At 35.8% G+C, this 72,089-nt stretch overlaps 2 protein-coding genes across 2 annotated transcripts in view; both read left to right on the top strand.

Annotated features, from left to right (window-relative positions):
* LOC114475313 (protein turtle homolog B-like) overlaps positions 1-862 on the top strand; it is a 92,288-nt gene extending 91,426 nt beyond the window's left edge. Inside the window, exon 10 of the mRNA XM_028466002.1 lies at positions 1-862. This exon is cut by the window's left edge and continues 1,299 nt beyond it. The gene's annotated coding sequence lies outside the window, so the exon portion shown is untranslated.
* A 20,994-nt stretch (positions 863-21,856) lies between these two features.
* Positions 21,857-61,785, top strand: fez1 (fasciculation and elongation protein zeta 1 (zygin I)). The gene is made up of 10 exons (XM_028467454.1): positions 21,857-22,102; positions 28,831-29,188; positions 42,832-42,913; positions 45,696-45,782; positions 46,083-46,245; positions 47,448-47,758; positions 54,114-54,194; positions 57,835-57,910; positions 60,903-60,968; positions 61,064-61,785. The coding sequence occupies exons 2-10, from the start codon at positions 28,851-28,853 to the stop codon at positions 61,078-61,080; spliced, it is 1,221 nt and encodes a 406-aa protein (XP_028323255.1). The 5' UTR covers positions 21,857-22,102; positions 28,831-28,850; the 3' UTR covers positions 61,081-61,785.
* Positions 61,786-72,089: the final 10,304 nt, after the last annotated feature.

Genomic DNA, 72,089 nt, shown 5'->3' with positions numbered 1-72,089 from the left:
ACCAAACTAGCTCACGTTCCAGAGCTGTTTCCTGAGGTGTGAGCACTAACTGATCTCTGAGACGTAGTCCCCAGGTCTGAGGTGAACATCTCCGCTCTCACTAAGCCTACAGAGATGAGGACCGTGTCTTCGTCCTGTTTTACTTCTTCCTACACCTGGTCTTATTTAGTTCGAGGGCTCTTAATCCTGTTCCAGGCGTCACGTAGAAACGAATCAGTGTAAACCCAACAGTGGAGATAGGATCTCGTGCCTTAGAAACAAATAGAGGTTTTCAACCATCTTTGACATCACAGAAGAACAATTATGCCTCATGTTTTATTTTGGTTGAAAATTAAAGTGTAGGTTTGATTAAAAGCAGCAGGAAGTGCATGGAGTCAGAATAACGGAGTAGAGAGGGTTTGATCTGCTTAAAAACAGATGTGTATCCTGTACGAACTAGAACGACTTCATCAAACAATAACGACTAAAGAAAGTGCCAAACCATGAGCCACTCCTACCCTGAGGTGCTGAAGCTCATGTTTAGTGTTTGGTGGTTTTTAAAGGTGCTCCTCTTGTTTGAAACGGGAAAACACGTGACGTAGTAATTTCTTGGTCACTATAGAGAATTGTGATTTTGTGCTGAAACTGTCAGTTTTGTAAAATATAGCAACAGTTAAGTCATTCAAAGCCTTTTCACAATAAGAGCTGAAAAAAGTATTTCTGTAAGTCATAATCAAACTGTTAAGAGATCAGAAGAGAAGGAATAGCTTTAAACGTAGCCACAACATCCTTAAAGGTGCAGTCCGCAACTCTCAGATCCCTCTCTCCTCCTCCCTCCCCGCTGCTCTCTTGCCCTGCCTCCAAACTTTCCAAAACTCCCTCCCTCAAAGCAGCTAACAAGCTAACGTTAGTCTAACAATAACATCACAGGAATATAACATGCTCTGTTAAAAGCATATTACTGCAGCGCTTCTCTCTCTCTATGTGCACACACCTCAGCAGCAGCAACAACAACACAGTGTCACTTACAACAGCCCACACGGAGGCTGCGCGCACACGAACGACACATGCACTACAGAGTTCTAGTGTAACAATTACAAATCAAACATAATGTAAATCAATCAGCAGTAATTACCTTTCAAGCAGAAAAGTTACTAATTCAATCTACTTTTTCACACAAACTACTAGTTTGATTTAAAGCTGTTCTTACATAGTGACGGCTTGAGCAAATATGACTCTATATCACTTTTATAAGAGTTGCAGACTGCACCTTTAAGAACAGTAGGTAACAGGATTAAAAATTCAAAAATGACTAAGAAATTTTCATATTCATGGTCATTTTGATTCTAATGAAATTTGTAATCTATTACTATGTGCTACATCATGTTTTTCATACATGCCTTTGATCACGACCACTCGACCGTTAGCGTTAGCTTCCTAGCTTTTTAATCGCAATGCACAAACGATAACATCTTATTATGACATAGATTTAATTATTTAATATAGAAACGAGTAAGATAGACAGTCAAACACAACACTACATAAAAAGAAACAGATGTTTGTTGTATTTTATCTGATAGAGGAGTGGTAGACAGATATAATATCAGTTATGTACTCTAAACTATTTCTGTTTGTGGATTTATAAAATCCTGTTTTTAAACTTGAATTTTGAAACACACTTTGCAAGGCCAAATTCAGACAGCGGAAGATTTTGTTCAAAGTAAAAAATCAAAAAAAATATCAACAATTAGTTGTTGATAATTAAGTTTTGCCAAATTTTATCGCAATGTTTGCATTATTGAATGAAAATGAATGAATGAATGATTTTTTTTCCCATAAAAACTTAAATTTCTTGCAGATATTTCCACAAATTATCTGCAAATTAAATTTCCATTAAAAAAAAAAAAAAAAAAAGATTTTAAAGAGTAACTAAACCCCCAAAACACGTCTATGTTCTGAAATGTGTATAAAGTAGAACTGTTTATTGATTCTGTTCCAACTCTTAATATTTCACTTTTGTTGTATTTAGTTGTAAAATGTCAGTTACTGCCCTCTATGGGTTAAACCAAGATATTACAATCTAATGTTTCTATTGGCTGAGAACCAGATTCTGTGACGTCACTGTTAGCCCCGCCCCTTTTATAAAAACTATCACCTGTGGACTTTACAATCAGTGTGAGTGGGTTGGACTGAGAGAATATTGAATATAGAGCAATAGTGAGTAACGAGTAGCTAGTTAGCATAGCATAGCATAGCATAGCATAGCATAGCATAGCATAGCATAGCATAGCATAGCATAGCTTGTTCTTTGGAGGTTTCATAGTATATACTGGGCGTGGCCTAACTGCTCCAGTGACATACACATTTTATTAATGATAAAAAAGGATGAAATTGCACTTTAATTTTCATAATAAAATCTGGTTGTTTCTGCTCTGGTCCAGAGATGTAGCATGTTAGCAGTGAATAACGGCTAATTCTTTAGTATAAAATGCTGTTTCCAGGTTCTGGTTCTCATTAAGTAGTAGAGGCTGTTGAAAGTAACTAAGGGAAATAAATTAACACTTAAACAAACCAGACTAAACATATGTCTACTCACTTTTTAGCCTGAAGAAAAAACATAATTCACAAGTAAACTCATTTCACACAAACTCGAGGTCCGGGGGCCAAATCCGACCCTTTAAAGCATCCAATTTGGCCCGCAGCAGAAAGCAAAAAAACAACTAATGTAGTTGTAGATACTGTATGTCCAAACTAATACATAAATTCAATAAAAACTCTACAATATTAGCAGGGCTCACATTTCCCTCCATCCTTAGATCACATGATGGAAGTCATTTTTCATCTGAAATTGTTAAAATAACTCTCTCAATATTTCCAAAAACTGAAATTATTTTACAAATTTTCCCCAGATTACGTAAAAATTTTCCACAAAATCCAATAAATGTAAAGTAAAGATCCTGTAGCGACTGTAATGTGTCACTTATTGCTTTGATATTATCAGTGTTGTAAATATTTTATCATTTATTTTATACGTAGAATTGCAAACTACGGCACAATAATGATTCAATTCCTAAGTTTCTCACTTAAAAACTGGCCCATCTAAAATAAACTGCTCTGTTTTTGGCCCCTGAACTAAAATGAGTTTAACACCCCTGCTCTAGGAACATAGATCTAGCCTTTGATCTTTATGCTTTGTTAAACGTTGGCCAGCGAGTGAATAATTGTTTTGTAAATTGAATTATGACTGAGTGCATGTGAACTAATATCTAATGATCCTTTAATAATCTGAATGTGGAGAAGTGGTGTGAATGTACACACTGTGTGATTGGCTGACACGCCTCCATCCATCCATCTGTTGGATCAAAGGACCAACGATTCTGTTGGATGTTCCTTTGATTAGGATGACAGTTCAGTCTTCCTCTGATCAGTTATTAAAGCTTCATCAATACTTTAATAAACACTGGAACTCAATAATAAAAGAAGTCACTATGACTCTCACAAACATACGAATAAATAAATCTCTTAATTGAGCAAATGTGAAGCTAAAGAATCGTTAAAAAACAATCAATAATGCTTTAATTATTGATTATTATATTATAAATATTAAGCATATGTTTTGAGGGAAAGATTCTCAGCATCTTTTAATCCAAAGTGACTGAAGGCTCTGATAGACACATTTAACCATAATCACACTTTAATAACATTAATCAATCATTAATATATTCCTACTGATCAATACTCTGTGACTTTGGTGCTTTAAGTGTCCCTTAACTCTGGATTAGTTCGTAGGGCTCTGGGTTGATTTGTTTCATGTTTGAATGATTACGCTTTTTAAATTAAATTATGCATGAAAGTTTACGTCTTATTTGCTACAGATTAGACTGTATTTATTAAAAACAAGATCTGTTTCTGTTTTTAAAGTTATCCAATATTTTTACAGGTTAGAACTAAATTCTTCTACATGTCGTTATTAGTAGATCTATGTTTAACAAAACACATTATTATGCACCATATTTATCTATTTTACAGTTTTAGAGCCTGTGTTCCTCCATCTTTAAATCATGTGATTGATGATGTCACAGGGCCCCACTGCCTGTAAACATCCCATTGTTTTCTATTAGAGTGAAACATTCAGCCTGATTTATACATGATTTAGTAGATTTTTAAAGATGTACACACATGTCCGCACACACAGAGACAGACGGGAATACACACATAGCATAGATGTGTGTGTAAATACACACAGATTGATGAATCCTCTGATTAGACCACAATTAGATCTTTATAGAAGCACAGAATCACAAACATCAACGCTACAGCGGATGTTTCACACGGAACATTAGACTTCCTCATTGACTGTCAATCATTGCTCACTGAGGGCTGTGATTGGAGGAAACCCTCCTCCCTCCTTTCAGTTTTTATAGGAGGGGCGGGGTCAACAGTGACGCAGGGGAATCTAAAGAATCCGTTTCAGCCAATAGCAAAATTCAGTTGTAATAGCAGCGTTCAACCCTTAGAGGGCAGCAACTGACATTTTACAACTAAATACGCACAAGTAAAACACTTTTACTAAAATGTGAAGAGTGGGACTAGGATTAATAAACATTACTACTTAATATCCAAATACATATGTATTCAGCAGAAAAACGTGACTTTGGGGTTTAGTTCCTCCTTAAATGATCTAAAAACTACTAAATGATCTATAAATCAGGCTGAATGTTTGACTCCAATAGAAAACTATGAGATGTTTACAGGCAGTGTGACATCATCAATCACATGATTTAAAGATGGAGGAACACAGGCTCTAAAACTGTAAAGTTGTCCTATTTTTAAAAGGTAATTAATGGTTTTGTTAGACATAAATCTATTAATAAGAACATTTAAAAGATTTTAGGACACTTGTAAAGACAGCGAAGGGTCCCTTTAAGGTTGTCATGGAGTCGAGTTTTGAAACAGCAGTGGCTAATGGCTGCTGTTAGCTTACATTAGCTGTTAGCTTCCATCAGGCCTTGTTTCTACCTCACCTGTCATAGTAGAGACAGGTGTCAAATTACAGATGTCCTCTTTCACAGAAAAAATAAACACATTCTTTGACCTTGTATATATCTCAAATGCTCAATATTTATATATATATCTAAATATATATAGACAGTCTATGTCCAACTGCCTCATTCCAAATCTCATGGTGTAATAGATCTGTCTCTACGTGAATAATAACGGTTTCCAAAAGTTAGAAACTAGTTTAATAACTATAGACAAAGAGAAGATACATTTATTTATATTGATATGCATTATTACAGATATCAGTTCTTTGAGCATCTATATTTGGAGTCAGGAATGTATAGGTCTATATTATTTTTATAACCATTTCTTGCTTTATACAATAGCGTCACAGAGTCGTGCACCGCAGTAGAAAAGTGTCCGCGCTGTTCTTTTAGTGCAGTGGTTCTCAACCTTGGGGCCGGGACCACATTTTGGGTCGTGAGACACTGGGAGGGGGTCGCCAGATGCCTCTAAGAAATTTAAGAATATTTTTTGAACCATTTCAACCCATTTCTTCTTATTTTTACACTTTTTCTGCAACTTCACCAAACTCACCATATTTTAAAATATTTTCATCACTTTTTATTGTCATATTTTTGTTCTTATTAATATATTTTTGCTACATTTCTCCCATTTCTGACACTTCTGCATCATATTTTAATGACTTTTCTACACATTTTTTCCACTTTCCAGACATGTTCATCACTTATAAACCATTTCTACCACTTTTACACCTAATGTCACATATATTGACCATTATTGTCACTTTTAACCTCTTTTCACCAGATTTAATGATTATTTTTTTACCAATTTAACCACATTCACCATGTATCATGCCCATTATTTATCAGTTTAAACTACTTGTTCCAATATTAACACTTCAAACCATTTTTACCACTTTTTCTGTCTGTTTTTATCCACTATAATTTACAATTTTTAACAATTTTCTGTGGTTTTTAAAATCCCTCATTTTCCATCATTTTTATTCACTTTGAACCATTTTATTAGTGATTAAAACCATGATTTCCATCTTTAAGATGACTATAATAATAATAATAAACGTTCCTGGATAACAGTGGATATTATTCAGATGAATAAATAAATGTGGTTATCACAGATTCATAGAACAATAGACCATCATTTTACTGACTTTATGGATGGACCCCAAAAATCTCTCCTTTATTCCCCCTTATAGATGGTCCTGTCTCCACATGACTGTTCTTCAATGTTCATGTCTGTGTTCAACCACCTTCAGCTACAGTGGGGGTCCCTGCTCTATGGGACCTTTATTTTGGAGGGTCCCCGCTCTCTGGGACCTTTATTTTGGGGTCACAGGCTGAAAAGGTTGAGAACCACTGGTTTAATGCATGAAGTCTGAAGGACAACGACGCACCAAACAAACGGTACTGTATGATGACTGTATGATGACTGTATGATGTATGTTCTACACATGTTCAGAGGACACAGAGAACTAGTTTTTATCGTGACCACGTGATGAAGCTGTTGAATGATCATGAGTCACTTTTATTTCACGGTGGAGCTCCATGGAATGTTTCCACAGCAAAGCACACGGTTCTTCATGAAGGTGTGTGTGTGTGTGTGTGTGTGTGTGTGTGTGCACAGCAGCATCTCACAGTGACTTCAGCTGTTTATTTATTATTTTCTCTCCATTGCCAAACACAGAACAAACAAACAAACAAACCTGGTGCTATAAACAAACTCACATGTGGTGCTTTTTTCAGTTGGTCTCAGACTAAATGTAGCTGCAGCTCCTGATTGGCTGACGTCAGTGGGACAAACATGTTTTTTGAAGGTTGGATGTCATTGGCAGCCAACTAACCAACCAACCATCCAACCGTGTGCACTCGTCATGTGATCAAAGGTCAAATCTCCAGGTGCTACGTTACCAGGTGCTGCCACTAGAGGGCCTCGTCTGCAGTATTGTGTCGCTCACAGGCCTCACTGATGATGATGATGATGATGATGATGCTCATTTTTAACCCTTCGTTGCGTGTCTTCCTGGAGCTGCTTCACGTTCGACATAAAACTCAAAAACCTCAGCGTCTCTTTCATTCAACACTTTCAGTCCAGATGTGTAACTGTACTCTTTTCTATTTGCTCTTTGTTATCACATGATGCTGTTTAGATTGTCCAGCACAAACACTAACAAGAATGTATGGCTGCTGTAACGCCTCCCCCCCCACCCCCCCAGCCCCCCCTCCCCCTCCCCGAAGATTGATGCTTTTAAAGCAACAGAAAGGAAATGTCAGTTTTTGTACGTCCAATGCTTGTTGTAGTCGTATACTCATAATGGTGTATATTACATCAAACTTATTTATTAAAATGTTTCAATTTTCCTACATGGCTTTCTGTGTTTATTATTTAAATGTGTTTGTATACATCATTAATAATGTAAAACATTTATATTTTCACAAGCAATAAAAACCCAAACAAAGACATTTAAAAACTTAAAGAAGAAAAAGAAATTGTTCATTTTTATGAGATAAAAAAACCACTGAATTCAAACTCATCAGCTTGATCCATTAGTCATAGTTTTCATCTGAAACATATTTACTAAACTGATACAAAATATAAAACTGACTGTGTTCATTTAAACTATCAGTACATTTGAGTCTTGAACTTTTCTATTTATCAATCACTTGTAATTTTTGTCACTTTTTGGTAACTTTTTCTATCAAATCAATTCAGATATTCTAAAATATTATAAATTCTCTGGATTAGGAATGCATTATTCAGTCCCTCCAGGATTTTGCGACAAATTTCTGTGATTATTGGGACTTAAAACACCAGATTTTTCACAAGTTGCATCATTTTAAAGCTGTATTACTTTCTATAAGATTGCAAAAAAAAAACCTGATTGCCTTTGAATTCTTTCATAAAAATATAGAAAAGAGCTCAAATTCACAATAATTTACCAAGATATGGATCATTTCCATCACATTTTAAAGCTTTACGTTTCAGAGAATATTACAGAGAATCGGTGGTTGTTGAAGTTTTGGAGACAAAATGAATAAATGTTTATTTTACTGTAAGAATCTCCTTAATTCAGGAAAACTCGTGACTTTTTCTACAGACACTGCTGCTGCAGGGAGTTTTGCACGTTCAGCTATATGTGAATTTATGTGTGTAGTAGATTAGTTTGACTGGTCAACATTACAAAAATATTGTGATGATTTAGTCAGAATTGCATTACTGCACAGAATTCATGGGGATCAGCTGATTGGCGATCGCAACATCGCAAATTTCTGGAGGGTCTGATTTATTGCTCATGACTAATGAATCTAATTAATGTTTAAAACCTGCTAGATGTGTAGATTTGTACTGATGGTAGTTATTGTTCTAAATAGAGTGGTTTATCATCAGCATAAAGAGTAATCGTGTTCTGATGAGTAGATTCCTTTGAGAACAAAGCTTTGAGATGTTATTTTGTCTGTAGCGTTACAGGATGGAGATCCATTAGATCAATGATTCTATAACTATCAACAACACTAATGACAAATGACCTGTTGACTCTGTCAAATGTTTTTTATTTGTCAAGTGACAGAATTATTTTGATTATTAGTTTGACTTCTGTGTTGTTAATTAATTTTAAGAGTTTATTTGGAACTTAAGTGTTTGATAGAGAAAAAAAAAAGTTGTATTTAAATAGTAAAAAACACATTTTCACATTATGGCATCCTTAGTGTCCATGTGTCCTTAGTGACATGTTTTTAGGATAAATTCACTCAGGCTGAGTGAGAAGATGTTGAACATTCACTGTCAGCCTGTAGGTGGAGCTAGAGCAGCAGCTTCAGGGGAATGACTGAGAACACCTCAACACCCCCACATTTAACTGTCTCCAGGAACCAACAGAATAAGAAGGCAACATCATTATTTATTCATCTCTTTGGTGAGTCTAGAGACTGATCTTTATCCTATAGTTGGAATTTCTATGAGCCAATGTTTCTAATATTTATTCACACACTAGATCAGGGCAGGTTACACTCCCAGTTAGAATCCTGGAAAATAACATTTGCTCCATCTCAGTATCTAGTTTAGACTTTTTTTAGACCTGTGTCCTGGTTATGACGGGTTCAGGAGAGGAACAGTTCTCACCCTATCACAGTGATGGCGTTTTTACATGCCAGAAAAAGACCACAGGCTAAGTACAGTGGGGCAAAAAAGTATTTATTCAGCCACTAATTGTACAAGTTCTCCCTCCTAAAAAGATGAGAGTCCTGTAATTTTCATCTTAGATAAACCACAACTATGAGACAACATGAGAAAAAAAAATCCAGAAAATCACATTGTAGGATTTTTAATGAAATAAATGGTAAATACCTTGGTAAAATAAGTATTTGGTCAATAACAAAAGTTAATCTCAATACTTTGTAATGTACCCTTTGTTGACAATGACAGAGGTCAAAGGTTTTCACACACTGTTGCTGGTATGTTGGTCCATTCCTCCATGCACATCTCCTCTAGAGCAGTGATGTTTTGGGGCTGTTGCTAGGCAACACGGACTTTTAACTCCCTCCAAAGATTTTCTATGGGGTTGAGATCTGGAGACTGGCTAGGCCACTCCAGGACCTTGAAATGCTTCTTATGAAGCCACCCCTTTGTTGCCAAGGCGATGTGTTTGTGATCATTGTGGTGCTGAAAGACCAGCTATGTTTCATCTTCAATGTCCTTGTTGATGGAAGGAGGTTTTAACTCTAAATCTCACGATACATTCATTCTTTCCTTTACATGGATCAGTCGTCCTGGTCCCTTTACAGAGAAACAGCCCCAAAGCATGATGTTACCACCCCCGTGCTTTACAGTAGGTATGGTGTTCTTTCTCTTCCAAACACGACGAGTTGAGTTTTTAACAAAAAGTTCTATTTTGGTTTCATCTGACCATATGACCTTCACCCAATCCTCTTCTGGATCATCTAAATGTTCTCTATCAAACTTCAGACGGGCCTGGACATGTAGTGGCTTAAGCAGGAGGACACGTCTGGTACTGCAGGATTTGAGTCCCTGGTGGCGTAGTGTGTTACTGATGGTAACCTTTGTTACTTTGGTCCCAGCTCTCTGCAGGTCATTCACTAGGTCCCCCCGTGTGGTTCTGGATTTTTGCTCATTGTTCTTGTGATCATTTTGACCCCACGGGGTGAGATCTTGGAGCCCCAGATGGAGGGAGATTATCAGTGTCTTGTATGTCTTTCATTTTCTAATAATTGCTCCCACAGTTGATTTCTTTACACCAAGCTGTTTACCTATTGTAGACTCACTCTACCCAGCCTGGTGCAGGTCTACAGTTTAGTTTCTGGTGTCCTTTGACAGCTCTTTGGTCTTGGCCATAGTGGAGTTTGGAGTGTGACTGTTTGAGGTTGTGGACAGGTGTGTTTTATACTGATAACCAGTTCAAACAGGTTCCATTAATACAGGTAACGAGTGGAGGAGGAGCCTCTTAAAGAAGAAGTTACAGGTCTGTGAGAGACACAAATCTGGCTTGTTTGTAGATGACCAAATACTTATTTTACCAATTAATTCATTAAAAATCCTACAATGTGATTTTCTGGATTTTTTTTTCTCATGTTGTCTCTCATAGTTGAGGTTTATCTATGATGAAAATTACAGACCTCATCTTTTTAAGTGGGAAAACTTGTACAATTGGTGGCTGAATAAATACTTTTATGCACCACTCTATTTGTAATGTAGTCATAGCACTCAACATTTTTTTTCTGTCCAACCTGAGACAACAAAGATCTGTTTGTTCATCACTGCAACGCCAACGCCATAGTGTCTGTGGACCATTTCAGGGACATCGTGCCAGGTGTTGGTCATAAGCATCAGCAGACATTTCTGCCTCTTACTGCAAAAATGTGGCCCATATATGCAATGACCCCAAGTCCATACCGAGGTGTTCCCATGGGAGTGATCAGTGTCCACTGGTTGGTGTCTGGGTTGTAATACTCAGCAGTATTCAGTATTCTATAGTAATTCCATCCTCCACAAATGTAAATGTTGTTGTTCAGTGTGGTGCAGCTGGCGTTTCTCCTCCCTTCATTCATTGATGCAATCAACGTCCACTGGTTGATGTTGGACTGGTAGCGTTCAGCAGTTCTGTAGCCTCCCATAGCGTAGATGCATCCCTTTAGCACGGTAACACTCATATAGTACCGTGACTCCTGCATTGGTGACATTAGATCAGACACCACCCACAATGTAGAGGCATCTACCAAGGAAGACAGTGCTGTAGAAGAATAAGTGAGTCATGTGATCCACGAGACTGTGATGAGTGTGAACTGTGATCCAGCTGTTAGTGCTGTAGTCAAAGGCCTTTATGGTCTTAGAACGTAATCCAACCATCATTAGACGTTTGGCAAGCGACGGCAAAACAAGGTGTTGTTGATCCCAGACTCAGAGCAGAGTAACGAAGGTTGACACATGACTTTAAGGGTATCAGAGACCAAGAGGTGGGACTCAGGGTTTGTTTTTACCACATCTTTGTTAAGCACATTGTCTGTGATGTAACTTTTGTCCATCAGACCCAGTCGTACCTTTGGTAACAGAGTAGAAATGTTTCCCTGTCGTTCCTCAGGCATGTGGTTTATCCACTTTAAAACACTTTGATAAACTGTGCCCTCAGGGGTCACAGTAAGGTCATCCTGACCCAGGATATCAGCCAGCTCCTGCACCTCAAGCTGTAAAAAATATGATGCAGTTTTGTTGACAGAGATGATATTTAAGGACTTCAAAGCATGAGAGAGGGTGCTGGCTCCTTATTGGTGGATGATGTCCTTTGTTTGTCCAGCAGCCTCATAGGGGTGTGTTTCAGCTATGCATCCTCACTTGCACTTCAGGAAATGCTAATATTCTAGTTTTTTAGCACTGTAATATAGGCTAGCATACATCTGCAGCTTGCTGAGAGAGAGAGAGAGCTCTACAAATGAACTTTCTTCTGTTAATTCTTGTTTTTTTTATTTTTCCATTGACAAAAATGGCGGCGCTAGAGAATAACTAACGCGAGTGGCTCCTACGAGTTTCAAAAGTTCAAGGCAGTGAAGACACGCACTTGTTCGTCAGAGGTAGCTGTTCCCGTAACCCTCGTCCTTTATTCTGGGTGTGACCGGATGGCAGCGTGTCGACGGGACAAGGAGGAAACACCCACCGTGACATCAGCAGCAGCAACACACACACACACACACACACACTGAATGCATTATTTTGTACTTTTATATTCTTACTTGAACTTTATTTTGAAATTTTGAGTTGAAAAGCAATAAACATATTGCAATGTTAAGGAATTCATGTTTTATTTTTTTCCATTTTTGATATATAAATCAACATGTATAACATACTTTTAGTCAATTAATGGGGAGATAATCAATAATCAAATCAAGTCAAATCAAATTGAATCTTACTGGAAAATGAATCGTTCGATTAATCGATGCATTGAAAAATCGCAAGATTAATGGTTTACAAAATAATTGTTTATCCCAGCTTTAGTGTGGACCCATCATTTCAGTCTAAATCAGATTAATTTATTAACTAGTGCCACCATCTGGTCAGATTTAGCCCTTAACTGTGTTTTTATTGTAAATAATTTTGTTTATGAAATAATTGTATGATTTTTAGTGTGTTTTGTAGCGTTCCCTTGTGTTTAACATGAACCCAATCGTATTTTAAAAAGGAAAGTTTATTAATACCTTTAACAGCTGAGGAACCATTTCTTCACTGTTTCTATTTACAGCCACCAGAGGGCGACAGAAGCTCTACCAGGGTCAACGGTGGATTGAGTTCTCGCGAGAACATAGTTGCTAAGCGACCAACATCAACAATCAACCACGGATCGATTCACCTTCAGTAAACATCCTTAAACTTTGTGTTTGTTCTTCTGATGGAGGTGAGAACACTTTAGACTAAGGTTAACTAAAGACAGAGTTTAAATAAAGTCAGAATTAATAATATAAACTGGAGTGAGGATGAGCCGTGAAATAAGGATTATTGAAGCCTTGGACAATCACACACAAACATCACCACTGTCAGAACATCAACTAACGTGAGAGTGAGGACACAACCATAACAGGAGGAAACATCACAATCACATCCACTAACTCAAATACACACCCAACATGGCAACCCAGACATGGCAACATGAACAAACATGCCCAGCATCACAATTACTAAAGCTTTACTGTGGGTGAATCACTTTTGATTAAAATGAGTTTTCATTTATTTTAAACAATCGTGTTTTTATTATTTATTTCAATATTAGAAATACTTTTAAATACGGATATATTTGTACTATATTGTTCTTGTTGAAACGTAAGCAGTCGAGGCCCGTGGACCTCACCAGGGCCGCCACAGTATCCAGTTTGGGTCGTGGGAAGATTCTACTCCAAAACAAAAATCCATTAAGATGGATTAACATTCAGATTGATTTAAAGTGGAATGAAGCACAATAAAGGATTTTTACCACTATTGTGCCATACATATTAAACTATCTACCGGTTGATTTGTGTGCGTGTGTGTGTGTGTGCGTGTGTGTGTGTGCTCTCCTGATAAACATAACGTAGTGATTTGACAACTTTATGCCTTTTTTTAATAACTACTATTAAAAACTGACAGAAATATCTTACATTTTAAACCATACTTTTTATTTACACTCATCCCACTGTGATTGCTACGAGCCAGAACCGCTCCACGATGTTCCATTTATTACCGGTATTTTATTTTTATTTAAACAATCATCATCCTCATTTTATACATAAATGTAAATGTATAAATAAAAAGAAATATTGAACAGATATATGACCTGCTGTCACATGGACCGTGACGTCTCCGTTCTGTTATTAAAGATGTGATGTTCAGTGTCTGTGCTATAGGGGGCGCTGTCACTAATATTCTGCTTTCACTGGACACACACAGAGCACACTGCCACATTGGACACACCCTCAACTTTAAAGGAAAAAATACACCACAAAATACGGTATGTGCCTCTGAAAAATAAAATGGCTTCTCTCTCAAACCACTTGTGTCATGTCTTGAAGATCTGGAACTTTCTGGACCCTCATGTTGACTTGGGGCCCTTTTAGCAGAATATGAAACCAACAAAACTTGTTTTAATATGGATATTGGCCATGTTTACATGGGAGCTTTAATTCCTCATTAAAGCAGAATAAATATTCATTCCTCTTTAACCTGACCTTGTAAACACTTAATTCCTAATGCTAATTCAATTCAGAATTAAACAAAAATCCAATTTGGTGGCTGGTTTATTCTGATTTTAATTCAAAATTAAATAATTCCTCTTTCTTGTAAACACTTAACTTGCTTAATTCTGCTTTAAGTTAATTCCGGTCATTCAGCGCTTGTGCGACTTGCGGCGATGACGACTTAATCCAAGATGGCCGCCCGGACTAGAGCCGAGACTTTTTAATAAGAGCCTTAAAAGAGTGGGTGGCTTGGGGGTTGGCTCGTCTGGGGCCTGGGGTGGTGGGGTTCATGGCTTCGGGACGGGGGGTCCGGGGTGGGGGTGACGCTGGGGGTGGCTACTCTTGGGGGCGGCGCTTGCGTCCTGGGTTGTTGGGTGTTGTGGTGGGTTGCTCCGCCGGCCGGTCTGGGCGCCTTGGCCTGATTCCCTGGGGCGCGCCTTCGCTGATGGTGCTGCTGGGACGGTGGGCCTCCCCCATACATTCACTAAACACACACATTCACTCAGGGGATAGGGAACTGCCTCTCCATTGGGGAATGGCTCTGTTGATGGCTGGGCCGGCGTGTAGAGATCGGGAGGGTGTGGTCGGGCGTGCTTTAGGTACTACCACTCACTCATTCCCCCTGTTCACAGCCACCATCATTATAGCTAAGCTTCACACTTGTCACTATACTGGCTGGATTACACAACATAATAAGCACAATATATTCTACAACTTCACATCTCACCCTCACTGTAAAACAATCTATTCTTCCCACCCTTTATATTTCCTACCTTGAGTCTCTCCTCCCTGCTCCCTTTCCCCTCCCCCTCCACCTAGGTGTAACACTGCTCTCTCTTTTTATATCCTCCCTATAATAAAAGGTTTCTTACCCTTCCTTAAGGAGGGCTGGTGATGGTCACAATTAATAAATCAATTTATTTTATTGCAATAACAAAACATGCATTACTGTCTCATAATGATTGCACTTCTTGTAGTGTTGACCTTTAACAGCATGTGCAGACAAGTAAAAAAAATAAAATAACAACTGACCAGTTATTAGAGCTACTGTCTTTACCAGGGAGCAAATATTTATTCCTGGTGATTGTTTTCCAGAGTTTTACTGTGATTTATTTACAGGTGATTAGTTCATATCTCCTCCCAAACTGAAACCGTGTGTTATTGTTGAGCTGCTGCTTCAAAATTACAATCAAAATAAAAGTGAAAACAGTTCTAATGTAGTCCTCTGTGTTACAGCCGACAATAAAAGGATTGTTGTGTTTTTCCCGATAGATGTGATACGTCACGTTCTCCTGTCCAATCAGAGCCTTCCCAACCCACAGACCTAAAGAGGAATGAAATAAAGCTGAATAATCTAGTTTTCCATGTAAACCTCAGTTCAGAAATTACTATTACCATGTAACATGAAGCAGAACACTTTAATTCAGAATGATTTAATTCAGAATAACTAATTCCAAATTTTAAAAAAAAATCATTTAACCGTGGCTAATGTGTCATAATTAAATAGAACACAGAGCCCCCACCCGCCCTCCTCCTTCTGGTTCCTTTATGTTGATGGTGATGTCATTCCTTTTACAGAGCTCTATGGGGTTACCATGGTAACCAGTGTGTGTGTGTGCAGGGTTCGCCTGTGTCTCCCGTTGCTTTGTGTGAACTAGTCCATTTAAGACGATATTCCATTATTTTGTCTGACCGCTGCGTCGCACTGTGACACAAACACAACAGATCATCCCATAAAGATGATACGAGGTGGTGTAACGGCTACTAAAAGTGAAACTGAAACTTTGGATTACCTATGTACTGAACATAAAGATATTAACTGTGATATTAACCTATCACTATGTTAATTTTAGCTGTGAGGTAGTCTGAGAGGGAGGAGCTCACATTCTTATCGAGTAGGAGGAGCTAGGATTGTCAGGAGGAGGAGTTTCCGTGATGTGATGTCACATGGTGAGAAAAATCCAACTGTCCCGTTTGGAGCTGATTTTTTACATAATGTGGAAACACAAGATTACGTTTAAGTTTCAGTTTAAGTTCCAGTTTAAACAGTGACATTAACAGGTTTTTATCAGCGTGGAGTTTCTTCTTTACTGTATTAACATCATTTATTTAACATCAGCCTCTCTGTCACATGTTCACTATGAATGGTTTGAACAGGAATAATATTTTTAATGTGAAACAGAAGAGAAGTCAGAAACCAAAGTGAAATGTATTAAGATATTATCAATCAATCAATCAATCTTTATTTGTATAGCGCCAAATCATAACCAATGGTATCTCAAGACACTTTACAGTAGAGCAGTCTTAAGGACGGACTCTTCATTTTATGGATACACACATATGCATATATACGTATATACACATACATATGTATCCCACACCCAACATGAATTCATCATGGCGGCAAGGAAAACCTTCTGTTAAGCAGCAGGAACCTTGTGTGGATCCCATTCCTATGATGAACAGCCATCCACGTTATGCTGTGTTGGGTGTGTGCAGAGGAAAGGGTGGAGACAGAGTTGTTGAGACTCTGTAACTCCACACTGAGGATCCCACGGACCTGCAAGACAAAAGCCAGAAGGAGAACAGGAGCAAACACACAAGGGAAGAAGCAGACATAGAGGGAGTGTTAGAGAGAGGAATGGGACCCTCTCCGGTCCCTCTCTAACCTAAATGACCTCTCTCTTAACGCCCTCTCCAACCTCTCTCCAACCGAGCATGCCAGACCCCCCCCCCCCCCCGGCAGTCTATGCCTATTGCATCTTAACTATGAGCTATGAGCTGGTTCCTAACTAAAAGCTTTATCAAAGAGGAATGTTTTGAGCCTAACCTTAAAGGTAGAGAGGGTGTCTGCCCCCCGAACCGTGGTTGGTAGATGGTTCCAGAGAAGTGGGGCCTGATAACTGAAAGCTCTTCCTCCTATACTACTTTTAGAGACGAATGGAACAACGAGTAGTCCAGCATTTTGAGAGCGTAGTGTTCTGGGGGGATTGTATGGCACTACAAGCTCCTTGAGATAGACTGGTGCCTGTCCATTTAGGGCTTTATAAGTGAGAAGAAGAATCTTGAATTCTATTCTATATTTTATGGGAAGCCAATGCAGAGAGGCTAATACAGGAGTAATGTGATCTCTTCTCCTAGTTTTAGTCAGTACACGTGCTGCAGCATTTTGAACCAGCTGAAGTGTCTTAAGCGACTTGCTCGGGCAGCCTGCTAAAAGAGAATTACAATAATCCAGTCTAGAGGTAACAAAAGCATGGACTAGTTTTTCGGCGTCGCCCTGAGACAGGATAGATCTGATTTTAGCAATGTTACGGAGATGAAAGAAGGCAGTTCTTGAAGTTTGTTTTATGTGAGAGTTGAAGGATAAGTCCTGATCAAATAGAACCCCAAGGTTTCTAACAGTTGTGCTTCGTGCCAGAGTAATGCCATCTAGGGCAGTTAGGCTAGCATAGGTTTCTCTAAGGTGTCGCGGGCCCAGTACAATGACCTCAGTCTTGTCTGAGTTGAGAAGAAGAAAATTTTGGTCCATCCAGGCCCTAATGTCCTTTAGACAGGCCTCAAGTTTAGATAGCTGATTTGTCTCACCTGGCTTCATTGATACATACAGTTGGGTATCATCAGCATAGCAGTGAAAGTTAACAGAGTATTTTCTCATAACATTACCAAGGGGGATCATATAGATACAGAAGAGGATTGGACCTAGCACAGAGCCCTGAGGAACCCCGTAGCTTACTTTAGTGTACACAGAAGACCTATTATTCACGTGTACAAACTGGTACCTATCAGATAGGTAGGACTTAAACCTGTTTAGGGCAGTCCCTGTGATTCCAAGTAATTTCTCTAATCTCTCTAGTAGAATATAGTGATCTATAGTGTCAAAAGCTGCACTAAGATCTAATAAAACCAGCACTGAGAGTCGTCCTTCATCTGAAGCCCAGAGTAGATCATTAGTTACTTTAACTAAAGCAGTCTCTGTGCTGTGTTGAGCTCTAAAGCCTGACTGGAAGTCCTCGAACAGGCTGTTGTTTTGAAGGAAGTCACAGAGCTGAGCTGCCACAACTTTCTCAAGAATCTTTGAAATAAAAGGAAGATTAGATATAGGCCTGTAGTTTGCTAAAGTGCTGGAATCAAGAGTAGGTTTTTTGAGAAGGGGTTTGATTACAGCTACTTTAAAGGACTGTGGCACGTAGCCTATTGATAGGGATATATTTATTGTCTCCAACAAAGATGGGCAGACCAGGGGATTAACTTCTTTAAACAGCTTAGTTGGGATCGGATCTGAAAGGCAGGTCGATGGTTTGGAGGATGAAATAATAGAGTTAAGTTCCTGAAGTCCTATATGTGTGAAACAGTTTAGGTTAGGCCTATTTACATTTAATGGTACAGCAGGCCCAGGTGAAGGCAGGGAGTGGCTAATTTTATCTCTAATCTTATGAATTTTATCGTTAAAAAATGTCATAAAGTCCTCACAGCTGAGGGCTAGAGGAATCATGGGCTCAATAGAGCTCTGACTTTGTGTTAGCCTGGCTACAGTGCTGAAAAGGTACCTCGGATTATTTTTATTTTCTTCAATTAGTGAGGAGTAGTATGTAAATGGACTATGTCGTAAGGCTGTCATGTATTTACTATAGATTTCATTAAAAGATGAATCTGTCCTAATGTGCTCACAGTCTAGAGCTGGATGTTCCCGTAGAGCTGCTCATACCATGGTATGATGACATATGCTAGTGATCAGAGGCTGATGTGACTACATGTGTTTTCATGTCTTTATTATGGTCCTAGTGGTGAATGTCTGTCCATGCACTGAGAAACAGTCTGTAGTTTGAATCCCAGAGCAGCGTGACCCTGTACAGCATGTGTGTCACACTCAAATCTAACCAATCGCTGCATCTAATAAAACTACTGCTGCTGCTTATTAACACTGGAAGTCTGATTTACAGTTGTTCAGACATGGAGCACAATATGTTTGAAATAGTCGTGGGATTGATTTAGAAAAACAAATCTAATTAATTACACTTTTCTAAATTTATGTCATAACAATATTTGACACAAGAAGCAAAATTTTTCCAGTTTAAATGTATGTTGGTTTATGACTTAATCAATGAAAACAATAAACAACTAAATAGTGTTTATTATTTCATCACTGAGTGCTAACATAATGTGTAATATGAATAAATATTATTATGATTACATTGTTCACAAAACACTAACTTATATTTACAGTAACTATTTATTTTTATTTATTTAACCTTTATTTAACCAGGAAAAAAATCCCATTGAGATTAAAAACCTCTTTTTCAAGGGAGTCCTGGCCAAGAGGCAGCAAAGTTATAACACTGAACAGAAATACATTTACATTACATTAAAATGACAGGATAACATAAGAATCAAATAAAACAATTACAGACAACTGAGGCAGTCTCAAATTCTCTCAGTTTCATTTTAAAAGCATTCAAGGATAACAATTCAGTCAGCTTCCAGTCTCTTTGCAGTGTGTTCCAAGCACAAGGAGCTCATGTACAAAGGCTTTTTTCCCCAGCTCTGTGCGGGCAAAAGGAACTGTGAGCAACAGCTGATCATTGGATCTCAGTGCATAAGTGTTCGTGCTTCTCTTAGTAAGTAATGTACAGATGTAAGAGGGCAGTAATCCATTAAGAGCCTTATAAATAAAAGTAAACCAATGACACTGCCTCCTAGTGTACAGGGATGGCCATCCCACCCTAGAGTACAGCTCACAGTGATGTGTCTTGGCTCTACAGTTTGTACAGTAACTAAGATATATTCATGCTTTTCTGGATTTTTGTATTAAAATAAAAACATGACTTAGTCCTGAACATTCCAGAGAAATATAAACTAAACAGTGTAAAATATTTATAATATCTGTAAATATGAAATAAACAGAACAACTGATGAAGATGATGAATTTAGTCTGAAATAGTTTTTCTACATAACAGTTGATAAGTTGGGTCAGACGATGCTATCTGTTGCAGCGCTTCTAGCCCCGCCCACATCCTCTACCACAGAGTGGTCGACTGTCACTACAATCATTTATCACTGACTTTGTTCATTTGTCACTCATGGATTTATTATTGGTTCTGAACAATGTCTGAGTGTCAGTGTGGATTGGAGACACTGTCTGCTCCACTAGGACCATTGTCCCTGCTAGCTGCTACATGTTAGTATTGATGTGTTAGCTGCTACATGTTAGCATTGAGGTGTTAGCTGCTACATGTTAGCATTGATGTACTAGCTGTTACATGTTAGCATTGAGGTGATAGCTGCTACATGTTAGCATTGATGTGTTAGCTGCTACATGTTAGCATTGATGTACTAGCTGCTACATGTTAGCATTGAGGTGATAGCTGCTACATGTTAGCATTGATGTGTTAGCTGCTACATGTTAGCATTGAGGTGTTAGCTGTTTTAAGTTAGCATTGATGTGTTAGCTGCTACATGTTAGCATTGAGGTGTTAGCTGCTACATGTTAGCATTGAGGTGTTAGCTGTTATATTGTAGCATTGATGTACTAGCTGCTACATGTTAGCATTGAGGTGCTAGCTGCTACATGTTAGCATTGAGGTGTTAGCTGTTATATTGTAGCATTGATGTACTAGCTGCTACATGTTAGCATTGAGGTGCTAGCTGCTACATGATAGCATTGAGGTGTTAGCTGTTATATTGTAGCATTGAGGTGTTAGCTGTTATATGTTAGCATTGAGGTGTTAGCTGTTATATGTTAGCATTGAACTGTTAGCTGCTACATGTTAGCATTGAGGTGCTAGCTGCTACATTGAGGTGCTCGGTGCTACATGTTTAGCATTGAGGTGCTAGGTGCTACATGTTTAGCATTGAGGTGCTAGCTGATGCTAGCAGAGCTCCACTGATCCACAAACTCTTTTTCTAACAATTTTCACATAACTGGGCTTTAGTTTTCCATCCAGTGTTTTTATTTAAATTAAAATTAATGTCCACGAAACCCAGCAACGACTTCTCCTCTGGTTCTCCTGTTTCTTGTGTTGTGGTCTGTGCATCAGTATTATGGGTCTACCAGGAACCTGTTAAATGAGAAAGGTTCCACACTGTTTGGAGTGAAAAAAAAAAGCGATTAACTGCATTATCTTTTTTAGTGAGTTATTGTTCTGAAAGTAATTCATTGCATTTAACGCAATAAAGTCCCAGATAGAACTTGTAGAATCAAATTTGTGTTGAAACTACTTTTCTTTGTTGAACTAACACAGACCAGATGAAATGCTCTGATATTGATGACTTATTTAATACAACTTGTGTATGTGTCGCCTTGTGTTTGGCACAGTTCAAAATTCTTTCTGTTTTAATAAACATTGTTATATATTTATTTTGGTGCTAACTGAGGTTCTTTATACGTGTTTGATTAACACAGACTCTATGAACAAAAGAAAAGCTGCTGACAGTCAAAGATGAGCTGTAATCCTCCTCTCCTCATGAATATCTGGGATTTAATGGGAGCGTGGTGGTGGGGGTGGTGGTGGTGAAGGGTGGTGGTGGTGAAGGGTGGGTGGTGGTGGTGTCGGGGGGGGGGTTGGTTCAGTGAAGGAGGCGTTAGAGGGAGGCTGGACAAAGAGCTGATGTCGTCAGAGGGCTGGTCTCCAGTGCGCAGCCTCAGTAATGCTGGGCTGTTCCCATTGATCTGAGAACAACAAGCTGTGGGTAATGGTAATGGGTGAGGGAAGGGACGGGACGCAGACCTCCACCATCTTTAGCTCCCTCTGATTATTCCTTCTTTTCTCTTTTTCTGCCTGGACTCAATGAGTGTGAGTGGATGTGACACCAGTCAGAGATTTGGAGAAGATTCATCTGTAGAGAAGAAGCATCAGCGGCTGCTGTGACTGCAGGTAGTTCTTCCTCCTCCTCCTCCTCCTCCTCCTCTCTGTTCCCTCTGAGCATCACCTCTCCTCCATCCTTCCTCGTTACCATGGTTTCCACCATCTCTCCTTCCTTCCCCCACTCTCTGGTGTGCTGATGACATTCACCTGCACGCTTTGTTCAACAATCAACATCATATTGGCGTGATCAGTTGTGTGTGTGTGTGTGTGTGTGTGATTTATTTTCCAGTAAAGGCCTATCGTTCTGTAAAGAACGCATTTGTGATTGTGTAAAATGGGTCATGTGGTTTGGCTCCATTACATGAAATGACCTGTGATTGGCTGTGATTGGTTGTGATTGGCTGTGATTGGCTGTGATTGGCTGTGATTGGTTGTGATTGGTTGTGATTGGTTGTGATTGGTTCCACCTGAGACCAACTTCACTGGACTCACACTCACTGACACACACTAAGGCTAGTACACAACACTAGTGGGAGGATGTGACACAAAAACAACAGACGAAACCCTTTTAGTTATGAAATGAGACAGATCACCTGATTGGACGAGAGACTGTGGTTACCATGGTTTCTACTACATGTTTGTTAGCGTCATTGGATCCAGGTGTCTCCCAGTGTCTAAGGTATGGAGAGATGGATGATCAATAATTGGAATAATTTAGATGGGATGAATGATTAAAAGAATTATATTGGAAACATGGTTCACAACTTCAGATCTGTGACTGAATATGATTTATTTATTCATTAATATTTGGTGTTAAAATGAGCTCATATATTTAGATTTTTATTTAAAGCTTGTGTTATTGATGGAAAAGTATTTTGACTTCAGTTCAAAACAGTTATTTCTAAGTTGGTCTGTTTGTTTTTATTTTCCCTGATCAATAATCCAATGTTTATGAAAAAATACAGTTCCATAACATTTCATTTAATTTATTTATAGATTTGAATTAGGATATTACATAATCAATGTGTCAGCTAACAACATCAACTCAAACATGCTGGAGTTAGCGCAATAGCAAAAGTTTCCTATTGTGGAAAAGCAGGCTGATCAATATGTTGTATTACTGATTTATGTTCAATTAACAAATGTTTGGTGGATTTATTTAAAAAAAAAAAAAGATTGTTTATCACTGAAAATAATTAACATAATAGAGCAAACAAGTGATCATTCTGAATAAGATGTTTTATTATTGATTACAAATTATTATATTTTTTTATTTTTTATTATTCCTCAACAAGAAGTAAAATTCAGAGACAAATGTCATTGTAGGGGTACATTATATCTGACATTACATTATTATGTTTGGGTTAAATGTCTGAGGGGTACAGGAGCCTCTACATTAAATATGTCGCCCCCTCTTTATAGAACAGTTTACAGATTAATATGAAACAGATCTGTTTTTAATTCTGACAGTTTTTAAGTTGGTTTTGAGCTGGTGTCTCCACAACTGCTGATTGTTGATGTACTGTTGTACTGTTGTACTGTTGTACTGATGTACTGTTGTGCTGTTGTACTGTTGTACTGTTGTACTGATGTACTGTTGTACTGTTGTACTGTTGTACTGGTGTACTGTTGTTCTGGTGTACTGTTGTACTGTTGTACTGATGTACTGATGCACTGTTGTACTGGTGTACTGTTGTTCTGGTGTACTGTTGTACTGGTGTACTGTTGTACTGTTGTACTGGTGTACTGTTGTACTGTTGTACTGGTGTACTGGTGTACTGTTGTACTGTTGTACTGTTGTACTGATGTACTGTTGTGCTGGTGTACTGATGTACTGTTGTACTGTTGTACTGTTGTACTGGTGTACTGTTGTTCTGGTGTACTGTTGTACTGTTGTACTGATGTACTGATGCACTGTTGTACTGGTGTACTGTTGTTCTGGTGTACTGTTGTTCTGGTGTACTGTTGTACTGGTGTACTGTTGTACTGTTGTACTGGTGTACTGTTGTACTGGTGTACTGGTGTACTGGTGTACTGTTGTTCTGGTGTACTGTTGTACTGGTGTACTGGTGTACTGGTGTACTGTTGTACTGTTGTACTGATGCACTGTTGTACTGGTGTACTGTTGTACTGATGTACTGGTGTACTGTTGTACTGGTGTACTGTTGTACTGGTGTACTGTTGTACTGATGTACTGGTGTACTGTTGTACTGGTGTACTGTTGTACTGGTGTACTGGTGTACTGTTGTACTGGTGTACTGTTGTACTGTTGTACTGATGCACTGTTGTACTGGTGTACTGTTGTACTGATGTACTGTTGTGCTGGTGTACTGTTGTACTGTTGTACTGTTGTACTGATGTACTGGTGTACTGTTGTACTGTTGTACTGTTGTACTGGTGTACTGTTGTACTGTTGTACTGTTGTACTGTTGTACTGGTGTACTGTTGTACTGTTGTACTGGTGTACTGTTGTACTGATGTACTGTTGTGCTGGTGTACTGTTGTACTGTTGTACTGTTGTACTGTTGTACTGGTGTACTGGTGTACTGTTGTTCTGGTGTACTGGTGTACTGTTGTACTGTTGTACTGTTGTACTGATGCACTGTTGTACTGGTGTACTGTTGTACTGATGTACTGGTGTACTGTTGTACTGTTGTACTGTTGTACTGGTGTACTGTTGTACTGATGTACTGTTGTACTGGTGTACTGTTGTACTGTTGTACTGGTGTACTGGTGTACTGGTGTACTGTTGTACTGTTGTACTGTTGTACTGATGCACTGTTGTACTGGTGTACTGTTGTTCTGGTGTACTGTCGTTCTGGTGTACTGTTGTACTGTTGTACTGTTGTACTGGTGTACTGGTGTACTGTTGTACTGTTGTACTGGTGTACTGGTGTACTGTTGTACTGGTGTACTGGTGTACTGTTGTACTGGTGTACTGTTGTACTGTTGTACTGATGCACTGTTGTACTAGTGTACTGTTGTTCTGGTGTACTGTTGTTCTGGTGTACTGTTGTACTGGTGTACTGTTGTACTGTTGTACTGGTGTACTGGTGTACTGTTGTACTGGTGTACTGTTGTACTGATGCACTGTTGTACTGTTGTACTGATGCACTGTTGTACTAGTGTACTGTTGTACTGTTGTACTGTTGTACTGGTGTACTGTTGTTCTGGTGTACTGTTGTTCTGGTGTACTGTTGTACTGGTGTACTGTTGTACTGATGTACTGTTGTTCTGTTGTACTGTTGTACTGGTGTACTGGTGTACTGTTGTACTGGTGTACTGTTGTACTGATGTACTGTTGTTCTGGTGTACTGTTGTTCTGGTGTACTGTTGTACTGTTGTACTGATGTACTGTTGTTCTGGTGTACTGTTGTTCTGGTGTACTGTTGTACTGTTGTACTGGTGTACTGGTGTACTGTTGTACTGTTGTACTGTTGTACTGTTGTACTGTTGTACTGTTGTACTGGTGTACTGTTGTACTGTTGTACTGTTGTACTGTTGTACTGATGCACTGTTGTACTGGTGTACTGTTGTACTGTTGTACTGTTGTACTGGTGTACTGGTGTACTGTTGTACTGTTGTACTGTTGTACTGTTGTACTGATGTACTGGTGTACTGGTGTACTGTTGTACTGTTGTACTGTTGTACTGGTGTACTGTTGTACTGGTGTACTGGTGTATGAATGTATTTATTGAAAGCCATTGGTGTGGATGATGTTTTGAGGACTTTTACAATCAGCTGATGGACTAACAGACAGAGATGAGGAGATGGTGAAAGATGATACCATACTGTAGATGCTGAGTCAGCACTCTGCTGAGTAGAGACAGGCTGCTTTTAAATGGACTCAGACACTTAGCTTAGCTCAGGCTCCAGTCCAGGACCAACCCTCTGTGATGACCCTGAACACACCACAGCTGAGCTTCAGGTTCTGACTCTGACTGCAGACCTACAGAGGTCCAATCACTGATTATCATCAGCTTCCTTAAAGGGATCTTCATCTGTTTTTTACAAATGTGGCCTAAAACCTTTGAAATGTTCTTATTAGAAGATCTACACCTAACAGAACACATTATTTTGCACCGTATTTGTTTTAAAAATGAGATTACTTTACCGTTTTAGACCCTGTGCGCCGCCATGTTGAAATGACGTCATCGATGACGCCAATCGTCCCTTTGAGTTCATATAGTTCTATAGGAGGTGAAGCATTCAGGATCATTTAGCAGCTTTTTCAGTCAAAATATAACATCTTGTGCTGCTTTGGGTTGCTCTAAAAATCTGTACAAGTTAAAAAAGTCGATGTAAAGCAAATTTTGTGACCCAAAAAAAATCTGTGACCAAAGACGCGACAGTTCCAAATCTGCTGTTTCATAGACGGCATGACAAAGAAAAAAAAATCTGGATCATTAAACCATTAAACCAAACCTTCAACCATTTCTGACTAGAGCGCCAGTTCTTTGCAGCAGACAGATTTTACTTGGGTCAGCATTAATGAGCAGCAATGGATCCTGGTTTCCTGTATTTACATTCACGGAGCTCTTCTTCTCTTCTCTTCAGACAGAAAATGAAGACAAAGTGTCTGTAAAGTTGGATGAAGCAAAAACTAATCAGCTGATTACATGATGTACATGTGTCCATGTCATGTACATAATATTAATATTTTACTTATTTAATATACACAAATTTCACCAATTGAATTTTAAATAATACAAAATATGGTGTGGCAATATTTAAATCCATAATATAGTTTATCACAATGTATACCTTTTATTATGTTTATTATGTTAATACATTTTATATCAGGGGTCACCAACGCGGTGCCCGCGGGCACCAGGTCGCCCGTAAGGACCAGATGAGTCGCCCGCTGGCCTGTTCTAAAAATAGCTCAAATAGCAGCACTTACCAGTGAGCTTTTATATATATAGATTTATTTATTTAGCTATTCTTGTTTAAATCACACTTACATGTAACTTAGAAATGACAATACATATATATAAACACTTAAAATGTAAAGTGTTTTTTGTGTTTAATACATACTTGCCAACCCTCCCGATTTTCTCCTGATTTCTGCTCGACATTGTCCGGGCGGACCATCCTTCACTGAGCGTCGTTTCCAGCCGGACAATAATAACGATTACACCTCATAAGAAGAGGAAGAAGACTCTTCTTCCTCTTCTTATGCAGTGTAATTATATCATTGTAATAATAATATTGTTGTAATAATAATAACGATTACACCGCATAAGAAGAGGTGTAATCGTTATTATTGTCCGGCCGGAAACGACGCTCAGTGAAGGATGGTCCGTCCGGACAATGTCAGTGAGGAAATCGGGAGAAAATCAAATCCAACCATGTGTAGGGAAGTGTTTCTGTTATGGTTATAGCCGTTGTTGTATAGGCTATGTTTAATTTTCCTTTTGTTGATTATTTTTATTTCAAGCATACATTGCATAGATTGATGGATAATTTATGCAATGTATGCCTTTTTTGTTTAATTTTATGTTATTTATGTTATTTATTCTACTACTACCACCATTTACCATTTGCACGGGTACTGTGGAATTTGTTCTTTACTTTATATGTGTTTTTCAAATAAAAGAACACTGTGAAATTAAATTATTTCATTTTCTCTTTAAAAAGCAAACTTTTGTAGCCTTTTAAACACATTAACTAAAGAGATGTGTAAGAATTTGAACATGCAAGATACTGTTTTGTTGTTATTTCTTGACGTTAATTTATTTAATTTCATTTTAAATTATTTTTAAGGTGCCATTTACATGATCAATATAAATTAAATCAAAATAAATCAAACATTCTATATAATTTTAACTGTATAGAATTTAATACACTGGATTGTCTTCATTGAGAAGGTTTTTTTCCAGCTCCAGGAGGACTTTAATCCAGGTGAGATGAGGCAAAATGGCTCCTTTGAGAGTAAAGGTTACAGATCCCTGTTCTAGCATATTGTATGTTTAAATGTATTAAATTATATTCTTCTCTCTCTAAAAACATTTTCTACTACACTTTTGGAAATAAACCTTTACTTTATAAATCATTTGGACAGTTTTGAGTTTGATGATCTGGAGTTTTAAATGTGGTGTTTTTAACAATAATCCATGTGTGTGTCTCTGTATCCTGTTATTTATCACTCTGATGGATCTGTTTTACATTATGAATAACGGTTGGATGCTCATTATGTATGTATTTCCCCAAACTTCTAGATATGCTTTTTGATGAAGAATGAGCCTTGTTTCATTCATTTTTAATGATAATTTATTAAGATCAAAGCATTTTTTAATTTACACATCTCCATAGTAACTATTCTCATGAGCTGCTACAAGTCCACGTCACTACAAAACATATTAGTATAATCTGCAAATAACACTTATTTTACCAATATCATTGATATACATTATGAACATTTCCGGCCTCTAAACTGACCCTTGGGGTACCCCATGGTCGTTATGTTAGAAATGACTCCAATCTTACATAATTAATAATGTTTCAATTTCTTCTCAAATGTTCAGAATTTAAAAAACATCTGTTCATCAGAACTAGATTTATGATGGAATCTTTGTCCGTTTATGTCAGACATGACGAGTTCATCATTATCTGAGCTTTAATGGCTTCTGTGTAGGTTCCTCTGGTACTGTACATCCAGTGACATGTCAGTGATGGAGACATGATTAATGTGAGAGGGTGAATTCTTCAGATTAGGGATAGATAACACTTTAAACTTCTTCTATCAGATCTTCTCCTTTCATCGTCACATCTGATCACTTCTTTCTGTAACTCAGGATCATCTGACGGGGTCACCATGGAAGCCCCACTCGTGTGCTTGGATGAGGAATTTGAGGATCTCCGTCCCTGTCGGATGGATGAGATGGAGAATCCAACCTTCAACCACTCCTCCTACTCCACCCCCCCCACCACCACCATTAAAGTCCCACTGGCCACCATCACCCGTGAGGACTTCTCAGAGTTGGAGAACTTCTCAGAGATGATGAGCTTTAAGTCCATGGAGGACCTGGTCAATGAGTTTGATGAGAAGCTCAACGTGTGTTTCCATAACTACAACACCAAGACAGAGGGACTGGCCCCCATTCGCAACCAGTCACACAACCAGGAGGATGAGGAGCGTCTGCAGGACGAAGAGTGAGTCAATCACAGGTCACATGACCTCATTATTCATTATTGATTTATAATCATTCTTAGTCAGAGACATTTCCTGATTATTGGGACAAACATAGACAACTTTTATTTGGATGTTTCAAATAAACACAGTGTGTAGTAAATGTTCCACTAACGTACTACACACTACAGGGTGGGGTCAGTTACAATTACCCATGTTCAATTACAATTACAGTGACCAGCATTTTTTAAATTATAATTGACAATTTCTATTATTTTTTATGACAATTACAAAGTAAATTATCTAAGCTCAATTACAATTTAATTCTGATTACAACAGCAACACTTTTTTTTAATTACTATTACAATTATGCCATAATTGTAATTAATTATCAATTGCACTACAAACTCACTCAGTATATACTGTCTAATATGATTATGATGATCAGCGTTCCCAAAGAAGTATAATTCCAAGTTTCCCAAGATGCATCTGGAACCTCCAGCGTTAAAAACCTTGTTCACACTGAGGCTAAATATCTCTGTAGATTCTCCACTTTTATTTTGAAAGTTCTGAAAACATTTGAAGTGAAAAAGTGACCAAGTAGAATATCAACATGTGCTCATTAGATCCATAAAACTCACATAGACCCTCCATTGGTTTACTGACTAAACTTCCTGTTCACTTCAAAATAAGAGCCCTATTTACAAAAGAGTTAAAAAATTAATTGTGCATTCACACGATATAGTCGCTGAAGTCGCTCGTGATGAGTCGCTTGAACATTGAACAGCATGAATAGTGTAAAGAGTTTGAATACTGTAAATAATACAAAAAGTGTGAATAGTATGAATAGTTTAAATAGTATAAATAGTATGAATAGTGTAAATATTAAGAACAGTATGATTAATGTGAATAGTAGTGTAAATAGTGTAGCGTTAATATTGTGATTGGTGTAAATAGTGTGATTAGTGTAAATAGTGTAGCGTTAATATTGTGAATAGTGTAAATAGTGTGAATAGTGTAAATATTGCGAATAGTATGAATAATGTGAATATTAAGAACAGTATGATTAATGTGAATAGTAGTGTAAATAGTGTAGCGTTAATATTGTGATTGGTGTAAATAGTGTAGCGTAAATATTGTGAATAGTGTGATGAGTGTGAATACTGTGATTGGTGTAAATATTGTGATTAGTGTAAATAGTGTAAATAGTGTAAATAGTGTGATTAGTGTAAATATTGTAAATAGTGTAAATAGTGTGATTAGTGTAAATAGTGTAAATAGTGTGATTAGTGTAATTATTGTAAATAGTGTGATTAGTGTAAATAGTATGATTAGTGTAAATATTGTGATTAGTGTAAATAATGTGATTAGTGTAAATAGTATGATTAGTGTAAATATTGTGATTAGTGTAAATATTGTGATTAGTGTAAATAGTGTAAATAGTGTGATTAGTGTAAATATTGTAAATAGTGTAAATAGTGTGATTAGTGTAAATAGTGTAAATAGTGTAAATAGTGTGATTAGTGTAATTATTGTAAATAGTGTGATTAGTGTAAATAGTATGATTAGTGTAAATATTGTGATTAGTGTAAATAGTGTGATTAGTGTAAATAGTGTAAATAGTGTGATTAGTGTAATTATTGTAAATTGTGTGATTAGTGTAAATAGTATGATTAGTGTAAATAGTGTGATTAGTGTAAATATTGTGATTAGTGTAAATAATGTGATTAGTGTAAATAGTGTGATTAGTGTAAATATTGTGATTAGTGTAAATAATGTGATTAGTGTGATTGGTGTAGATAGTGTAAATTTTGTAAATATTGTAAATAGTATGATTCGTGTAAATAGTGTGATTAGTGTAAATAGTGTAAATATTGTGATTGGTGTAAATAGTGTAAATATTGTAAATATTGTAAATAGTATGATTCGTGTAAATATTGTGATTCGTGTAAATATTGTGATTCGTGTAAATATTGTGATTAGTGTAAATAGTGTGATTCGTGTAAATATTGTGATTAGTGTAAATAGTGTGATTAGTGTAAATAGTGTGATTGGGGTAAATAGTGTGATTAGTGTAAATACTGTAAATAGTGTGATTAGTGTAAATAGTGTGATTAGTGTAAATAGTGTAAATATTGTGATTGGTGTAAATAGTGCGAATAGTGTAAATGATATGGATTAAAATGATATGAATTAAAATGATATGAATTAAAATAAATAGCATGATTAGTGTAAATAGTGTGATTAGTGTAAATAGTGTGATTAGTGTAAATATTGTAAATAGTGTGATTGATGTAAATAGTGTGATTAGTGTGAATACTGTAGATAGTGTGATTAGTGTAAATAGTGTGATTAGTGTAAATAATGTAAATATTATGATTAGTGTAAATAGTGTGATTAGTGTAAATACTGTAAATATTGTGATTAGTGTAAATAGTGTAAATATTGTGATTGGTGTAAATAGTGCGAATAGTGTAAATGATATGAATTATAATGATATGGATTAAAATGATATGAATTAAAATGATATGGATTAAAATAAATAGCATGATTAGTGTAAATAGTGTGATTAGTGTAGATACTGTAAATAGTGTGATTAGTGTGATTAGTGTAAATATTGTAAATAGTGTGATTGGTGTAAATAGTGTGAATACTGTAAATAGTGTGATTAGTGTAAATAGTGTGATTAGTGTAAATACTGTAAATATTGTGATTAGTGTAAATATTGTGATTGGTGTAAATAGTGCGAATAGTGTAAATGATATGAATTATAATGATATGGATTAAAATGATATGAATTAAAATGATATGGATTAAAATGATATGAATTAAAATGATATGGATTAAAATAAATAGCGTGATTAGTGTAAATAGTGTGATTAGTGTGATTAGTGTGATTAGTGTAAATAGTATGATTAGTGTAAATAGTGTGATTAGTGTAAATACTGTAAATTGTGTGATTAGTGTAAATAGTGTGATTAGTGTAAATAGTGTGATTAGTGTAAATAGTGTGATTAGTGTAAATAGTGTAAATATTGTGATTGGTGTAAATAGTGCGAATAGTGTAAATGATATGAATTAAAATGATATGGATTAAAATAAATAGCATGATTAGTGTAAATAGTGTGATTAGTGTAAATATTGTAAATAGTGTGATTAGTGTAAATAGTGTGATTAGTGTAAATATTGTGATTAGTGTAAATAGTGTGATTAGTGTAAATAGTGTGATTGGTGTAAATAGTGCGAATAGTGTAAATGATATGAATTATAATGATATGGATTAAAATGATATGAATTAAAATGATATGGATTAAAATAAATAGCGTGATTAGTGTAAATACTGTAAATAGTGTGATTAGTGTAAATTGTGTGATTAGTGTAAATATTGTGATTAGTGTAAATAGTGTAAATATTGTGATTAGTGTAAATGGTGTGATTAGTGTAAATAGTGTGATTATTGTAAATAGTGTGATTAATGTAAATAGTGTGATTAGTGTAAATAGTGTGATTAGTGTAAATACTGTAAATAGTGTGATTAGTGTAAATAGTGTGATTAGTGTAAATATTGTGATTAGTGTAAATAGTGTAAATATTGTGATTAGTGTAAATAGTGTAAATAGTGTGATTAGTGTAAATATTGTGATTAGTGTAAATAGTGTAAATATTGTGATTAGTGTAAATAGTGTAAATAGTGTGATTAGTGTAAATAGTGTGATTATTGTAAATATTGTGATTAGTGTAAATAGTGTAAATAGTGTGATTAGTGTAAATAGTGTGATTATTGTAAATAGTGTGATTAATGTAAATAGTGTGATTAGTGTAAATATTGTAAATAGTGTGATTGGTGTAAATAGTGTGATTAATGTAAATAATGTGATTAGCGTAAATAGTGTGATTCGTGTAAATAGTGTGATTAGTGTAAATAGTGTGATTAGTGTAAATACTGTAATTAGTGTAAATACTGTGATTAGTGTAAATACTGTAATTAGTGTAAATAGTGTGATTAGTGTAAATACTGTAAATAGTGTGATTAGTGTAAATAGTGTGATTAGTGTAAATACTGTAAATAGTGTGATTAGTGTAACTATCGTGATTAGTGTAAATAGTGTGATTAGTGTAAATACTGTAAATAGTGTGATTAGTGTAACTAGCGTGATTAGTGTAAATAGTATGATTAGTGTAAATAGTATGATTAGTGTAAATACTGTAAATAGTGTGATTAGTGTAACTAGCGTGATTAGTGTAAATAGTATGATTAGTGTAAATAGTATGATTAGTGTAAATACTGTAAATAGTGTGATTAGTGTAACTAGCGTGATTAGTGTAAATAGTATGATTAGTGTAAATAGTGTGATTAGTGTAAATACTGTAAATAGTGTGATTAGTGTAAATAGTGTGATTAGTGTAAATACTGTAAATAGTATGATTAGTGTAAATAGTATGATTAGTGTAAATAGTGTGATTAGTGTAAATACTGTAAATAATGTGATTAGTGTAACTAGCGTGATTAGTGTAAATAGTATGATTAGTGTAAATAGTATGATTAGTGTAAATACTGTAAATAGTGTGATTAGTGTAACTAGCGTGATTAGTATAAATAGTATGATTAGTGTAAATAGTATGATTAGTGTAAATACTGTAAATAGTGTGATTAGTGTAACTAGCGTGATTAGTGTAAATAGTATGATTAGTGTAAATAGTGTGATTAGTGTAAATACTGTAAATAGTGTGATTAGTGTAAATAGTGTAAATAGTGTGATTAGTGTAAATAGTATGATTAGTGTAAATACTGTAAATAGTGTGATTAGTGTAAATAGTATGATTAGTGTAAATAGTATGATTAGTGTAAATACTGTAAATAGTGTGATTAGTGTAACTAGCGTGATTAGTGTAAATACTGTAAATAGTGTGATTAGTGTAAATAGTGTGATTAGTGTAAATAGTGTAAATATTGTGATTGGTGTAAATAGTGCGAATAGTGTAAATGATATGGATTAAAATGATATGAATTAAAATGATATGAATTAAAATAAATAGCATGATTAGTGTAAATAGTGTGATTAGTGTAAATAGTGTGATTAGTGTAAATATTGTAAATAGTGTGATTGGTGTAAATAGTGTGATTAGTGTAAATATTGTGATTAGTGTAAATAGTGTGATTAGTGTAAATAGTGTGATTGGTGTAAATAGTGCGAATAGTGTAAATGATATGAATTATAATGATATGGATTAAAATGATATGAATTAAAATGATATGGATTAAAATAAATAGCGTGATTAGTGTAAATACTGTAAATAGTGTGATTAGTGTAAATTGTGTGATTAGTGTAAATATTGTGATTAGTGTAAATAGTGTAAATATTGTGATTAGTGTAAATAGTGTGATTAGTGTAAATAGTGTGATTATTGTAAATAGTGTGATTAATGTAAATAGTGTGATTAGTGTAAATAGTGTGATTAGTGTAAATACTGTAAATAGTGTGATTAGTGTAAATAGTGTGATTAGTGTAAATATTGTGATTAGTGTAAATAGTGTAAATATTGTGATTAGTGTAAATAGTGTAAATAGTGTGATTAGTGTAAATATTGTGATTAGTGTAAATAGTGTGATTAGTGTAAATAGTGTAAATAGTGTGATTAGTGTAAATAGTGTGATTATTGTAAATATTGTGATTAGTGTAAATAGTGTAAATAGTGTGATTAGTGTAAATAGTGTGATTATTGTAAATAGTGTGATTAATGTAAATAGTGTGATTAGTGTAAATATTGTAAATAGTGTGATTGGTGTAAATAGTGTAATTAATGTAAATAATGTGATTAGCGTAAATAGTGTGATTCGTGTAAATAGTGTGATTAGTGTAAATAGTGTGATTAGTGTAAATACTGTAATTAGTGTAAATACTGTGATTAGTGTAAATACTGTAATTAGTGTAAATAGTGTGATTAGTGTAAATACTGTAAATAGTGTGATTAGTGTAACTAGCGTGATTAGTGTAAATAGTATGATTAGTGTAAATAGTATGATTAGTGTAAATACTGTAAATAGTGTGATTAGTGTAACTAGCGTGATTAGTGTAAATAGTATGATTAGTGTAAATAGTGTGATTAGTGTAAATACTGTAAATAGTGTGATTAGTGTAAATAGTGTGATTAGTGTAAATACTGTAAATAGTATGATTAGTGTAAATAGTATGATTAGTGTAAATAGTGTGATTAGTGTAAATACTGTAAATAATGTGATTAGTGTAACTAGCGTGATTAGTGTAAATAGTATGATTAGTGTAAATAGTATGATTAGTGTAAATACTGTAAATAGTGTGATTAGTGTAACTAGCGTGATTAGTATAAATAGTATGATTAGTGTAAATAGTATGATTAGTGTAAATACTGTAAATAGTGTGATTAGTGTAACTAGCGTGATTAGTGTAAATAGTATGATTAGTGTAAATAGTGTGATTAGTGTAAATACTGTAAATAGTGTGATTAGTGTAAATAGTGTAAATAGTGTGATTAGTGTAAATAGTATGATTAGTGTAAATACTGTAAATAGTGTGATTAGTGTAAATAGTATGATTAGTGTAAATAGTATGATTAGTGTAAATACTGTAAATAGTGTGATTAGTGTAACTAGCGTGATTAGTGTAAATACTGTAAATAGTGTGATTAGTGTAAATAGTGTGATTAGTGTAAATATTGTGATTGGTGTAAATAGTGCGAATAGTGTAAATGATATGGATTAAAATGATATGAATTAAAATGATATGAATTAAAATAAATAGCATGATTAGTGTAAATAGTGTGATTAGTGTAAATAGTGTGATTAGTGTAAATATTGTAAATAGTGTGATTGGTGTAAATAGTGTGATTAGTGTAAATATTGTGATTAGTGTAAATAGTGTGATTAGTGTAAATAGTGTGATTGGTGTAAATAGTGCGAATAGTGTAAATGATATGAATTATAATGATATGGATTAAAATGATATGAATTAAAATGATATGGATTAAAATAAATAGCGTGATTAGTGTAAATACTGTAAATAGTGTGATTAGTGTAAATTGTGTGATTAGTGTAAATATTGTGATTAGTGTAAATAGTGTAAATATTGTGATTAGTGTAAATAGTGTGATTAGTGTAAATAGTGTGATTATTGTAAATAGTGTGATTAATGTAAATAGTGTGATTAGTGTAAATAGTGTGATTAGTGTAAATACTGTAAATAGTGTGATTAGTGTAAATAGTGTGATTAGTGTAAATATTGTGATTAGTGTAAATAGTGTAAATATTGTGATTAGTGTAAATAGTGTAAATAGTGTGATTAGTGTAAATATTGTGATTAGTGTAAATAGTGTAAATATTGTGATTAGTGTAAATAGTGTAAATAGTGTGATTAGTGTAAATAGTGTGATTAGTGTAAATAGTGTAAATAGTGTGATTAGTGTAAATAGTGTGATTATTGTAAATAGTGTGATTAATGTAAATAGTGTGATTAGTGTAAATATTGTAAATAGTGTGATTGGTGTAAATAGTGTAATTAATGTAAATAATGTGATTAGCGTAAATAGTGTGATTCGTGTAAATAGTGTGATTAGTGTAAATAGTGTGATTAGTGTAAATACTGTAATTAGTGTAAATACTGTGATTAGTGTAAATACTGTAATTAGTGTAAATAGTGTGATTAGTGTAAATACTGTAAATAGTGTGATTAGTGTAAATAGTGTGATTAGTGTAAATACTGTAAATAGTGTGATTAGTGTAACTATCGTGATTAGTGTAAATAGTGTGATTAGTGTAAATACTGTAAATAGTGTGATTAGTGTAACTAGCGTGATTAGTGTAAATAGTATGATTAGTGTAAATAGTATGATTAGTGTAAATACTGTAAATAGTGTGATTAGTGTAACTAGCGTGATTAGTGTAAATAGTATGATTAGTGTAAATACTGTAAATAGTGTGATTAGTGTAACTAGCGTGATTAGTGTAAATAGTGTGATTAGTGTAAATACTGTAAATAGTGTGATTAGTGTAAATAGTGTGATTAGTGTAAATACTGTAAATAGTATGATTAGTGTAAATAGTATGATTAGTGTAAATAGTATGATTAGTGTAAATACTGTAAATAGTGTGATTAGTGTAACTAGCGTGATTAGTATAAATAGTATGATTAGTGTAAATAGTATGATTAGTGTAAATAGTGTGATTAGTGTAACTAGCGTGATTAGTGTAAATAGTATGATTAGTGTAAATAGTGTGATTAGTGTAAATACTGTAAATAGTGTGATTAGTGTAAATAGTGTAAATAGTGTGATTAGTGTAAATAGTATGATTAGTGTAAATACTGTAAATAGTGTGATTAGTGTAAATAGTATGATTAGTGTAAATAGTATGATTAGTGTAAATACTGTAAATAGTGTGATTAGTGTAACTAGCGTGATTAGTGTAAATAGTATGATTAGTGTAAATAGTGTGATTAGTGTAAATACTGTAAATAGTATGATTAGTGTAAATAGTGTGATTAGTGTAAATAGTGTGATTAGTGTAAATACTGTAAATAGTGTGATTAGTGTAAATAGTATGATTAGTGTAAATAGTGTGATTAGTGTAAATACTGTAAATAGTATGATTAGTGTAAATAGTATGATTAGTGTAAATAGTGTGATTAGTGTAAATACTGTAAATAATGTGATTAGTGTAAATAGTGTGATTAGTGTAAATACTGTAAATAGTGTGATTAGTGTAAATACTGTAAATAGTGTGATTAGTGTAAATAGTATGATTAGTGTAAATAGTGTGATTAGTGTAAATACTGTAAATAGTGTGATTAGTGTAAATAGTATGATTAGTGTAAATAGTGTGATTAGTGTAAATACTGTAAATAGTATGATTAGTGTAAATAGTATGATTAGTGTAAATAGTGTGATTAGTGTAAATACTGTAAATAATGTGATTAGTGTAAATAGTGTGATTAGTGTAAATACTGTAAATAGTGTGATTAGTGTAAATACTGTAAATAGTATGATTAGTGTAAATAGTATGATTAGTGTAAATAGTGTGATTAGTGTAAATAGTGTGATTAGTGTAAATACTGTAAATAGTGTGATTAGTGTAAATACTGTAAATAGTGTGATTAGTGTAAATAGTGTGATTAGTGTAAATAGTGTGATTAGTGTAAATACTGTAAATAGTGTGATTAGTGTAAATACTGTGATTAGTGTAAATACTGTAAATAGTGTGATTAGTGTAAATACTGTAAATAGTGTGATTAGTGTAAATAGTGTGATTAGCGTAAATACTGTAAATAGTGTGATTAGTGTAAATACTGTAAATAGTGTGATTCGTGTAAATAGTGTGAATAGTGTAAATGATATGAATTAAAATGATATGAATTAAAATGATAATGGCTGTTTTTAATGTGGCAGAAAAGGTGTTTTCACTTATTGATTGATTAATCAGTCTTGTTATTGGAGCAGTGAGATGATCTTTATTAGTTTTTAAGAATACATTGTCCAACCCATGCATATCCCTAGAACGTGAGCTTGATAATGTGGAGATGATTTTGTTTACTTTTGTTTCATTTATTAATTTTAAACCTGGTCCATCCTGAGTAAATGTCAATTCTTTGCACTGATGTTGAGGAAAGTTCTTCTTAAGGATTTGTACAGACTGGATGATTGTTATTAAAATGGTTATTGATGTCAGAGCTGTCTGTAAAGATGGTGCCATTTATGTTCAGTGTTATTGTGTCATTGTTTGTTTGAGTTTTCCTTACGTTTCTATAAGTGTCTAATGTTCAACCCTGACCTTCTGGAGCAACGTTGTGACTTTGTTCCTCTAACTTTTGAAAATCATGTGATCAGTATCTCATCTTGTTTTAGTGGTTCTCTGAAGGGCTGAATCCCTGCTTTTCATTAGTGTCCAAATTGTTTCATTAATCCAAAGTATTTTTATTTTAACACTTTTCTTTCTGGATTGTGTTCTAGTATATTTACAGATCATTTCTTTGATTTTTGTCACTAGGCCATGACAGGCATGTTCAGCATTAACCCAGTTTACTATGTCACTCCATGGGACATTTTTAAGTTTGTTCTTTAGTCATTTTTGGTCTTTTTTAGGAATATAGGGCAAACACTTTGGATTTTGTATCATTTTGGTCGTTTGTGCTGGTATCGGATGAATGCCTGTCAGGCTTCCGTCCCAGGCTTAGTAAATGAGCACAGATGTCATCGATATGTTGTCGTGGTGCGTCGGTCCGCGGCTATTCTCTGGACTATGGTGCAACTTCTGCATGGTCCACGGACTGCTACTATGTTTGTCTCCAAACTCTGGCGTCTCCGTTGTGCAGCGGGGCGTAGAGCTGACACAAGGCGTCCACTTCATCCCATGCTCCAGGTGGTCTCGTCCCGCAGACTGTCGGGGTTGAACTGGGCATTGGAGTCACGGCAGCATCGCAGAGGGGAAGTTTGTTGCTCAAATGTGTAAAATACGCATAGTGTGCATAGCTGTAGGTTAGCGGTGGTGCTAATGCTGTTAGCCGTGTTGACATTGTGTCTCTCTGTCGTTGTTTGGACCCGAATGTCTCCAGAAAACAATAAGAAAATGGCCACAATAAACACAAGACTTTGTTGTTGTTTTAATCCTGTGTTGGTTGCTTTTGTTGCTCTGTTCTAAAGGTATAAAGGTGAATAAATGTTGCTAGCAGAGCATATCCTTTCTGAAAGTGTTTAGCGGCTTCTGTCTTGTGTGCATTTGATGTTTTACTGATATTGTTGAAATAACAGGTATCTTTAGGCAGGAAGGTTTGACTGTTGTCCTTATTATTCATATTGTTTGTCAGTATTGCATATACAGTATATACAGAGCAGAGACAACACCAGCTGTACCTGGTGGTGTTCACTGTGCATACTTAAAAACAATCTATTCATACTATATCTAATGTGAACGTTCCACATACTCATTTGACGTCACACTTAAGGCTCAAACTTACTCGGGTGGACCCCGCCCACAACGGACTCAACGCAGACTGTCTGCTCTCCTCACAGCTTTACTTACTGGGGCGCACCACCGTCTAAAGTCCTACATGTCCCATGATTCTTAGCGGTTCTCTGTAGTCCTTATTCTCCTGTTTTAATGGTGTCGCTATGTTGTCCCTCATCTGTCAGTCTCTCCTCTAAGCTGGAGTTCATCTCTCCTCAGTTTTTATGACTTTATTAATCCCTGAAGGGAAATGACATCACACGCTGTTATTTTTAGGGACATGCTTTTCACACACATACACAAACAGCCTGTGGACATGCATTAATGGAGAGTGTTTATAATGAAGGGAGCGCACCAGAGCAGTGTTGGGGTTTGGTGCCTTGCTCAAGGGCAAACACAGGTCATTGTTACATTTAATGATGGTTGATACAATGCTGAGCAGTGTTTAGTGTGACACCAACTACACAGAGAAGTCAGCGCGAAAAACTGAGCTTTGTATTTATTCACTTTGCCCAAGTATGTTTGAGCCTTTAGTTTAGGTTTCTGATTACAGCTCTGATGTGAGCATTAGCATTAGTAACACACACACACACACACACACACACACACACACACACACACACACACACACACACACACACACACACACACACACACCAGACATTTCTCCTGATTCACCTTGATATCTGAACACACTCACTCCCACATCAACACCCTGTGCACTGTACCTTCTCCACTGTACCTTCTCCACCGTACCTTCTCCACTGTACCTTCTCCACTGTACCTTCTCCACCATACCTTCTCCACCATACCTTCTCCACTGTACCTTCTCCACCGTACCTTCTCCACTGTACCTTCTCCACCGTACCTTCTCCACTGTACCTTCTCCACCGTACCTTCTCCACCGTACCTTCTCCACCGTACCTTCTCCACCGTACCTTCTCCACCATACCTTCTCCACTGTACCTTCTCCACCGTACCTTCTCCACCATACCTTCTCCACTGTACCTTCTCCACCGTACCTTCTCCACTGTACCTTCTCCACTGTACCTTCTCCACCGTACCTTCTCCACTGTACCTTCTCCACCGTACCTTCTCCACTGTACCTTCTCCACCGTACCTTCTCCACTGTACCTTCTCCACCGTACCTTCTCCACTGTACCTTCTCCACCGTACCTTCTCCACCGTACCTTCTCCACCGTACCTTCTCCACCGTACCTTCTCCACCATACCTTCTCCACTGTACCTTCTCCACCATACCTTCTCCACCGTACCTTCTCCACCATACCTTCTCCACTGTACCTTCTCCACCGTACCTTCTCCACTGTACCTTCTCCACCGTACCTTCTCCACTGTACCTTCTCCACCGTACCTTCTCCACTGTACCTTCTCCACCGTACCTTCTCCACTGTACCTTCTCCACCGTACCTTCTCCACCGTACCTTCTCCACCGTACCTTCTCCACTGTACCTTCTCCACCGTACCTTCTCCACTGTACCTTCTCCACCGTACCTTCTCCACCGTACCTTCTCCACCGTACCTTCTCCACTGTACCTTCTCCACCATACCTTCTCCACTGTACCTTCTCCACTGTACCTTCTCCACCGTACCTTCTCCACTGTACCTTCTCCACCATACCTTCTCCACCATACCTTCTCCACTGTACCTTCTCCACCATACCTTCTCCACTGTGCCCTCAATGATGTTGTTCCTCAAAGGGATGACGACTCCTCCCAGGATGGTCACCAACGCCCCGGACCCTGCTCCAGCCATCAGCCCACCCCTTCTGTTACAGCAGCCCATGTCAGTGCCCGTCTCCCTCCTTCCAGCCTTCAGTCAGTCACACCTGGTGGGTGTGAACCCAGCTCAGGGTTTAGTCCAGGTTTAACCTGAGAGTCCGGCTCAGTTAAGCCTGGTTCTAACTGGAACAGCCATTTCACCAACGAAAAAACACCTTGGTTACCATAGTAACACAGTCCGTGGGTCAAACCTGCTCCTGACCAGGTTTAATCTGCTGAGTCACTCTTAATGAAACCATGTCATCATTATTAAAGAAGTCATTTAGTGATTCTTTAAAACACCTAATATAGATCTACAAAATATCAATTCCATAATTTCAGTTTTGGATCAAGATGTAGAGAAAGATTCTGATAAAAATACAGTACAAGACAAAACAGCAGCAACAGATAAAGGCAGGGAGGGAGCAGAAGATAAAAATAGTTATAATGATATAATGATATAATGTTATAATGATATAATGTTATAATGTTATAATGATATAATATGAGGCACACGTCACTCAGCCTGTGATGAAATGCTGATGCGGAGTGAAAGGAGTTCTTTGTTAGGAAAACAAAGGAGATTTCTCCTCTATCTGCATGTGACACACACACACACACACACACACACACACACACACACACACACACACACACACACACACACACACACACACACACACACACACACACACACACACACACACACACACACACACACACACACAGATCAGTATTATTTAAACTCTGTAGCTTCTGCTTATTGTTCTTCATCACCTGCTCACTGAGCTTCATCATTGGTTCCATGCACTGATGATGATGATGATGATGATGATGATGATGATGATGATGATGATGATGATGGTGATGATGATGACACACTAAACCATCCTATTGTTTCCTCTGTGGTTCTCAGTGTGTGGGATGCTCTGACTGATAACTACATCTGTACCTGGGACGACCCTGAGGGACTCAACGGGAACCTTTGTGAGCAGGAGGTACAACTCACTCATTAACTGAGCTTTAACTTACACTGTATGATTCATATCTGAGTTATTGTTTATTCTATTTAAATACTTCCACTCATTTATATTTAAATAATCACAATATAAGTTTTGGTTTGAGATCTTTTTAAGAATGATCTGTGTTTTGGAAAACAAAACGTTTTGACATTCTTTCAGACGTGTTTTAGTTCAACCAGCCTATGTTTATTCCTCAGCATATATATATATATATATATATATATATATATATATATATATACATATATATATATATACACACAAATACAGTTGGACAGAATCATTTTTAATCCAGGTACAGATGACAAGACATTTGTTAAAAGGTATTTTTTTCTTTAAAAGTTATGAAGTATCAGATCAATACAAACACGTTTTATAGTTTTGTGATTGTCATCTCAAAAAGTAGCGTAATATTTATAGCTAGAACGTGTTTCTTATTTAAATACTACTATTTTATTTTAAATATGTGATGTGGTGACCCATAAAATATGTAGAACTCCAGAAAATTGAGTTGATGTCTTTAATATTTCTGTTTTATTGAGCTGATCAAACTAAAGTCTCTCTAACCCTGACATGGACGTTATTACTCAACTGCTGAGTTCTTTCACTGACTGTACGCTCAACCAACCATGACTGTACGCTCAACCAACCATGACTGTACGTCAGCAGCTCTATAATTGGACGTCATCAATGACATGTTGAGGACACTGAGCAGGTCTGACCTCTCAGAGCTGGAGAAGATGACGATGGAGCTGCATCACACACAGCGTCTAGTTATGAGGAAATATCATTTACTTTAACTATCATTAGAGGTAAATAATTACATTAATGTCAAACTAACAGTTAACATCATGTTTGAACACTTCACCACAGGATGATTCCTCCTGAGAAGCTGTTGGACTTCTTCTGTTATATTCTGATTTATTCTGACTTCTACAGCTGTTAGCATCTGTAAACTAAACTCCAAAATAAAGGTCTCATAGACCAGGGACCCTCCAAAATAAAGGTCCCATAGAGCAGGGACCCTCACTGTAGCTGAAGGTGGTTGAACACAGACATGAACATTGAAGAACAGTCATGTGGAGACAGGACCATCTATAAGGGGGAATAAAGGAGAGATTTTTGGGGTCCATCCATAAAGTCAGTAAAATGATGGTCCATTGTTCTATGAATCTGTGATAACCACATTTATTTATTCATCTGAATAATATCCACTGTTATCCAGGAACGTTTATTATTATTATTATTATTATTATTATTATAGTCATCTTAAAGATGGAAATCATGGTTTTAATCACTAATAAAATGGTTCAAAGTGAATAAAAATGGTGGAAAAGGAGGTGAAATGTGATTTTAAAAACCACAGAAATTGTTAAAAATTGTAAATTAAAGTGGATAAAAACAGACAGAAAAAGTGGTAAAAAGGGATCAAAGTGTTAATATTGGGTTAAAAGTGGTTGAAATGTTCCTTGATCTTGTCTTTCATGTTGGGTTTTAAGGCTCACTGTATTTCTAAAAAATATTTCACTAAGAACAAATGTGCAGGTAGCCTTGGTCTATGTATTATTATTGGGCTGTAAACTGTAGATCACTGATGGTTGGAGAAATGCTTATCCAGGTAAAGTCACCTCCTCAACACCTTCATGGCTGATAATCAAACAGGATCTTTTCAAACCCTCTGTTCTTTGAGAATTTGGTACCAAATACAGAAATCATTTAAATCACCTTAAACTTCAGGTTCTACGCCTGTTTTCTGCCACCATGCCTCCCCCCTCCCTCCCTTACACATAACACTTTCAGACTCTGGAGGAATAAAGGCATCATCACCATCACAGACCTGCATATTAATAACACTTTTGCCACCTTTTTACAATTGAAAGAAAAATACATACTTATTTAACTTTGTACTAATCGTTGTCCACCTTTCTTTTATGTTTACTGTAGAAACCTTGTACTTTACTGTCCGAGGCTCATGACACAGACTGTGATCTTTTAACAGTTGGTGTTGATTCCTTAAAAATGTGACTGATTGTAAGACATTTTATAAGAGCATGTCTCTGTTGTTGTTTAGTTTTATTCTCTCCCTGCTCTATGTTTCTTATTTTTCTAATTCCTCTTTGTCTTACGGGTTTTTTTTGTCAATGTACTGTATGTTTAGAAAATTGAAAATGTATAAATAAATGTAAAAAAAGAAATGGAGGGAGGGGGGTTGGACTAATGTAATTTAAAATGTAGGAACAATGAGTTTAAACTGGTAAATAATGGACATGATAAATGATGAATGTGGTTAAATTGGCAAAAATAATCATGAATCTGGTGAAAAGAGGTTAAAAGTGACAATAATGGGTCAATATGTGTGACATTAGGTGTAAAAGTGGTAGAAAGTGTTTATAAGTGATGAACATGTCTGGAAACTGGAAAAAATGTGTAGAATTAAAATGTGATGTAGAAGTGTCAGAAATGGGAGAAATGTAGCAAAAATACATTAAATGTAGCAAAAATACATAAATATGGGAATAAAAAGTGATGAAAAAAGGTTAAAATATGGTGAGTTTGGTGGAATTGTAGAAGAATGATAAAAATAAGTAAAAATGGGCTGAAATTGTTCAAAACCAAACATTCTTAATATCTTAAATGCATCTGGTGACCCCCTCCAAGTGTCTCGTGACCCCAAATGGGGTCCTTACCCCAAGGTTGAGAACTCTTTCTATAAACAGTCTTTATACATGATGTTTACCTTCTCTGTTTTTTTCTGCAGATCCACGAAAAAGAGGAGGAGGAGATGAACGAGAAGAACGATAATGCTAACTGTCTGAATGAGGAGCTGCTCGTCAGCGCAGATCAGGTGTTTATTTATTTATTTATTTATTTATTTATTTATTTATTTATTTATTCAAACTACAATAGTGACAACCTCAACTACAGGCTGTGATCATCTTAGGATTTATAGATTTTTATTTGTCATCATGTACATGATGACATAACATCCACAAGTTCCCTGTTAAGCCATTAAATTAGTGTTTTACACACACACACACACACACACACACACACACACACACACACACACACACACACACACACACACTTTAGGTGTCACACATCATTGGCCAATCACTGAGCTTCTCTCCCATGTGCTGTGAAGGTCATTGAGGAGATCGTGGAGATGATGGAGAACTCTCCTGATCCTGGAGAAACTGAGGAAGAGGATGAAGAGGAGATCTCTTCTTCATCCAGGACCAACCCCTCCCTCCTGGAGGAGATCAGACAGCTCTCAGAGGCCTCCAATAACAACTGTTCTTATGAAGGTACACACACACACACACACACACACACACACACACACACTGAAGAGCCTCCATGGCTGATCATGTGATCAAAAACTAAACAAAGTCGTTTATTGAAAGTGTGTTTAGTTCCAGGTTACAATTAGTTCCTGCTCTATATCTCTATATCTATATCTAACGCCGTCTCATCATTTAATGCTCTTTATATTTAGGTTCTATTTTTAGGTTCTCATTAGATATATAGATATATAGATATATAGATGTATAGATATATAGATGTATAGATATATAGATGTATAGATGTATAGATATATAGATGTATAGATGTATAGATGTATAGATAGATAGATAGATAGATGTATAGATATGTAGATATATAGATGTATAGATATATAGATATATAGATGTATAGATGTATAGATAGATAGATAGATAGATGTATAGATATATAGATATATAGATGTATAGATATATAGATATATAGATGTATAGATGTATAGATAGATAGATAGATAGATGTATAGATATATAGATAGATAGATAGATAGATAGATATATAGGTAGATATATAGGTAGATATATTGATGTATAGATAGATGTATAGATGTAAGATAGATACTTTATTCATCCCCAGAATGGTCATTATTACTTTCTTTGTGTTTATTGTTAATGAAGAAAGGACTTTAAAGTCATTGTTTCATGATAAAACAAGCAAATGATAAAACATTTCAGTACAAATAGAGAACTTAATGATCGTTCTGACATATATGGTTAATGTTTATAGTATAAGAGAACATGTAATATAATGCCAACATTTCTCAGCCTCTGAAATCAGCTTCAGTTTTTTCCTTTTTGTGACGTCGTTGGGTGGACTAGAGTTCTACTTCCTGTTTCTGACACTCAATAAGTTTCCATTCAGAGCTGGGATTGGTCCATACCTGGTATCAGTGGATAGATATGGTTCTCCATAGTCTGAAAATGTTCTTCTGGTGGAGGTAGAGTCTGAACTGATCCTCTGGAGGTAAAACAAACACTTTTTGGAAACAGTGAAACACCTACTGAAAATGGAACTGGAACAGGCCCACCTGTCATGTCTTCATTCCACACTTTGAGAACCACTGCACTACAGTAATGAGGCGATGCTGATAAAAACATGCTGTATCTTGTGTGTTCTGTGTGTTAGTAAAACCCTGTACGCCCCACATGTCTCGTCCCTACCCCAGGCCTGAGCCTGATGCCCAGCTCAGCCCTGATGGAGCTGCTCCGGCGGGTGGAGTCGGCTATCTGTGAGTACTCAGACGAGCTGGTCAGTCAGCTAGCCAGACGCGACGAGCTGGAGTTTGAGAAAGAGGTGAAGAACACGTTCATCACGGCACTGATGGAGGTTCAGAACCGTCAGAAGGAGCAGAGGGAGAGCAGCAAACGCAGACGTAGAGACAAAGCCCTCAGTCTGCAGGGGACAGGCACAGCGCCCCCTACTGGAGGGTCCCCCATTACAGCTGGACGCACAGAGAAGACTGGGATGCCCATTAAGGTGAGACTAGGAACCATGGGCGGAGTTTGAGGTGGTTTCCAGGGGGGGTAAAATATAAAATTAAATTAAATATATAGACCATCTAGAGATTGGCCACAACCACACAGTGTGTAACAACATATACAATAATGATAAAATGATTAGTAACATTATTGCTAATGTTGACTCATGGTAACGTCCATCGTCCTGAATACGGGTCAATATGTATGTTCTCACTTATTCACACTCTATAGGAATGAAATGTTTCTCTAATACAGCATAATTATCACAATTATCATTTATTTATTTATTTTATTTATTGATTTATTTAACAGGGACAGTGTACATTAATATACAGATAAAAAATGTTTTATCTGTAGTCCCTGGACAGAATGTTCAAATATTACCCTCAAAAAATACCAATTAAAGGAAATATACAATAAAATATACAGTGAAAAATGTAGCTTCATAATAACATATCACAATTCCATTTACATATTAATAAAAAGCAGTATTTAATAAGAGACAATCATCAGATATTAAAAAACAAGTAAAATATATACCGTTAGAAAGTTTAGAATCTTCTGTTTTTAAACATATAAACCGTTCTAAGACACAACATCACAGAAACACTTAGAAGACAACAAATGTTGACGTAACCAATCCATCTTTAAAGTGATGTCATCTCTGACTGAATCTATATTTTACATCTACAGTGATCTAAAATATTCCTCAGACATTAAATAATCCAATGAATTCCAATATTTAGTCCAAAACACAGTAAAACTGCTGTAAAATAATAAAAGGTAACGTACTATTTAGAAGAAGAAAGTAGCTCCGCCCTGATTTCTTCTTCCTTTTTTTTTTTTAATCTCTGTGAAGCTGAACGTGTCATTAAAAAATTACCATTTTTACATTAATGTTGAAAATTCATGATAAAATATTTCTGCTTCATTTTTACTGCAGTACCATAATGAACTGCTGGGGGCAGTGTTGCATCAACATTTACATTGTGAAGAACAACAGAAGAAGAACCAAGTCACATGACTCCAGCTTATATTTTTAAAAGAACAACATATGTATCTATACAGTATATATTTTGTACAGTCACTGTCTTTTATGGCACTTACAACATTTGTATTTTTTCAAATGAATTTGTGAAAACTGTAATGAAACCTTTTGACCACTGGGGGCGGCAAACTGTGTGTATGCCAGGAAGGTGAAGCTGACTGTAAAGACTCTCAGATCAATTATTATAAGAAACATCTTCCAGGAAACATCCTGTAGTGAACCATCAAATAAGAACAGTAAGAGCTTATTAATGAGCTGTAGCAGGATATACTGCATCACTCTGTGTTAAAGACATTTATAGAGAATAATCCAAATAAACACAGAACCATCGTCTGATGTCAGCAATAATAATAATAATAATAATAATAATAATAATAATAATAATAATAATAATAATAATAATTATTATAATAATAATAATAGTAATAATAATTATAATAATTATATTAATAATAATAATAATAATTATAATAATAATTATAATAATTATAATAATAATAGTAATAATAATTATAATAATAATATTAATATAATAATAAAGTATAATAAGTAATAATATTATAATTATATTAATAATAATAATAATATAATAATAATATAATAATATCATATAATAATATAGTAATAATAGTAATATAATTATAATAATAATATTCATAATATTAATAATAATAATAATAATAGTACTAATGTAATAATAATTATAATAATAATAATATAATAATATAATAACAATAATAGTAATCATAATGTAATAATAATATAGTAATAATATCATAATAATAATATAAGTAATAATAATAATAATAGTAATAATAATAATAATAATAGTAATAATAATAATAATAATAATAATAATAATAATAATAATAATAATAATAATAATAGTAATAATAATAGTAATACACTTTATTTATATAGCACTTTTCAAACCACATGTTACATAGTGCTTTCCAAAGGCAGCGATACATTAGAAAATAAAAAAATGAAAAGAGTTTAAAAACAGAAACATAAAAAAGTTAGAAAACACATGGCCCATAGGTGAGTGATGAATTTGGCCCAAATATCACAAAAGAAATATGGCCCACAGTTGGTAAATACTTGGCAAAGTGCCAGTGGTCAGTCCATTAATGAACCAAAACTGGTCCGTATACAGTATGATGCTACAGATGTGGCCCAGTCGTCTTAAAACATAATCAGGCCAGTTTTGGTTGAAATATTGCAAATAAGCATCCACTTATCTTAATGTGAGCCTAAAGTACTGTATATATACATATAAACATGGCCCAGCTGTCTTTGGGAATCAACAATTCTGGTGTATGCGCCAGACCAGAAAACGGAGTGTATGCCAGATGTGGCCCACATGTGGCTCAGTACTGTTTATTTGGCCTGTTCTTGGCTGACATCTGGGATTGTGATGGCTTGGTTGGGCCCACGTTTTTTCCATGCGGCTTCTCTCCTACCCCTGCCTTCTTGGATTTAACTGCCCAGATGAACGAGCTGGTTCTGGCTGGCACAAGACTAACACCCCACCCTTTACCCCACCATGGTCAATCTGCACCACCCATCCCTCCTCGAAGATACCAGGCTCAGGATCACTCTTCTCCTCAGGCCAGATGTGTTCAACTTAGAGCGACACAGGTCTGATGTGTGCTGGGTCTAGACTGCAATAGCTCTATGTTTAGGAACAACCAGAAAAAGTCAGGGCCCTATGGAGTTAATGCAGCTTCTTTAATTCCTGTGGTGACAGGTAACACAGGTAAAATTGTGAAATTAAAGAAAAGCAAAAAGCTTTATAGAGATCAAAATTTGACTCCTATAACATGTCATCCAAAAAGTCCACCAGTGTCTCCAGTAAAGTTTTTAAAATTAGCTCTTCTTAATGTTAGATCTCTTGTTAACAAGTCACTAATAATTAATGATTTTATTTTGACACATCACTTGGACTTTTTATTTCTTAATGAAACATGGTTGAATGATGGTATCAGTAATACTATTCTCAATGAAAGTTCACCACAAGACTTTATTTATTTAAATAAGTGTCGTACTTACAGGAAGGTGGTGGAGTTGCTGCCATTTTTAAATCAATATTTCAGTGCAAAGAAATAACATTTGGTGATTTTATCTCCTTTGAATATATGTCATTCTTACTGAAGGGTGATTCAAGAGTTCTGTTTTTAGTCGTTTATAGACCCCCAAAATATTCTGGAGAATTCATGGATGAGTTTGCTGAACTGCTGTCAGTTGTATGCACTGAATACAACTTTTTAATAATAACAGGTGACTTAAATATTCATGTAGACAATAACATGGACAATACTGCCAAAGAACTGTATGCTTTAATGGATACTTTTGGTCTTACACAACATGTGACTGGTCCGACACACACTCAAGGTCACACTTTGGATCTGGTTATCTCTGAAGGTGTTGATATCTCTGCTGTTGATGTAAGAGACTTAGCTCTATCTGATCATTTCTGTGTCTTTTTTGACCTAGAGACTGTAACATCTGTTCCCCCTAGTTATGTGTGTTTAAAGAAAAGGTACATAAATGAGAACACAAGTGCACAGTTTATGGAAGCCATAGCAATGACACCAACATTGAGTGCTGAGACAGTTGATGATCTTCTGGATGAGTTTAATAGAAACGTCTGTAATGTCATAGATGTGGTGGCTCCAATCAAAACTAAGAGAAAACCAAACACACAGAAAACACCTTGGAGGAGGACTGAGATAATGCAGAATTTGAAATCTGACTGTAGAAGAGCTGAGCGTAAATGGAGATCAACAAAACTCCAAATTCATCTAGAACTATACAAAATAAGTCTGCGAAAATTCAATGATGGCTTGTTCAAAGCAAGGCAGCAATACTTTTCTGAAATTATTGCCAAAAATGTCAACAACTCTCGCACGTTGTTTTCTGTAATTGAAAAGCTCACAACCCCCCCAGATCAGATAGCCCCTGAATTACTGTCAGCTGGAAAATGCAATGAATTTGCTGTATATTTCAATGAAAAAATACAATCAATAAGGTCAAACATCAGAACAAACCAGCAAAATCACAAAAAGCTTGAACAGCTTCAACCACTGAGGGATGAGTCAATTACAATGTTAGAGTTTATTACAGTGAACCCAAAACAATAGAGGAAACTGTTCAGCAGCTGAATCCATCAACGTGTTGCCTTGACACAATACCCTCAAACTTCTTTAAAACTGTTGTAAAGTCAATTGTCACTGATCTGTGTCAGATAATTAACTGCTCATTCCAATCAGGCACCGTACCAAAATCCCTGAAAGTAGCTGCTGTGAAACCGCTGTTAAAAAAGAGAACACTGGATGCCTCTATACTGGCTAACTATAGACCAATCAGCAACCTTCCATTCATGGCCAAGATCATTGAGAAGGTGGTCTTCAACCAACTGAGTCAATTCTTAACATTCAACAAAATATTTGATAAATTTCAGTCAGGTTTTCGTTCTCATCACAGCACAGAAACTGCTCTTATCAAAGTGATCAATGACATAAGGTTGAACACTGATTCAGGAAAAGTATCTGTTCTCATTCTGTTGGATCTAAGTCTGCATTTGACACTGTAGATCATACAATTTTGTTGCACAGATCGCAAACATGGGTCGGACTAAATGGAAAAGTAATGCAATGGTTTAAGTCATACTTGGAGGAGCGAAGCTATTTTGTAAGCATTGGAAACTTTGAATCTGACAGATTACCAATGTCCTGTGGGGTTCCTCAGGGATCTGTTCTTGGACCTCTTCTGTTTAACCTTTACATGCTTCCTTTAGGACAAATTTTACAGAACTGTAAGGTTGATTATCAGAGCTATGCAGATGACACACAACTATATCTATCACTGAACCCAGATGACCATGGTCCCATTGAGGTGTTGTGTGACTGTTTAGAAAAAGTAAACTGATGGATGAGTGAAAACTTCCTTCAACTAAACCATGACAAGACGGAGGTGATTGTCTTTGGTAACAAGGAAAAGAGGACTGCTGTCAGCAATTATCTTGAGTCTCGATCTTTAAAAGCTAAAGACCAAGTCAAAAACCTTGGTGTTCTGATTGACTCAGATCTTACATTCAGCAGTCAGATCAAATCTATCACAAAAACAGCCTTCTACCACCTAAAGAACATCTCCAGAGTGAAAGGTTTAATGACTCAGAAAGATCAGGAGAAACTGGTCCATGCTTTTATCTCCAGCAGACTGGACTATTGTAATGGTCTTCTGACAGGAATCCCCCAAAAGAGCATCAAACATCTACAGCTGGTTCAGAACGCTGCAGCTCGGGTCTTAACCAGAACAAAGAGGTCAGAGCACATTACTCCAGTTTTAAAGTCTTTACACTGGCTCCCAGTCAGCCTCAGAATAGACTTTAAAGTTCTGCTGCTGGTTATAAATGTGTGAATGGGTTTGGTCCAGAATACATCAGTGACATGTTGGTCAGGTATGAACCCAGCAGGTCTCTCAGATCTATGGACACAGGTCAGATAGTGGAGCCCAGAGCTCACAGTAAACATGGTGATGCTGCTTTTAGTTGTTATGCTGCAAAGAAGTGGAACAAACTGCCAGCGGAGCTGAAGTCAGCATCCAATGTGAACATTTTTAAATCAAAGTTAAAGGCACTTTTTTTCTCTACTGCATATGATTGAGAGAGAGATTTTTTGTCATGTTGTTGATGTAATGATGATTTTACTGATGATTTTAATTGATTTTACTGATGATTTTAATTGTTCTTATTGATTTAAATGTTCTTATTGATTTTAAACAATTGAATGTTTTATCATGTAAAGCACATTGAGTTGCCTTGAGTATGAAATGCGCTATATAAATAAATTTGCCTTGCCTTGCCTTGCCTATGTGGGCCAGATATGGCCCAGAAAAATATTGCTATCTGGGAAGTGACTTTAAAATTCAGCAGACCAGATCTCTTCATTCCAGAGTGTTGGGGCCCAGACAACGTTCTGTCCCCTTTAGATGTTAGTCGGGCCCGTGGAACAGAGAGCAGACCTTTGCTTGAAGATCATGCTGGTGTATACGGTACTAACTGTGTGAGCTTTAAAGTAATCAATAACATCTTAAAATAACATACTAAAACATACTGGAGTTCAGGATGATTTTCATCGGTTTATGGAATTTTGACTGATGCAGGTAAAGGCTGTTACAGTCATTTAAAAGAGAAGAGATGAAAACATGTAAAATACCTGTACTTACTGTGTATTCTAGGAATATTCCAGCCATGCTTAGTTGGATTAACAAACTAATCTTTATGTTTGTGTTTTTCCTGCAGCGTTTCAGCATGGAGGGTCTGTCCAACATCCTACAGACAGGCATCAGACAGACATTTGGAAGCACAGGGAATGATAAGCAGGTACAGATCTCTAAAGAACGTCCATCAGCACCTACAGATGTTACATTACACCACATGTTTACAACTCGTAATAGAAAGATTCATATGAGAGTTAAAGGATAACATGACCTGTCATTTCATGTCATTTAACAAATGTCCCACGCACTTTGCTCTAAAACAACGTTTTTACCAATAGTTCTGGTATTATTTAATATTCACACTGTAAATATTTACTTTGATCTGATCAACACTTTATAGATATGGATAATGTAGTGAGGGGGGTGTGTCCTTATTATTCTTCCATGTTCATCTTCCAATATGTCTGTAACTCCATCACATAGAAAGGTAAATATGGTATAGTAATAAGCTCCTCCTACAGAAATAGATCTGCTATACATCCTATCTGGTGGACATGTCAGCTCCTCTAAATAGTCACTAAGTCAGTGTGTGTTTGGGTCTGGAACATGTTTGGGTCTTCAGTAAACTACTTAGCATATGTCTCAGCTCCCTGTAATGTGATCAGCTTAGAGCTATGAACATAGACTGTTCACATCACTAATGATTAGTCACAGATATACATTGGTTCTAGACTCACACAATCTGGAAATATGAACATATACTTTATTTTATTTTTTTTACTATTTTCATCGGCCCATAACTACATGTGGGAATGTGAGAAAAAATCTGATCTGTTTTAAGTTATAGTATAACTTGTATAGTATAGTTGTCACTTTAACGCGTTAATTGCCATTAATTAATTACAGGAAAAAATAACTCATTAAAAAAATGAATAGAGTTAATGGCTTCTTTTTTTTGCAGCGGAACCTGGTTCCCAGTATACCCATAAATAATGATGCACCGGCTACAACGGTAGAAGTTAATGACTCTTTGAATGTGTTCATTTTTAATTTTAAAACTAAAGCCCAGTTCTGTGCAAATTGTGCAAGAAAGAGTTTGTGGATCAGCGGAGGTCTGCTAGCCTCCAGTGGAGCTTTTTCACCTCAATGCTAACTGTGTAGCAGCTAGCACGGACTGCAGTCCTTTGGATGCTACACTAAACCGCGCAGACCGTGTCACTCATACAATCCACACTGACACTCAGACAGGGTTCAGAACCAATAATAAATCCATGAGTGACAAATGAACAAAGTCAGTGATAAATGATTGTAGTGACAGTCGACCACTCTGTGGTAGAGGATGTGGGCGGGGCTACTACTACTAGAGTGATTACAGTACTTTATTTTGTGATGAACAATGTTATTTTTGATGTGCTAATTTACAGCACTGTAACTGATACATCTGTTTTATTTATTTTATATTATCTGAATGAGAGAAAAAACTACAAGTTTGGTGTTCAATAATTGTGTTGATCAGAAAATGGTTCTTACTGTTTATAATGTGCTAATTTATAGCACTATATTTCATTTATATTTTCTATTATTTGTAGATTGACTAAAGTACACATGAATATTTCCCTGATGTTCTAAACCAGTGATTCCCAAACAGGGGTACATGTACCCTTAAGGGTACAGGAGTACATTGCAGGGGGTACTAAATTAAACAATTAATTTAAAAATAATCAGGAAATGTTCCCAGTTCCTTTTTTTTTTGGGACAAATGATTGTACTATCGCTCAATAAAATACTATATTTTCTTGTAATTGATTGAAATAACTATTATTTTAAGCTGCAGAGGCCATTTTATCACAGTTCTGACAATAGGATACAATAATTAACTATATTTAACAAAGGAGATTTACATACTGTTAAAGTAAAACCACATAAAAGTTGTAGTTTAACTGAATTCCACTCATTGTTTTGAATTTGTAGTTAAAGCATTATGGAACCAATGTTCATGACACATTGAGGGGTTTAGGAGAGCCCGCTGTTCAACAAATGAAAAAGTTATATATATGAAGAAAAAGTTATATACCAATATATGAAAAGCAAAGGGGGTACACGGGACAACAAAGATTGGGAAGCACTGATCTAAACTAAAGGTGTCAGCAGATCGTTATAGTCTCATACAGAGAAATGGAAAAGGTTGAAGTTTGTTAAAAACAATAAATGACTTTATAAAGACGCAAATGTTTTGATCTGTCATAATAATCTCATTATTAGGGCGTTTCTCAGCAATTTTTAGGTGAGATTAAAAAAGAGATTAATAAGATTAGTTATTCACAGAGCATAATATATTTCATCTATTGACAGCACTACATATAAAGGTTACTCTTTATAGGGGAATAAACTACTTTTCTTTATGTGGCTTCATTTTTATTTTGGACCTCAACTTTGTGTTATTTCACCACTGGTGAATATTTGTAATTCTTTACATGAGGTTATTGTAGCTGATAATCATTCATTATTTATTAGTTTTTGACTTTTGGACCTAATGTTTTATCCTGATTAAGAAGGAGAAAGTTACGACTCATCCAGGATGTGATGTCATTAAGACAAGCCTGGAGTTTTAATAACTGATGAGTTTCATCTGATTTCATTGAGAGATAAAGCTGTGTATCATCTGCATAGCAATGGAAATGTATATTATGATGACAATGTTACCTAGTGGAAGCATATATAATGTAAAGAGTATTGGTCCTAAAACTGAACCTTGTTGAACTCCATGAATAACTTTGGCTTGAGCTGAGGAGAGATTATTAACATGAACAAAGTGGGTCTGATAGGTAGGATTTAAACCAGGGATGCCATGGTTACAGCCTGTGATATACTGTACATGCGATTGTACATCACATCCGGCCCGTGGTTGATAAGGGAGAGCATTTATTTCTTTTTTTAAACCTAATGTTTTATGTTTTGTGTGTCCACCAGAACACAAAATGTGAAATAAACCATCCTGTTGTTTGTTTGTGGTCTGTGTAAGTCTGATAACACAGAGAAAATTTCCCCGTTTCAAATTTTCTACATTTGTGATGTCACACGTGAAATCAGGAATCAGTGTTGCCAGATCAGATGAACAATTTCCAGCCCAATCACATCTTAGAACCCAAACACAAACCATGGATCTGGCAACACTGTGTTTGTGACACAGTGTGACTCAGCAGTTCTGACTGTCACCATGAATGGATTATTCCTGTAATCTCTACATGAGACGATGACAATAAAGTAACGTAGCAGCTCCACTAAGTGTTTTTGCTGTTGAAGCTGCTGTTGCTGCACGGTGCATACACTTCATCAAACACTGTTTTTCTGACTCACAATCACAATATCTGCTTAAATATCCATGTGTTTTACTGTAATGTGCAGCTTTTTGGCTGAAAACAACAACATGAGTGTGTGAATAGCAAAATAAAGTCTCTAGTGATCAGCTGTTGTGTGGAGTCTATAGACACGCCCACTCATATATGGACCTTTAATTTAGGTGGAATCCATCAGTTGTTCTGTTGCTGCTGACTCAGCTACAGCTGAGCTAAGCTGGTGAAAGTTAAAAAGTATCTGGTTTCAACAAGTAAAATGTATCTGAAGAAGGTTTGTCTCCTCATTTATCATAATCCTGTGTGATACGGGTGGGAGGGACTAAAAGGGGTGGGGTTAACTGACGTAGGCTGTACATATATATACATAGATATGGGTGTGTGGAAATGTGGTGGGTGATAATTTATCAATCTGAATATATCATTTCTTCTTCTCCTCCTCCACATCAGTATCTAAACACAGTGATTCCATATGAGAAGAAAGCAGGTCCTCCGTCCATTGATGACCTGCAGATGCTCACAAATAGTAAGTACACACACACACACACACACACACACACGGTCTGAGTTCACATCGTACTAAGATTGTATATACCCACACATGCACACTACCGAAAAATGCATTTTTGCTAAAAAAAAATTAATTCATTTTTGTGTATTTTTGTTTTCAAAGTGAACAGACGTGTTTTATTTGTTTATTGAATTATGTTGGGGTCAATGAGCTCCATTTGAAGCACAGCAGGGGCATCTTGAACATCAAGGGGGTCTAAAAAAAGTGTCTCTGTGTGTCTTGAAGTCTGAAAATCTGTGATCAAATTCCTCCTGTAGCTTCAAAATAGCATCAACGTACTTTTCACCACTGAATGGTGGGCCTGCATTCACAAGTGCTTTGCATGCTGGGAAATGGCAGAGGTTTGTCTGAGAGAGTTGGGCTTTCCATAACACAAGTTTAGTGGAGAATGTTCTCACGTTGTCATAGCAGCACTGACCAGCTGCCCTGGCCTTGTTCAGTACTTTCAGCTCATGCGTGATGTCAACAAGAAAAGCTAAGTCCATGAGACATTTTGGATCACTTAGCACAGGAAAAGCCACTCCATCGTTCTCCACGAAGGCTTTTACTTCTGCTCTCAACTCAAAAAATCTCTTCAAGATGTTTCCCCTACTGAGCCAACGTACCTCTGTGAAGTAACGCACATCCTCATATTCTGACTCCATTTCCTCTAAAAAAGCACAGAACCTGGACCTGATGTGGTTGATACATTTCACAACAACAGACATCACATTGTCAAAGTTCAGGTATTTGATGCAGCCATGGCCTCCTCCACACCGTCCTCTTCCAGTTTTCTTTGAACAAGTGGCATCAGTCCATTTTTCCTCCCTGTCATTGATGGCGCTCCATCAGTTGTTATCCCAACAAACCTTTTCCATGGAAAACCAGCTTTCACACTGGCATCACACAGCTGGCCAAATATCTCCTGAACACTGGTCTGACCATGCATTTGAATTACTGTGAGGAACTCCTCCATAACTTCAAAAACACCTCGTACATATATAGTGATCTGAGCATCTATAGCCACTGACTATGCAACAAAACGTTTGGCTTTCTCACACAATTGGTCAGAAATATTACTTGACAGGTCAGAAATACACAGAGTTAGCAGAAAGGCTACACTGACCTCTTCTCTGGATAGACGATATTTACAGCTTTTAATATGCAATCATCTCACTGACCATGTAGCTACAGTAGCTTCAACTGCTGCATTATTCTCTTAAATAAACGTTGTTGCTTCAGTAGACATGTTTTAAGATGGGGAACCTCTCTCTTCTCCCTGGTGTTCTTCAGCATGTCTTGCACTGACGTTTGAGGTTGTATTCTTTGTGCACCCCAACTTTTCCTGTGCAAATAAGACACGTTGGGCTGCTCATGTGCTCAACAAAGAAATATTTTATCTCCCACTTTGCCTGAAATAGTCTGTGTTCATCACCAACCTCTTCACTGCAGATTTTGAACATAGAATAGAATAGAATCAACTTTATTGGCCAAGTTATGTAAGTTATACACACGAGGAATTTGACTTGGTGAACTGTTCTCTCTCTAATAATGTAAACATTAAATAATAACAATTAACTAGAAAAAATTATAAACATAAATATAAACAGTAGTTAGACTAATATGTGCAAAACTAAATAAAATAATATAACAAGAGAATAATAATAATAATAACAACAACAACAATGCAGTAGTGCAGTGATGAGTAGTGCAGGTGAACATTCAAATTAAATATTATGTACATGAACATTCTCAGTGACAGGTTGATCCAGGGTTGTTATGTTTAGTTCCAGATTATTTCTGACACTCTTTGACTGAATATGACATGTTGTTGGCTAATTGCTGTTTCTCTCCTAATAAAGTTTTTATTTCAAGCAATAAACCTAAAGTCACATGTTTAACCAACCAGACGCACAGTGAACGTCATTTCTGTTTTTTCTTCCTGCAACAACACAGCAGATAATGCACCACTCAGCAGAAATTATCTTTCTTTTTGTGCTCAATGTTCATGTATTTTGTGATGACATGAACATCGTGACATTTGTAGATGGTAGAAAGTACAGAGATACAGAGCGTAAAAAATGTGATCACCAGTGGGGCGTTTACTATCCGTCGGGACATTAGCCTATTATAGCTGATATAAACCATGGGACGTTATTTACTGGTTTATATTTTCTATGATAACCTCATGGAATCAGCTGTACGTTCCAGCCAACACAGATGTTTCATTGACTATAACCAAGGTGGGTAGGTCCCCTATGAGCCCCCAGCCTCAGAAGTGGAACGGCGGGTGTGAGCTGGCTGGGTGGGCGGCTCCATTGGAGGTGTGCTTCCCTTGGTGACATCATCAACGCACAATGCTGTAAAGTGCCATTCATATTGTAACAGACTATTTAACTGAGTTATGATCCACGTTGTGGTTTCTCATTACATTTGAAGCATCGTTACGTTCTCTGTCAATGTTTGTCTTTGTTTACATGTGTTCTGCGTGTTGATTGGCTGGGAGGCTGGGGAAGGGCGGGCGTAAGCGGAGGAGTACATTCTGTTCCCACGGGTGTTCAGTGAGAGAAATGACGGAGTATGATGGTTCTGTTTTGTCTTTATTGTTTATTTTGGCGTCGACTACGACCTACAGTTGTCAGGTCGTAACGACTTCCATTAAAAGTTGATACAGTAAACCTTTGATAACGGCTCGAGTCACGTCATTACAAGATTTTATAAAACACACGGACCGCACCAACATTACATTTTCACATTGTCCTGCGGGCCACAAATTATTGTCCCAAGGGCCGTGAGAACGAGACCTCTGGTCTAGAGTCAAACTGAGGCCTTTGATTCAGTAATAAACAATAATCTTCTTCTTAAGGAATAAATCTGGACAAATTAACACAAAATGTGTCACAAAAACAAAAAAGAGCCCAAATGTATGTACATACTGTAAACTGTTAATGTGTGTTTTTTCGTGTAGTTCTCTTTGCCATGAGGGAGGACAGTGAGAAAGTTCCCACACTGCTGACGGACTACATACTGAAAGGTAACCATGACAACCATCATTTCTCTTCTTTCCCACATATTTAAAGTATTTTCTAAACTAACATGTACCACACTGCTGTGTTTCTTCTTTTCCAGTGTTGTGTCCTACCTAAACCGAGTAGGAGATTCTGTCCCTTTGGCTCCTCCCACTGCATGACCCCGCCCCCTCCTGCACCATCCTTTACCAACCATGGACCCTCGTCATCATCATCGTACTCACTGCCTCTCGCTGAGCTCACCTGGTCTACAGATCACTGACTGGACTTCATTCACGGAGCATGACATGTTAGCATTAGCATTAGCATCAGCTCTCTGGAACAGGGTCTCACTTTATTCACTCGTTCCTTTGATACGTTACGACCTCAGTCAGAGCATCCCAGTCATACTGCCTCAGTAATTTATTAAAACCATTCATTGAATATAAAAGCCATGCACCTTGTTCTGCCAACTCAGTACTGTAGCTGTACACTAATAAATCAAACCAATCAAACTCTACGGGTGCAGTTCCAACATCTCCCACTAGGTGCTTTTATTTGATCTCTTGCAATTTCTATATCCTGTTTTATTCTCACTTCAAAATGAAAGGACATATTCAATGTCAACAATAATGGCAGAGGTTTGGTTTTAATTAACGTGTCGTCATAGCAGCAGGATTTTATTTGTTTTTCTAATTTTATCCACATGGAGGACGGTTCGCTGAGAATGAGAAGCTGGTCAATAAAGGCCTGCATATGTGCATATTTATGACTTCTGTCGGCCCATTTAGATGAATGTGACATTGATAAATGCAGATTCTAATAAACTCCTCCCTAACAGAGGCTGTGTTTCTCTTCATTATTAATATCTAGTAATATAAATGGTATCTTGGAATGGAATAAAAAAACATCATATGTAGGCGTGGCCAATGGGTGTTGGTCCAATGATGAACATGTTAATGTTCCTCCACTGCACCACCTGCTGTTAGAAGTGAGGAGCTTCAGGCCTCTGACACCTTCACAATAAAAGCACAGAGCAGGTCAGTGAAGCATCCATGCAATAAGGCATGAAAAAAATAATAATACAAAAAAACTCACATTTTGGAGGTAAAAAATAAAAATGTAAACATTTCTGTCGATGATTTCTACCTCTGCAAACGTCATAAAGTGGGTCATAAAGTCAGCCACTGTGAGATGACTGACAGGCCCCGCCCACCAGCTCATGTGTGCTGCGCATGCCTCTGCTACACAGGATAACAACAGTCACAGCGGCACGGTTAGCTTAGCATGTCTGCAGTTCAGCACTTTTACACAAAATGTTGTACTTCCTGTAACGCTGATGCAAACAAAACGCTACGTCATTCACTATAAGTTCATTCTGTTATTGACTTATGAAAATGTTACACATGAATGTTTGACTTTTAGGAGCTTTTATCTTGTAAACTGTTGCAGATTATTTTTAGATTAATATTTTTATATTTAAATATCCACAAAACTATTGCATTTGGACATTTTTTTTAATATTTTTGCTCTAAAAGGAAACAAAACTCAAGACACTTTATTGATGATTTATGGTGTTTATTTAGTTTGTCCTGTAGAATATTATTATTATTATATCATCTACCCCAAACCCTGTGATTTTATTTATTTGTTAAACTAAATACTGCTGACTGTGCACTTTATTTTAGTCAAAGAGCTGTAAACAGGTCTGCAGTGGAACCTGATGGACACGTTTAAAGATTAAATCGGGGCTTTCGCCTTTAATTGACCATGTAATGTAATTATTACATGGAATTTGTCCTCTGTATTTAACCTATCCCTGAGGAGCAGTTCAGGGTTAAGGGACTTGATCAACATCCCACAGTGATGACCCAGGTGAGGCTTGAACCGGCAACCCTCCAATTCCAAGCCCAGGGTCCTTAACCACTAGGACACCACTCTATATTTATTTAGTTTTTAAAATGTGAAAAATGAAAGAAATCAAAGTGATATAATTTAGTATTTTGGACAGCGATGTTTTAAACTTTTAATTTATATTTGAAATAACTACCATATGTGCAGTTAAAACAACACGTTTGCATTGTTTCACAAGTATTATTCAATGTTTTACAATAACGCATCAAAACAAAGGTAAAGATCTGGTAAAGCAAAAAAACGGCCGACAAAATTTCCATCTCGTCAAAACGGAGGTAAGGCTATTGTGAGGCATGCAAAAAATTTTCAAACACTTTCAAATCAAGGGAAGCATAAAAACAGGCGAAAAAATTTCAAACTTGTCAAAACGGAGATAAGGCTATAGTAAGGCAAAAAAATGGGCGGAAATATTTTTTACTCTAAACAAAGGTAAGGCATAAAAATGTGCGAAAACATTTCAAACACATCAAAATGAAAATAAGGCTTTAGTAAGGCATTAAAAACTAGCGAAAAAATTTCAAACAATTTAAAATGAAGGTCAGGCAATAGTAAGGCATTAAAAAGGGCAAAATCATTTTAAATGACTCAAAATGAAGGTAAGGCTATAGTAAGGCGAAAAAATGGGCAAAAAAAAGTCAAACGCATTAAAATGATAGTAAGGCTATAGTAAGGCATACAAACGGGCGATAACATTTCAAACACATCAAAACAAAGGTATGATTATAGTGAGGCATAAAAAAGAGCAAAAACATTTCAAATGCATCAAAATGAATGTAAGGCTATCGTAAGGCATGACATCGGGCGAAAAATTGTCAAACTCGTCAAAATTAAGGTAAGGCTATGGTAAGGTGAGAAAAAAATGGGCAAACATTTCAAACGCTGCAAAACAAAGGTAAAGCTATAGTAAGGCATAAAAACGGGCGATAAAATTTCCAATTCATCAAAACGGAGATAAGGCTATATTAAGGCATAAAAATGGGCAAAAAAAGGTCAAACGCCTCAAAATGATGGTAAATCTAAAGTAACGCAAAAAAAAGGGTGAGAAAAATTTCAAACACTTTGAAATGAAGGTAAGGCTATAGTAAAGCATTAAAACGGGCGGAAACATTTTTCACTCCTCAAAACAAAAGTAAGGCATAAAAATGTGGGAAAACATTTCAAACACATCAAAATGAAAATAAGGCTATAGTAAGGCATAAAAACGGGCGATAAAATTTCCATTTCGTCAAAACGGAGATAAGGCTCTAGTAAGGCATGAAAACGGGTGAAAAAATTTCAAACTTGTCAAAACGGAGATAAGGCTATAGTAAGGCAAAAAAACGGGCGGAAACATTTTTCACTCCTCAAAACAAAAGTAAGGCATAAAAATGTGGGAAAACATTTCAAACACATCAAAATGAAAATAAGGCTATAGTAAGGCATTAAAAAGGGCGAAATCATTTTAAATGACTCAAAATGAAGGTAAGGCTATAGTAAGGCATTAAAACGGGCGATAAAATTTCAAACACTTTCAAATCAAGGTAAGGTTATAGTAAAGCATAAAAACGGGCGATAAAATTTCCAATTCATCAAAACGGAGATAAGACTATATTAAGGCATAAAAATGGGCAAAAAAAGGTCAAACGCCTCAAAATGATGGTAAATCTAAAGTAACGCAAAAAAAAGGGTGAGAAAAATTTCAAACACTTTGAAATGAAGGTAAGGCTATAGTAAGGCATAAAAACGGGCGATAAAATTTCCATTTCGTCAAAACGGAAATAAGGCTATAGTAAGGCATGAAAAGTGGAGAAAAAATTTCAAACACTTTACAATGAAGGTCAGGCAATAGTAAGGCATTAAAAAGGGCAAAATCATTTTAAATGACTCAAAATGAAAGTAAGGCTATAGTAAGGCGAAAAAATGGGCGAAAAATTGTCAAACTCCCCAAAATAGAGGTAAGGCTATAGTGAGGCATAAAAACGGGCGATAAAACGCCTCAAAACAAAGGTATGGCATAAAAACGGGTGAAAAAATTTCAAACTCGTCAAAAAAAAGGTATGATTATAGTGAGGCATAAAAAAGAGCGAAAACATTTCAAATGCATCAAAATGAATGTAAGGCTATAATAAGGCATTAAAACGGGCGAAAAATTGTCAAACTCGTCCAAATTAAGGTAAGGCTATAGTAAGGTGAGAAAAAATATGCAAACATTTCAAATGCTGCAAAACAAAGGAAAGCTATGGTAAGGCAAAAAAACGGGCAATAAAACGCCTCAAAATGAAGGTAAGGCTATAGTAAGGCATAAAAATGATGGTAAGGCTATAAGGCATAAAAACGGGCAAAAACTATTTTTAACGCCTCAAATTGAAGGTAAGACTACAATAAGGCATTAAAATGGGTGAGAAAAATTCAAACTCGTCAAAATGAGGGTAAGGCTAAAGTAAGGCATAAAAATGATGGTAAGGCTATAGTAAGGCATAAAAACGGGCAAAAACTATTTTTAACGCCTCAAATTGAAGGTAAGACTACAATAAGGCATTAAAACGGGTGAGAAAAATTCAAACTCGTCAAAATGAGGGTAAGGCTATAGTAAGGCATAAAAACGGGCGAAAAATTGTTAAACTCGTCAAAATTAAGGTAAGGTGAGAAAAAATGGGCGAACATTTCAAACGCTGCAAAACAAAGGTAAAGCAATAGTAAGGCATAAAAACGGGCGAAAAAATTTCCATTTCATCGAAACGGAGGTAAAGCTATAGTAAGGCATAAAAACAAACGAAAAAAATATAACTCATAAAAACAAAGGTAAAGCTATAATAAGGCTTAAAAACGGGCGATAAAATTTCAAACACCTCAAAACAAAGGTAAGGCTAAAGTAAGGCATAAAAAAATGCAAAAACCTTTCAAACACATCAAAACGATGGTAAGGCTATAGTAAAGTATAAAAATGAGCGGAAATATTTTAAATGATTCAAAATGATAGTAAGGCAAAAAAAATGGGTGCGAAAATTTCAAACGCCTCAAAATGAGGTTAAGGCTATAGTAAGGCATAAAAACGGGCGAAAGAATTTCCATTTCATCGAAACGAAGGTAAACCAATAGTAAGGCATAAAAACAGACGGAAAAAATAAAACTCATTAAAAAAAAAGGTAAGGCTATAGTAAGGCATAAAAACTGGCGAAAAAATTTCCAACACTTTAAATTGAAGGTAAAGCTATAGTAAGGTAATAAAACGGGCAAAAACTTTTCAAAACACATCAAAAAAAGGTGTGATTATAGTAAGGCATAAAAAACAGCGAAAACATTTCAAATGCATCAAAACGAATGTAAGGCTATAGTAAGGCAAAAAAAATCGGGCGAAAAAATTTCAAACGCATCAAAATGAAGTTGAGGCTATATTAAGGCATAAAAACTGGCGAAAACTATTTTTAACGTCTCAAATTGAAGGTAAGACTTCAATAAAGCATTAAAACGGGTGAAAAAAATTCAAACTCGTCAAAATGAGGGAAAGGCTATAGTAAGGCATAAAAATGGGCGAAAAATTGTCAAACTTGTCAAAATTAAGGTAAGGCTATAGTAACGTGAGAAAAAATGGGCGAAAATTTCAAACTCCCCAAAATAGAGGTAAGGTTATAGTAAGGCATAAAAACGGGCGATAAAACGCCTCAAAACAAAGGTAAGGCTAAAGTAAGGCATAAAAACCTGCGAAAACATTTCAAACACATCAAAACGATGGTAAGGCTATAGTAAAGTATAAAAATGAGCGGAAATATTTTAAATGATTCAAAATGATAGTAAGGCAAAAAAAGGGGCAAAAAAGTGTCTAATGCCTCAAAACGGAGATAAGGCTATAGTAAGGCAAAAAATTGGGCGGAAATATTTTTTACTCTAAACAAAGGTAAGGCATAAAAATGTGCGAAAACATTTCAAACACATTAAATTAAAATAAGGCTATAGTAAGGCATTAAAAAGGGCGAAATCATTTTAAATGACTCAAAATGAAGGTAAGGCTATAGTAAGGCATAAAAATGGGCAAAAAATTTTCCAACACTTTAAAATGAAGGTAAGGCTATAGTAAGGCATTAAAACGGGCACAAACTTATCAAAACAAAGGTAAGATTATAGTAAGGCATAAAAAAGAGCGAAAACATTTCAAATGCATCAAAATGAATGTAAGGCTATAATAAGGTGAGAAAAAATGGGCAAACATTTAAAATGCTGCAAAACAAAGGTAAGGCTAAAGTAAGGCATAAAAACCTGCGAAAACATTTCAAACACATCAAAACGATGGTAAGGCTATAGTAAAGTATAAAAATGAGCAGAAATATTTTAAATGATTCAAAATGATAGTAAGGCAAAAAAATGGGTGAAAAAATTTCAAACGCCTTAAAATGAGGTTAAGGCTATAGTGAGGCATAAAAACGGGCGAAAGAATTTCCATTTCATCGAAATGGAAGTAAAGCTATAGTAAGGCATAAAAACAGAAGGAAAAAATAAAACTCGTAAAAAAAAAAGGTAAAGCTATAGTAAGGCAATAAAACGGGCAAAAACTTTTCAAACACATCAAAACAAAGGTATGATTATAGTGAGGCATAAAAAAGAGCGAAAACATTTCAAATGCATCAAAATGAATGTAAGGCTATAATAAGGCATTAAAACGGGCGAAAAATTGTCAAACTCGTCCAAATTAAGGTAAGGCTATAGTAAGGTGAGAAAAAATATGCAAACATTTCAAATGCTGCAAAACAAAGGTAAAGCTATGGTAAGGCAAAAAAACGGGCAATAAAACGCCTCAAAATGAAGGTAAGGCTATAGTAAGGCATAAAAATGATGGTAAGGCTATAAGGCATAAAAACGGGCAAAAACTATTTTTAACGCCTCAAATTGAAGGTAAGACTACAATAAGGCATTAAAATGGGTGAGAAAAATTCAAACTCGTCAAAATGAGGGTAAGGCTAAAGTAAGGCATAAAAATGATGGTAAGGCTATAGTAAGGCATAAAAACGGGCAAAAACTATTTTTAACGCCTCAAATTGAAGGTAAGACTACAATAAGGCATTAAAATGGGTGAGAAAAATTCAAACTCGTCAAAATGAGGGTAAGGCTAAAGTAAGGCATAAAAATGATGGTAAGGCTATAGTAAGGCATAAAAACGGGCAAAAACTATTTTTAACGCCTCAAATTGAAGGTAAGACTACAATAAGGCATTAAAACGGGTGAGAAAAATTCAAACTCGTCAAAATGAGGGTAAGGCTATAGTAAGGCATAAAAACGGGCGAAAAATTGTTAAACTCGTCAAAATTAAGGTAAGGTGAGAAAAAATGGGCGAACATTTCAAACGCTGCAAAACAAAGGTAAAGCAATAGTAAGGCATAAAAACGGGCGAAAAAATTTCCATTTCATCGAAACGGAGGTAAAGCTATAGTAAGGCATAAAAACAAACGAAAAAAATATAACTCATAAAAACAAAGGTAAAGCTATAATAAGGCTTAAAAACGGGCGATAAAATTTCAAACACCTCAAAACAAAGGTAAGGCTAAAGTAAGGCATAAAAAAATGCAAAAACCTTTCAAACACATCAAAACGATGGTAAGGCTATAGTAAAGTATAAAAATGAGCGGAAATATTTTAAATGATTCAAAATGATAGTAAGGCAAAAAAAATGGGTGCGAAAATTTCAAACGCCTCAAAATGAGGTTAAGGCTATAGTAAGGCATAAAAACGGGCGAAAGAATTTCCATTTCATCGAAACGAAGGTAAACCAATAGTAAGGCATAAAAACAGACGGAAAAAATAAAACTCATTAAAAAAAAAGGTAAGGCTATAGTAAGGCATAAAAACTGGCGAAAAAATTTCCAACACTTTAAATTGAAGGTAAAGCTATAGTAAGGTAATAAAACGGGCAAAAACTTTTCAAAACACATCAAAAAAAGGTGTGATTATAGTAAGGCATAAAAAACAGCGAAAACATTTCAAATGCATCAAAACGAATGTAAGGCTATAGTAAGGCAAAAAAAATCGGGCGAAAAAATTTCAAACGCATCAAAATGAAGTTGAGGCTATATTAAGGCATAAAAACTGGCGAAAACTATTTTTAACGTCTCAAATTGAAGGTAAGACTTCAATAAAGCATTAAAATGGGTGAAAAAAATTCAAACTCGTCAAAATGAGGGAAAGGCTATAGTAAGGCATAAAAATGGGCGAAAAATTGTCAAACTTGTCAAAATTAAGGTAAGGCTATAGTAACGTGAGAAAAAATGGGCGAAAATTTCAAACTCCCCAAAATAGAGGTAAGGTTATAGTAAGGCATAAAAACGGGCGATAAAACGCCTCAAAACAAAGGTAAGGCTAAAGTAAGGCATAAAAACCTGCGAAAACATTTCAAACACATAAAAACGATGGTAAGGCTATAGTAAAGTATAAAAATGAGCGGAAATATTTTAAATGATTCAAAATGATAGTAAGGCAAAAAAAGGGGCAAAAAAGTGTCTAATGCCTCAAAACGGAGATAAGGCTATAGTAAGGCAAAAAATTGGGCGGAAATATTTTTTACTCTAAACAAAGGTAAGGCATAAAAATGTGCGAAAACATTTCAAACACATTAAATTAAAATAAGGCTATAGTAAGGCATTAAAAAGGGCGAAATCATTTTAAATGACTCAAAATGAAGGTAAGGCTATAGTAAGGCATAAAAATGGGCAAAAAATTTTCCAACACTTTAAAATGAAGGTAAGGCTATAGTAAGGCATTAAAACGGGCACAAACTTATCAAAACAAAGGTAAGATTATAGTAAGGCATAAAAAAGAGCGAAAACATTTCAAATGCATCAAAATGAATGTAAGGCTATAATAAGGTGAGAAAAAATGGGCAAACATTTAAAATGCTGCAAAACAAAGGTAAGGCTAAAGTAAGGCATAAAAACCTGCGAAAACATTTCAAACACATCAAAACGATGGTAAGGCTATAGTAAAGTATAAAAATGAGCAGAAATATTTTAAATGATTCAAAATGATAGTAAGGCAAAAAAATGGGTGAAAAAATTTCAAACGCCTTAAAATGAGGTTAAGGCTATAGTGAGGCATAAAAACGGGCGAAAGAATTTCCATTTCATCGAAATGGAAGTAAAGCTATAGTAAGGCATAAAAACAGAAGGAAAAAATAAAACTCGTAAAAAAAAAAGGTAAAGCTATAGTAAGGCAATAAAACGGGCAAAAACTTTTCAAACACATCAAAACAAAGGTATGATTATAGTGAGGCATAAAAAAGAGCGAAAACATTTCAAATGCATCAAAATGAATGTAAGGCTATAATAAGGCATTAAAACGGGCGAAAAATTGTCAAACTCGTCCAAATTAAGGTAAGGCTATAGTAAGGTGAGAAAAAATATGCAAACATTTCAAATGCTGCAAAACAAAGGAAAGCTATGGTAAGGCAAAAAAACGGGCAATAAAACGCCTCAAAATGAAGGTAAGGCTATAGTAAGGCATAAAAATGATGGTAAGGCTATAAGGCATAAAAACGGGCAAAAACTATTTTTAACGCCTCAAATTGAAGGTAAGACTACAATAAGGCATTAAAATGGGTGAGAAAAATTCAAACTCGTCAAAATGAGGGTAAGGCTAAAGTAAGGCATAAAAATGATGGTAAGGCTATAGTAAGGCATAAAAACGGGCAAAAACTATTTTTAACGCCTCAAATTGAAGGTAAGACTACAATAAGGCATTAAAACGGGTGAGAAAAATTCAAACTCGTCAAAATGAGGGTAAGGCTATAGTAAGGCATAAAAACGGGCGAAAAATTGTTAAACTCGTCAAAATTAAGGTAAGGTGAGAAAAAATGGGCGAACATTTCAAACGCTGCAAAACAAAGGTAAAGCAATAGTAAGGCATAAAAACGGGCGAAAAAATTTCCATTTCATCGAAACGGAGGTAAAGCTATAGTAAGGCATAAAAACAAACGAAAAAAATAAAACTCATAAAAACAAAGGTAAAGCTATAATAAGGCTTAAAAACGGGCGATAAAATTTCAAACACCTCAAAACAAAGGTAAGGCTAAAGTAAGGCATAAAAAAATGCAAAAACCTTTCAAACACATCAAAACGATGGTAAGGCTATAGTAAAGTATAAAAATGAGCGGAAATATTTTAAATGATTCAAAATGATAGTAAGGCAAAAAAAATGGGTGCGAAAATTTCAAACGCCTCAAAATGAGGTTAAGGCAGTGAGGCATAAAAACGGGCGAAAGAATTTCCATTTCATCGAAACGAAGGTAAACCAATAGTAAGGCATAAAAACAGACGGAAAAAATAAAACTCATTAAAAAAAAAGGTAAGGCTATAGTAAGGCATAAAAACTGGCGAAAAAATTTCCAACACTTTAAATTGAAGGTAAAGCTATAGTAAGGTAATAAAACGGGCAAAAACTTTTCAAAACACATCAAAAAAAGGTGTGATTATAGTAAGGCATAAAAAACAGCGAAAACATTTCAAATGCATCAAAACGAATGTAAGGCTATAGTAAGGCAAAAAAAATCGGGCGAAAAAATTTCAAACGCATCAAAATGAAGTTGAGGCTATATTAAGGCATAAAAACTGGCGAAAACTATTTTTAACGTCTCAAATTGAAGGTAAGACTTCAATAAAGCATTAAAATGGGTGAAAAAAATTCAAACTCGTCAAAATGAGGGAAAGGCTATAGTAAGGCATAAAAATGGGCGAAAAATTGTCAAACTTGTCAAAATTAAGGTAAGGCTATAGTAACGTGAGAAAAAATGGGCGAAAATTTCAAACTCCCCAAAATAGAGGTAAGGTTATAGTAAGGCATAAAAACGGGCGATAAAACGCCTCAAAACAAAGGTAAGGCTAAAGTAAGGCATAAAAACCTGCGAAAACATTTCAAACACATCAAAACGATGGTAAGGCTATAGTAAAGTATAAAAATGAGCGGAAATATTTTAAATGATTCAAAATGATAGTAAGGCAAAAAAAGGGGCAAAAAAGTGTCTAATGCCTCAAAACGGAGATAAGGCTATAGTAAGGCAAAAAATTGGGCGGAAATATTTTTTACTCTAAACAAAGGTAAGGCATAAAAATGTGCGAAAACATTTCAAACACATTAAATTAAAATAAGGCTATAGTAAGGCATTAAAAAGGGCGAAATCATTTTAAATGACTCAAAATGAAGGTAAGGCTATAGTAAGGCATAAAAATGGGCAAAAAATTTTCCAACACTTTAAAATGAAGGTAAGGCTATAGTAA

The sequence above is a fragment of the Gouania willdenowi genome, chromosome 14 (assembly GCF_900634775.1).
Source record: "Gouania willdenowi chromosome 14, fGouWil2.1, whole genome shotgun sequence".
NCBI lineage: Eukaryota > Metazoa > Chordata > Actinopteri > Blenniiformes > Gobiesocidae > Gouania > Gouania willdenowi.
This window is presented reverse-complemented; position numbering and strand designations above follow the sequence as displayed.

Coding starts and splice junctions, on each gene's coding strand:
- fez1 (XM_028467454.1), top strand. CDS start 28,851: ATGGAAGCCCCACTCGTGTGCTTGGATGAGGAATTTGAGGATCTCCGT. Junction 45,783..46,082: donor TGCTCGTCAGCGCAGATCAG/GTGTTTATTTAT, acceptor TGTGCTGTGAAG/GTCATTGAGGAGATCGTGGA. Junction 54,195..57,834: donor GCACAGGGAATGATAAGCAG/GTACAGATCTCT, acceptor CCTCCACATCAG/TATCTAAACACAGTGATTCC.